A 72,089-nucleotide genomic window follows, 5' to 3' on the forward strand; every position below is an offset into this window, starting at 1 on the left:
GTTAGCGTTAGAGCTTAACAGATTTGATCGTAACACACAGAGGATGCAATGCACCTAGGCAGTTAACCGTTTCTACATGCTTTGCTTCAAACCACATGCGTCATTCCGGCTTGTTCATTCGTCTCTTTTAAAGTATTTTGCGAAACTCTGCGTTTTATTTTATTTACATTTTCTTTTATTTATTTATTAAAAGCGGTCGAATCTTATGGGGATTGCCTACGTATCACGTCCCCGCGTGAATCAGACCAGGCGTAGTTCTGCCTTAAAGTAAAGAAACGCACAATTCTTGTGAAATCATTAAATTCATTCCCAAAAATTTTTTTGCTATTACAAATTACTTCAAGCAAGGGATAGCAATAGTACAGACTCCACAGTTCTTAACCCGTTTTGACTAAAAGAAAGGAAAACAACATATGGAAAAGCGACAAAGCCAAAAGAAACAGGACTCAACCAAAGATTAATTTTCCAACTTAGGGACCCGCGAGGCATCATTCGGCCTTTCCGCGGCCCTAGGTGTGAGGTCCCTCTGCAGGTTTTTCAGCTCATTCATGATTCGGTGGACGCAACCCATGATGGAAACAAGGAGGTTCTTTCGAGGCTTTTGCTCGCATGCCAGGCATCTCATGTAGATGTAATGCCCGATCTCGTCGATCTTTCCCCGAATGTTGTCCCTTTCCGCGAACAACTGCCTTATCTGTCGGTTCTTCAATCCTAGTGTTTGTGCATTGCTGGCAAGCCGGTCTTGGAACATCTCCATCTGCCTTTCCATTCTGGTCATTGCCTCGTAACATTGCCTTCTGTCGGCTTGGGCATCTCGTGTTTGCTTGAAGATCCTCTCTTGAAGAGAGGCATTCGTTTCCCTTAATGTCCCGATGCTCAGTTCATAATCCCTTATGACTCGTTGCAGGCGCTGCCTCCGAGCTATCGCACCCTTTGCCCACTTGGTTCGCAATTTTGCTGTGCTGTCCCTGGCTTTTTCCAAATCTTCCCGGCATTCCTCAATCTGATCCTTTAACCCTGCTATCAATCTTTTATCTGCCCGGCTTCTCAGCTGGCTATTAGCCTCTTTTTTCATTCTCCGGATCTGAGCTTTGAGGATCTCGCCTTCTCTGATTAACCTGCTCTTTTCTCCCTCGTGGGCGGTAGACTGTAATTGGCACTCAAATCTCATATCCTGAACTTGTTGCTTCAGTTTGCCTGCTTTGACAAGATATTCCTGCTCTTTGGCCAACCAGCCCCACTGTTCTTGTGAAGATTTGGCAAATTCTTGCAGGTGAGGTCTTTTGGTCGGTCTTCCAGATGATGTCTCCCCTTTGTACCAGGCCTGATACCCGGGCGAAACTTCCCCTTTTGCCCGATTCATTACACAAGTATTTGCTTCTAAGTATTGACATTGGCTCCAAATTTGACGAACCCTTGCTTCAGGAAACTGGCCGTCGGGACTGATCTCGATTACCTGGATGCTCAGATCCTCGTCTTTCGGCACTATCTGATACCTCCCAAGTTGCCTTAAAACCCGATGCGGCGCGTACGGTTGAATGCTCTTAAGTCCCATTAAGAGAAAATGGGGCCTGGCTGCTGGCATGTATATGACTTCGTCGATCGGTAACCATCCTAGCGCCCACTGTATTTGACTGGCGTTGAGGGTATGGAAATATGAGGTCCATGCTATGACTCCTTCTGGTAGGTAGGTTTCATTAACTCTGGTATAGAACTCCTCTATGCAGGTCTTTCCAGCGGATCCATGGCTCAGAAACTGGGCTCGGTGACATAGGTGTTCGGTCATCCACATTTGCAACAACAAATTGCAACCCTCAAAAAAGCTTCCTCCGGCTTTGCAAGAAGTGAGTGCCCGGAATATATCAGATACTATCATGGGCGCCAACGTACTATCACTCTGTGTGAGCAACGTACTGACGACCCCTGCTATCTTTATGTCAATATTCCCGTCTTTTCTTGGGAATACTAGTAGTCCTAAGAAAGCTATCATGAAAGCAATCCGTCTATGTTCTTCCCACTTTTGGCGATTACCTTTGCTGCACAACTGGTTTTCTGGCTTGTCGAATCCTCCTATGTGACCATATCTTTGATATATGAAACTCATGCTGCAAAAACCTTTTGCTAAGTCAGGGTTATGGATTGTTCTGACTATCTTTAAGGAATCCAGGAACCGGTGTATTGCTACAGCTCTTGGAGCAATCAGATATTTGTGCCTCAAAGGAGTCTCAGCGCTACCGATATACCCTGCTATTTCTTCTAAAGTTGGGGTAAGTTCAAAATCTGAGAAACGGAAGACATTGTGCGCAGGATCCCAGTGGGGGACTAGTGCCCTTATGATATCTCCTCGTGGCCTGATATCCAACAAACTCGTGAGGCCTTTCAGATACTTCTTGATTTCGTCATGCCCTTCTTTGCCCAAATCATTCCACCAGAGCCGCAATTGGAGGGGGATTTTATTCATGATTGAAAAGGGTTCATTCGGAATCGTGCTCATTCTGCACATTTATTAATAAGATTTTAACAAACGACACTTATCCTGATAAAAACAAAAATATATGCAATTTTTTGTGAATTTTGAATTTTCGTATATATATATATAAAAACTTTCTAAAGAAGTCAATAACGGAAAATATTTTGGATTTTTGTTTCGAAAACTGGGAGCCTGAAAGGACTTTTCTAGACCTTTAGCAAGACAAATACTTTTGCCACAAATAAAGATATATATACATTTTGAAGTAAAGCAAAACTTTTGAATTTTTCATATATATATATATATATATATATATATATATATATATATATATATATATATATATATATATATATATATATATATATATATATATATATACATATATTTGCAACAAATAATAACTCTTTTTTTTCCTTTACCTTTAATAAAACAAACTAATAGGACTCTTTTTTTTCTTCTTTTTTTCAAAATTTTGGCAGAGTTTTGACAGTATTTGGGTATTGTTTTTTTTTTCTTTTCAAAGATAACAATCAATTCCTAACCGTTATTTCACTCTTTTTTTTTCCACAATATTCCAAATATTCAAACACCGGTCTGCATGCGGGCATGAGACAAATAAATGCACGGACAACAATAGGATGCATCAGAATGGTCTTTTCATATCAGGTTGCTAGTCCTAGACGGACCCAACCCCTGTGTTGAGTCCCCTAAGTCATATGCAACATGATGCAAATAAGCGTTCCTACTAGGGATCCGGCATGAAGTCACGTTATTCTATGTTCAAAACCTGGGTCGGTGTTCTAGACAGTGTACCCGAGCGGACAACTCGAGTTGAGGAAGGAGCTCCTTTCCGGGAACCAAAAGGCCAGCCGGCTTAGAAACTTTCCGAGCCTCTTTTATTTAGGGTACGACACTAACAGAATAGGGAGTCTCAACCAGTAAGCACATCCCCAGAGGTAAGAAGAGAAGGGTTTCGGCACAGTTTATATACAGTTCAAATAATATCAAAGCGGTAAAAGTAGCATTTTGCACATTTAGGCTAAAACAAATAATAATAAAATCAGATAATAAATAAAGCCAAATAATAACAATTATTCTAAGCTCGAATTCTTAACCCTGAACCAGTGGTTCTGGGTCTGATCCCCAGCAGAGTCGCCAGAGCTGTCACACCTCCTTTTTCCGCGCCCGAGGGGCGCAGGGGAGTTTTTTTTCAATTTAAAGGACAATCGAAACGGGATTGGTTTAATTATTTCAGAGTCGCCACTTGGGAGATTTAGGGTGTCCCAAGTCACCAATTTTAATCCTGAATCGAGGAAAAGAATGACTCCATATTACAGTCTGCGTACCAGAAATCCGGATAAGGAACTCTGTTAACCCGGGAGAAGGTGTTAGGCATTCCCGAGTTCCGTGGTTCTAGCACGGTCGCTCAACTGTTATATTCGGCTTGATTATCTGATTTTATACAAGTGTGAACTTATGTGCAAAATTTAACTTTTAACCGCTTTTATCATTTACTGTTTTTATCAAGAATTGCAACGTTGTGAAAATGTATCTCGAACCGCGTTACAATCAATGTACCCGCGGTCGTCGACACACTTTGACTCAGTTGAGATTTGGATTTGGGTCACATCAATGTGCACCCAATTTTAAGGAAGTTAAATTATTAAAGGCGCGCCTAAAGCGACTAGCGTATTTATTTTGGGTAGGACCGTGGAATTTTACTAAACGGTCCATCCCGAAGTCTAAACAATTTTTAAAACAAATATTTACTGAGGGCCCCGCAATTTGCATTTTTATTTGGCGAGGCTCATCTCATTCTTATTTTTTTTTTTAAAAAAAAATGAATTTGCAACGTCATGGACACGCATCTCGAACCACGTCACAATCAATGTACCCGTGATTAGAAACACATTTCGACTCCGTTGAGAATTGGATTTGGGTCACATAAATGCGCACCCGAGTTTAAGAAGGTAAGATTTATTAAGGCGCGTCCTAAAAAAGTCTAACGCATTGTTATTTTTAGGAGAGTTGTGAGATTTGCTAAACAACCCGTCCTGGAAACTAAATGCTTCACTAATATGCATTTAACAAGGGCCCCGTATCTGCGTTTTGTTTATTTTTATCGAGACTCATCTCGTTGTTATTTTTAAGGGATATCCTATAGCAACTATGTTTCTCGTCGTGTTTGTCTCTATCAATTGAAAGCAGTAAATAGCCTTAGTTGATTATAAAACCGGATTTAAAGTGCTACTACAGAATAATAAAACGTGACTGCATTTATGGACAACTATTCGCAAATTATGGGCCCAAACCCAGCTCATGCGAGATGGCCCGACTTGGGCCCTGTTTTTCCGATACAGGCCTAGCTGATTTTCGATTTGGGCTCGGCCTTCCTGGGGTGGAGGCCTAGAACTGATTCTTTGTTCTTTATCAATTTATATGTGACAAACTAGCAAAAGGGGAAAGAACTATACTAATAGTGGATAGTTTACATGCCTGGCCTACATTAAAGAGTATGTTACACAATTTAAACCTAAGTCTGGGATACAACCTACTGCATTAGGAATATTCATCTAACAGCCTACATATACAACTAACATTCAATCCCCATACATCGATATTTACTAGGCGGGCAAACTGCTTCCAGCATCCAAACCAAAATAAAAAATCATTCTGCATTACATGATATTTAATGCAACAATCTACGTATAAAAGACATTCTTCAGATTTTCTCATTTTGTATTCATCCTCAATTTCCAATTACATCTGACAGTGTATTAGGTGTGTACCTAGTATATAGAACAAAAGAAGAAAGGAATGATCAGCTGGGCAGTATGCAGTAAATACAGCAGCAGCAGACACACAGCAACAACACAGCAACAACCAACTAAACCAAGTGTTTTCCACAGCCACAGATAACCAACAATATCTCCCAGAATACAAGGACTAGCAGATAGTCGAAACCAAGCCAGCAATCCCAGGAAAGAGTAAGGAAATAACAGCAGTAACTGAGGGTTCAAACGCAGTAAAACTAACAGTTCAACAACCAACAAAACAACTCAGCCAATGCAAGCAACAGAACTTGGCCAAGACAGCTTTGACCAATATGCACTCTTGTACAACTTCCAGGCAATGTTTGGTTACAATGTCTATTGGAAACTACCTTATGTTTACGCTATTGTGATTTGGGACTCACTAGACCTCTCTTCAGACTAAAATTTTTTCTTTCTGAAGACTCAAAAGTCCAGCCCTTTCTAAGTTCTCAAATGGCCTATTTATAGGCCAAATGCACTAGTGCAGCTGAGCTGCCTGCCCTGCCAATTGGCAGAATACCCATACCCTTTAAACCCATGCCTAAGCATCTTTGGTGCCAGCCCCTTTTGTTCCCCACGCCTGGTCTTGTTTAATCAGGAGTTATGGGCATCCCTTTTTTATTCAATTTAAGCCCCATACCCTTGTGTCTTGCTCCCCATTAGTATTAGTTTAATCTTAATTAGTACCCTACTTGCCAGCTTCATTTAAACTAACCTTTTCTGCCTTTTTCAAACCCCAGAATACCCCTGCTTGACCTTGATTATTACTGCCCTGCCTATTGCAGCATCAGGGCATTTTTGAACTGATGAAAGTTCGAACTCAAGACTGCCTGGGCTGAACCTTTTCAGTCAATTTTATAGTGCAAACAAACCATTTCAAACAATGTTGGGGCATACAGTCAGTGACAAAGCTCAATTAGTCATGCGACATTATTAGCTCATTCGATTTATTAGTTATAGAAAGCTAATCGACGATATTTATCGAGTCGACTATCCTAATTATAACAGGTAATAATCAATCGCTCACATAAACAATATGTTTAGGGACCTAAAGGGCATCAGACAATTTTTGTTCAATTACTGGGGCCTATATGAGTTAACTTATCTGACGATTAAACTAATCGACGATCATGTTTATCACAGAGTACATTCAGAATACACACATAGAAAATCAACCGACCAAAGAAAAAGGTCTTTAAAGAGATGAAAGAAATCCGAATGAAAAATAACAAAAATAACAAACAAACCCGACGAAACATGCTGACCACTTAATTAAAACTAACACAAAAGAAAGGAAAACGTACCGAAAATGTTTAAATCAAACAGACCCAAATCTGATTCATCTTCGAACTTTTGAGGCCGAACAAACTTTAATCAGGGTGTTCTCACATGAGAACACCTTGATTAAGGTCTATTAGACCTCAAACCCATGTCCAAACCGGCCGGATTCCCCAGGTGCATGTGTTCTAAAGTCTGGATTTCCAGATCTGATTTTTAGGGAGTTGTAGGTAGATTCGGACCAAACCAAGTTTGGTTTGGTCACGAGGAAGGTCAGGGGAATGTCTGGTATGAAGATGGGGTGGTTTGGCATAGGTCCGGGTTCGACTCAAATCTTCAAACGAAGATTCGAGACGAGGGAAGGTGATTTGAGGCAAGAGGGTAACAGATCCATGTTCAGGAGAGTGAGGGGGTCTTAGGGTGTTCAGGAGGTGGTCACCGGCGTTCGTGCCGCCGGCTTTAATGGCGAGGGAGACTAGGGCGGCGTTAGGGTTTGGGGGTTTCAGGGTTCGGGGAAGGAGACGAGTGAGGGGTGGGGTTCGGATAGGGGGCGTGGGGTGAAGGGTTGAGTTTATATATGGGGAGTCTGATTGGATCTGAGCCGTTAGATCAGATGATCTCAACGGCTTGGATCTGAGGATGAGACATGAGACGGGGTCGTTTGGTAGTTAAACGGGGTCGTTTGGTTTAAGTGAGGGGTCGGATCGGGTTGGTTATTTGGGTCGGGTTTGAACATGGGTCGCTGAAAGAGGTCCTGAACCGTTGGATCGGCTGGGACGGACGGTTCAGATTGATTTGCCTGAAACGACGTCGTTTCAGGAGGTGCCTGGGCAGCCGGGTTTGGACCGAGTCAGATCGTTGGTTTGGGCTTGTTTTTGTCTTATTTTTTTTGGCCCAAATTGATTTCAACTTTCTTTTGTTTTCCAATTTAAAGAAAAAATAAAAAATAAAATAACTAGTAAAACAAAATGAAATTAAAACAAATAACAATATGGCATTTCAACATAATTATCATACCAAGTAAGTTAAATCACAACCTAAAACGGACGATGCACATATATTTATATTTTTTGAATTTTCTTTTAACGCCACATATATTTTTTGTATTTTTGTTTGATAATGACTAGATGCAAAATGGACAGACTCACAAACGACTAACAAAACATGTCACGGAAAGACCGAAAAATTGTACAGCGAAGCCTTTTGCCACTATTTTTATTTTCTTTTGGAGCGATTGTCCGTGAAGCAAAAATCACGTGCTTACAGTCATTAATAGGCAGTAAAGGGAGAGTTTTTTAGAGAGGATAAGAGGAATTTCTTTTAAATCTGGAGAGGATAGATTTTACACAGTACAGGTTTTACACAGAAGGCTGGTTTTTGGAGAAAGAAAATCAGTTCTCTTTCAGTCTTTTTTCAGAGAGTCTAGGCTGGATTTTTAACATTTAAAAGTTCAGTAATTTGAGAGTAAAAAAAATAGGTTGGTTTTTAATCTAAAAGGTTCAGTGTTTGAGAGCGAAGAAACTGAAAAGTTAGTCTTTTCTTTTACTGCTGAATATCAGAACTAGTACTATTGCGATTTCATCGGTCTTGCTGTGTGGTATTTCTGGGGTTTCAATTGGTTCTTCCTGAGTTTGATATTGGTTATTGGCTACTGTTTTCATTGGGTTTGCTGGAACTCTGCTGGTTCCTTCATTTTAATCTGTCACTGGGTTGTTCTGTCATTGCGTTGCTGTGTTATTACTGTTGTTGACCGCTCCTTCATCTTCTTGTATTTCCGTTATCCAGGTACATGTTCTACAACTCTCAAATTTAAAGGAAAGGAAGTAAAGAGTTATTGGAATGGATTTCTGAAAATAACTGTTTCTTTGTGTTTAATTTGATGTATAAGCAGTAGTTCATTTGATATTTCATAGTATGTATTGGAATGATTTTGAAATGCATAAACCGGACTGATTGAGTCTATTTCTACAAATATGGAATATCAATTGTAATTAATCTTAGTTGGTGATTACTAGTTATGGAATATACTGTATTTAATTCTTTTGTTCAGTAGTCGTGAAACAAGTTCAAATAGTTTATGCAAATCAGCACGTTGGTTTAATAGGTCTAATTCTGAAATCGCGAGTTCACTTGAGTAAATAACATCATTTAAATAGCAATGTAGATAATGTTAGTAACTAATGTTAGTTCTCGAATGTTAGTGATTAATATTAGCTTGATGTCAGTTTTAAGCATTGATGCATTTTTCAACAAACCGTAAAAAGAGCTCAAAAATGGCTTTGTATTCCACATAGATTAACTCCAATAATCCAATTCATACAATAAAGCTAAAGTTGAACTGGATCGAAATGGTAGTTGGTTTGTTAATATTTACAACGGCAGGCGGCGGACCTTAAGTTTGGTAGCGGGTTCAAACTAGAAGGTATTTCCTTTTGTTTGGACCCGGACTTGAATTTGAAGCCCGAACTTTTAATGCTAATTGATTAGGATTCTTCTTTATTCTTAGAGACCAATAAATAGAAAATCATAGTCGCTTTAGAATATCCTTGAATAAAAAATGAGATGAACCTCGTCGAATAAAAAATACAAAATTGTGGGGCCCTCAATAAATATTTGTTTTAAAATACTTAGACTTAGGGACGGGCTGTTTAGCAAAATTTCACGGCCTTCCCCAAAAGATAACAACGCGCAAGTCACTTCCGGCGTGCTTTAAATAATTTACTCTCTTAAACTCGGGTGCATATTTATGTGACCCAAATCCAAATCTCAACGAAGTCGAAATGTGTCGTTAATCACGGGTACATTGATTGTGACGTGGTTTGAGATGCATTTCCATGACGTTGCAAATTCCTTTAAAAAATAATGAATGAGACGAGCCTCGACAAATAAGAATACAAAAACTGCGGGGCCCTTAACGGACAGTTATTTCAAATGCTTAGATTTTGAGACAGGCCGCATAGCAAACTTTACGGCTTTTCTCAAAATAACAATGCGTTAGTATCTTTAGGCGCGTATTTAATAATGTTATCTTCCTAAACTCGGGTGCACATTTATGTGACCCAAATCCAAATCTCAACGAAGTTGGAACGTACCGAAAATTGCGGGTACATTTATGTGGCACAATTCGAGATGCATTCTCACGACGTTGCAATTCTTTGAATAAATAATAACAAAAGCGGTAAACAGTTAAAATTTGCACATAGGTTCATAATTGTATAAAATCAGATAATTAAGCCGGATATGACAGTTGAGCGACCGTGCTAGAACCACGGAACTCGGGAATGCCTAACACCTTCTCCCGGGTTAACAGAATTCCTTATCCGAATTTTTGGTGCGCAAACTGTTAAACAGAGTAATTCTTTTCCTCGATTCGGGATTCAACCGGTGACTTGGGACACTACAAATCTCCCAAGTGGCGACTCTGAATTTTTAAATAAAATCCCGTTTCGATTGTCCTTTAATTGGAAAAACTCCCTTCGCGCCCCTTTGCGGCGGCGCGAGTGAAAAAGGAGGTGTGACACATACCAGTTGTAAAATTTGTAGGAAATCTACACTTGAAGTGAGTGAGATGAGAATGAGAGCAAGGAGAGATGAGTAGTGCTTTTTAGGTGTGGTGAAAAGAGGGGGTTCAAAAAGTGTAAAGTGATGCAGGAACTCCTATTTACACTTAGAACTAGTGGACCCACCGCCTTACCTGAGTGCGGCTGCGAAATTTTGTCGCGGTCCGCACTCTGTTACCTTTTTTAGATCTGCTTCAAACACATGGGCGCGGTCCGATAAATATTGGCTGCGGCCACAGAATTTCCGCGGTCCGCAAAAATTTGAACGTGGCTACGAACTCTGAAAGGATTTTGACAGGCCAACTTTAGAGAGTTGGCATTTTGCTCAATTCAACTACGCGACCGCGCCTAGAATTGTGCGGCCGCGAAGTGCTCACACGGTCCGCAAAATTTTGGGCGCGGTCCGCGAACTTTTGTCACTTAGCCAAATTTCTTCCTTGTCAATTACCCACACTGCACAACTAATTTTCACATACACTTCACAACCAATTAATCCAAAACAATGCCTAATCTAAGAAGAAAATCAAAAAAAAGAAAAACGCATGGGTTGCCTCCCAAGAAGCCTCTGATTTAACGCCGCGGCATGTTGCATGTTACCATCATTCACTTTAAATGGATCAATGCCACAACGTGACCATCATCAACCTTACTAAGGTAGTGCTTCACTCGGTGCACATTGACTCTAAAGATCTCACCATTCTTGTTTTTCAAATCTAGAGTACCGAAAGGAGTTACATGCACCACTTCAAAAGAACCGCTCCATATTGACTTTAGCCTTTCCGAAAACATCCGTAACTGAGAGTTGAATAAGAGAACAAGGTCACCTTCTTTGAATTCTTTATTCTAGATATATTTATCATGTAGGTATTTCATCTTGTATTTATACAAGGACGAACTGGAGTAAGCATGGAACCGGAACTCATCAAGTTCATTCAATTGCTCCACCTGAAGATTGGCAACTACATCCCACTCTAGGTTCAACTTCTTCAACGTCCACATGGCCTTATAGTTTAATTCCACCAGGAGGTGACATGATTTCCCAAACACCAACCGATACTGGAGTCTTGTAAGATGTTCTATAGGCCCATAAAGCATCGTCAAGTTTCCTTGACCAATCAGTCCGGTTTGCATTGACAGTCTTGGATAGAATACTCTTGATCTCTCTGTTGGAGACTTCAACCTGCCCACTTGCCTGGGGGTTATAGGGGGTTGACACCTTGTGAGTGACACCATACTTGGAGAGCAAAGTGTCAAAGGCTTTGTTGCAAAAATGAGAACCCTCATCACTAATGATGGCCCTTGGGGTGCCAAACCTTATGAATATATTTTTCTTCAAGAAAGACACCACGCTCCTTGCTTCATTGTTGGGAAAAGCCACGACTTCAACCCATTTGGAGACATAATCCACTGCAATAAGAATGTAGGTGTTCCTACACGAATACACAAATGGACCCATAAAGTCGTGCCCCATACATAAAAAATATCAATATCAAGGATGGTGGTAAGAGGCATCTCATTCTTCTTGGAAATCCCACTGGCTCTTTGGCAATCATCACACCGCTTAATAAGCTTGCTAACATCTTTGTACAAGGTAGGCCAATAGAATCCTCAACTTAGGACATTTGTAGCAGTTCTCACCCCACCATAGTGACCACCATAGGGCGAAGAATGGCAAGCTTCAAGAATACCTAATTGCTCTTCTTTTGGAACACATCTCCGGATAACACCAACGGTGTAAATTTTGAAAAGATATGGCCCATCCCAATAATAATCCAAGCAGTCCCATTTGAGCTTCTTTCTTTAGTTTGAAGAGAATTCATTCGGGACAATTCCGCTCACAATATAGTTAGCCACATCGGCAAACCAAGGCATCCCGGTCAAAGACATGGAAAAGAGTTGTTCATCCGGAAATAAATCATTGATCTCAAGGCCATCATGAGGCCTCTCCTCTTCTTCCAAACGGGACAAGTGGTCTGCCACTTGATTCTCACTCCCTCTTCGGTCTATGATTTCAAGATCAAACTCTTGTAGAATAAGTACCCACCTCATCAATCTAGCCTTTGAGTCTTTCTTACTTATCAAATAATGAAGCGCCGCGTGATTGGTGTGAACAATCACTTTGGTACCCATGAGGTATGGGCGGAACTTTTCCATAGCAAAGACAATGGCTAAGAGTTCTTTCTCGGTTACTATATAGTTGACTTGGGTATCTTTCATAGTCTTACTAACATATTATACCGGATAGAATATGTCGTGCCCCCGCGGCATAATAACAACGAGCATCTCGACCACTGCCGAGTGTAAGCACGTGATTTTTGCCCTATATGAGAATTACTCCCAAAAAATTCAAAAATAAAATGATTTTTCTTTGGTGTACAATTTTGTGATATTTTGAAGAATTATTTGTATTTGTCTGTGCGTGTTTATTCGCTAAATTAATAAAAAATACAAAAATATGTCGCATTTTGCATGTAGGATTTAATTCTACAATTGTTAGTAATTAAAATTGTTTTACAAAAATTAAAAATTACAAAAATAGGCATCGTTTGCATTTTTTAGCATTTAATGTCCAAATATACAATTTTATGCTTAATTAATACTTAATTGTGCGTTAATTGTTATTGGGAGTTAATTTGCGCCTTTATAACTTAATTTAGTTCTTAATAATAGTTTAAGTATTTTTATAATTTAGTTTTAGAAAAATAAAAGAAGAAAAGAGAGCGAAAATATAAAGAAAGTCGGAATTGGGCCTCTTCTTCAATTTCAAGCTATAGGCCCAAAAAATGGCCCAATCTTCCCTACGACCCAGTCCATTTCGAACTGGGTCGACCCAGTCCATTAACCCAACACCCCTTCTTCATTTTTGTCCAACACAAAACAAAACCAAAAAAAAATAAAAAAAAATAAAAAGTGAATTATCACTATTAATAGTTTTATTTTTTGTTTTTATATATATAAAAAAAATCCGAAAATATTTTATTTTATTTATTATTTTTATTTTTAAAAAAAAATATATATATATATATAGTAATTTCGGAAATGATTTTAAAAAAATAAAAAATAAAAAAATAAAAAAATGTAAAAGAATGTAGAAAATTTAAAAAAAAAGTAAAAAGTTTTAAAAAATTTAAAAGTAAAAGAAGGTTGGAATTAAAAAATAAATATAAAGATATCTGAAAATTTAAAAAATTTAAAGTAATTGAAAGTAGCATTTTTAAAAGAAAAAGAAAAGATAGTGGTTTATTTTTTAAAGAAAAGTTAAATAAAGTGAGATTCTCTTTTAAAAAAATAAAAAGTGGGATTTTAATTTGGAATTTTAAAAATAAAAGTAAATAAAGGTGGGATTTCTTTTTCTAAAAAAATAAAAGCAATTTGTAAGTGGGATTTCTTTTAATTAAAAAAATAATAAAATAATAAAAAACAAATCTGAAAATTTCGAAAATTTTGCTATAAATAGAAGAGAAAATTTAGGAAGAAGGGTGGAAAAAAAGAGAGGAAAAACTAGATAGAGAGAAGAAAAAAGAGGGGGCGGAGTGAGAAGTATACACCCGATATACATTCTGGATACACTGAATATACAGGGGCAGAATTCATTTTGGAGAGTTTTGAAGTTGAAAAAGAATAGTTACTGCTTCATTGCCTCGCTTAAGATCTGAAATAGTCAGAACCTTCCTACCTTTTACTTCTTCACTATACTTGGAGTCGTTTATAGTCTCCTGGGTTTTCTGCTATTCCTACTGTATTGGTTTGCGATGTTGCTGAATCTGCTGTTGCTGTGTTATTACTGCTGTTGACTTCTCCTTCTTTTGTTCTTGTACTGCTGTTTCCAGGTACACATTTGTACAATCTCGGCTTGAAGCAAAAAATGAAATATTAATCAGGCTTTGTTCCTGTTGAATTCCTCCTGTTTAGATTTGTGGTTGAATATAATTTTTCTTTCTTCGTATAGATGTAGTTGAATGATTAATGAATAATGAGGTTGCATATGTATACTTTCTTCATCTAATAATGTTAGTTTAAATTACGGAGAATAATTAATCTGTTTTGATATTATGGTCAATCTCATGTTCTACTATTATTGAATAACAGAATATAAAATGAAAGCAGTTTTTCTTTGTACAAACTCGATCGCAATTTTCCATTCGCATTAGCCGTAAACTAATAACTAATAAGTTACGTTTTTCAGCATGTAAATAATTAAGAGATTTTCTTTTATTTTAGAGACGAACTTAATAGAAAATATAGTCATTGTAGGTTTATCCTTTAAAAATAAAAATGAGACGAGTCTCGCCAAATAAAACGTATAGATTGCGGGGCCCTCACAAAATGTATGGTTTAATTAGAATTCGGAAGGACCGTTTAGCGAATTTCACGGTCTTCCCCAAAATAATAACGTGATAGTCTCTTTAGGCGCGTGTTTAATATTTTACTTTCTTAAGCCTGGGTGTGCATTTCATGCGACCCGAATCCAAATCCCAAAACATCAAATAAAACGTGTTCCGGATTGTGGGTGCATTTCATGTAACGCAGTCCAAAGACGTTTTAAGCGATGTTCATATTTCTTTTAAAAACAATAATAATAAAGCGGTTAAAAGATAAAATTTGCACATAAGTTCATATTTGTATAAAATCAGATAATCAAGCCGAATATAACAGTTGAGCGACCGTGCTAGAACCACGGAACTCGGGAATGCCTAACACCTTCTCCCGGGTTAACAGAATTCCTTATCCGGATTTCTGGTACACAGACTGTAATATGGAGTCATTCTTTTCCTCGATTCGGGATTAAAATTGGTGACTTGGGACACCCTAAATCTCCCAAGTGGCGACTCTGAAATAAATAAACCAATCCCGTCTCGATTGTCCTTTAATTGGAAAAACTCCCTTGCACCCTCTCGGGCGCGGAAAAAGGAGGTGCGACAGCTCTGGCGACTCTGCTGGGGAATAAAACCCAGAACCACTGGTTCAGGGTTTAAGAATTCGAGCTTAAAATAACTGTTATAGTTGGCTTTATTTATTATCTGATTTTTTTTATATATGCCCAATGTGCTAAATGACACTTTTACCGCTTTAATATTATTTGAATTATGAATATATACAACTGCTACGAAACCCCCTTCTTTCTGAGTCTTCTAAATTTATGGTGCACACGTGCGCGTGGCCCACCTTTCTGTTAAAGTCATACCAAATAAGACGAAGTTGGGACAAGTAACTAGGCCGGGTAGACTTTCGTGCTCCCGGTACGTTGCCCCCGCTTCGGCTCAAACTGTCCGTTTGGGTAAGCCAGGGCTAGATCAATATGCCTCAGGTTTTTCACTTAGAATAACTCAGCTTCATGCCGGATCCCTAGTAGGAGCGATTATTTGCATCAAGTGCATTTGACTTTGGAGACTCAACACAGGGGTTGGGTCTGTCTAGGACAGGTGTACCAAAAAAAAATGACCATCCTGATGCATCTTACTTGCTGCTACTTGCGCATTTATTTGATCCGGATTTGTGTGTTGACTGACTTTTGAATATGATGAATAATATTTTAAAATTGAAAAAAAAAATAGCTGTTAGGGAATTGACTGTTTATTTTTGAAAAAAAGCCAATGCCCAAATAACTGTCAAAACTCTGCCGAAATTTTGAGAAAATGAAAAAAAAATGTTTTATTAGTTTGTTTTATTAAAAGCAAAGGAAAAATAGAAAATGAAAATAAAAAAAAGAGTCTTATTTTTAAAATGGTTTTTATTTTATTTTATTTGCTTATGAAAATGCAAAAAATAAAAAAAAATAAAAAAAAAGGTCTTTCATTATTTGTCGCAAATATATATATATAAAAATCCGAAAAGTTTTTTTTTTATTTCCAAAAGATATATATATCTTTATTTGATGCAAAGAGTATTTTTCTTGCCAAGAAAATTTAAAATAAAATTCCAAAAAATATGTCTTGCAAAAAATAATATAAATATCTTTATTTTCCATTGTTGATAAAACAAAAATAATAAAAATGTTTTCTTTTAAGAAAAAAAATCCGAAAATATTTTGATTCCTCTTTCAAAATTGAAAAGAAAATTCAAAATTCAAAAAATATTTTTTAGAAGCATTTCTTTTATCAAAAGAAAAATTCCAAAAATATTTTTTTTAGAATAAAAAAAAAGACAAATGGAAATTCAAAAAAAAAAAAACTTCCTTTTGAAATTCTCAAAGTTCAAATCAAAAGAAAAGGAATTTTTACGAGTTTTTCTTTCAAAAAGAAATCAATCAAAAAAATATATATATACTTCCTTTGAGCAGTTCTTTCACAGTTCCAATAAAAAAAAATATTAGTTCATTTACTTATTCACGATGCCCGAACTACGCCGGTTTGATTCTCACCGGATGTGAGATACGTAGGCAACCCTCATCGGGTCCAACCCCCATTTTTGCTAAAATAGCCAAAAACCAATAAATAAATAAAAAACATGTCAAAATTTTAATTTTTTCATAAATAAGTCGGGTAGTGTCCAGCCTCCAGTTTTTGCTAAAACAAAATAGCCAAAAAAAATATATGTCAAATTTTAGTTTTGTCATAAAGAAGTCGGGTGACGCTGTTTTATCAAGACATAGCCGAATGTTCCCGAAAGGGACGCCGGAAGGCTGACTTTGCATAAACAGCCACCTTTGGGTCATTTTTTAAAATTTGGTTCAGTTGACCCACACAACCTTAAAAAATCTTCGTCCCCGAGGCGCTGAAAGGCCGTGTTGCAACACCTGGTTTTTATTGTAATTTGAAAAGAAAAAAAAAAGAGTCAACGGTCAGGTGAATTTTTTTTTAGTCAAAAATAACCGAGCTAGCTTCGACAGTGTCTTAAACCGTTCTTGCCAAAATAGCCTTAGAGTATCTTTCAGTTGTCGAAAGGCTATTTTCGTAAAAGAACGAACAAGTTTGTAAAGTGTCAAAATAATCCTCCCCGGCCTTAAAATTCATGTGAGATTTGGAAGGGGCCACATTTGCAAAAATAGCCATTTGGTTGCATTTGTCAAACGGGGAAAGGAAGCTGACCTTTTTGTTTCGAGGTTATAAATCTTTAATTAGAATATGTGGGTTGTTTGATTTTCGAGTTTGTAGGTCATCTTCAAACCTTTAAAATCCAGTTTATTTTAATATGAAAATTGAAAAAAATAATTAATATTGTTTATCTTTTATTGGTCCGAACTACGCAAGGTCTGATTCATGCGGGGTCATGATACGTAGGCAATCTCCATAATATTCGACCACAACAAATAATGAAAAAATGAATGAAAAAAAATCGGAAAAAAAAAGAAAAAAAAGATGTTGCTAGTAATAAGAACCGACTGAGTCCATTCTAACATGTTTTATTTTGAATTGTGAAGAAAGTTGAGTTGGTCGGTTTGTTCAGAGGGTCAACAAGAGTCTACTGTGCCGGAAAAAAAATAGAATACTGAAACAGCAAATGACCGGAGTGTGTCAAGCATGGGCCTGTGGGCAAGGACAGCCTCGTCATGAGTCACAATTTGCGACACAACAAGAGCAGTACCACTCTCCTAAGTACCACCCGTACTCGTTAGATCTTCCTTCAAAGATTGAAGAGCCTGCCCGAAAGATGGTACAAGAAGAATTAACCCAAAGGGTGAAAAACTTAGAACAATGGTTGAAAAACAGGCAAGGGTTGTCTGGCCAAAAGAGTGTTGCCTTCAAAGATCTATGTATGTTCCCCGATGTCCACTTTCCGCCTGGTTTCAAGACTCCCAAATTTGAAAAGTACGATGGACATGGAGATCCCATTGCCCACCTGAAAATGTATTGCAATCAAATGAGAGGTGCGGGAAGAAATGAAGAATTGTTGATGGCTTATTTTGTGGAAAGCCTTACGGGAGTAGCTTCCGAATGGTTTATGGATCAAGACACGTCTCGCTGGTATGTCTGGGACGACATGGCACAAGCATTTGTCAAACAGTTCCAATACAACATCGACATTGCCCCAGACCGCATTTCCCTTTCAAACCTGAAGAAGAAACCAAGTGAAAGTTTCAGGGAATATGCCATTAAATGGAGAGAGCAAGCAGCTCGAGTTAAGCCACCCATGGATGACCACGAGCTAATAACTGTCTTCCTTCAAGCGCAAGAGCCAGATTACTTTCAGAACATGATGTCCGCAGTTGGCAAATCCTTTTCAGAAGCAATCAAAATGGGAGAAATAATAGAGAATGGTCTTAAGACAGGAAAAATTATAAGTCAAGCAGTTTTTAAAGCTGCAACTCATGCTGTCCGGGTTGAGTCTGATAATTTTTGCGACACAAATGAGAAGATTGAAGAAATCATGATGACATCAGGGTCAAGAAGAGGTCCTAGGAGAACATCTCGAAGGTATGAGCAGCCTCCTAAAGTTATCTATGAATCCCCTGAGCAATATTATCCCCCTCAGAACCCACAACACTCTATTGTTCCACCTCAGTATGTTGCCCGGCCACAAAAACGCCCCAGAAGGCGAGCACGAGCATCACAAAATCTCCAGAAGCCTCCACATAACTTTCAGGTGCCCTATAACCCACATCCAAGCCAGAAGTATAAAGGGGAACGAAGGTTGAAAGATAATTTTACACCAATAGGAGAGTCCTATGAAAGCTTATTTGAGAGGTTAAAGCATCACGACATGATTGCATCTATTCCTCCAAATCATCTGGACATACGTGCAAGAAGCTTTGACCCTTCTAAAAGGTGTGAATACCATTCCAATGCCCAGGGGCACAATGTTGAAAGTTGTCGGGATTTGAAAAAAGAAATAGAAAGGATGATCCAGGAAAATCTGATTGTAATCCAAGGTAATGACACCCAGAATATCGCGCAGAATCCTTTACCTGCACATCATGATGCACACTTTATGGGGAGGATGCCTGGTAACATGGGATTTTAGAGTCATCCCGAAAAGCCGCTAACCGATGATAATGATATCGAAGTTGGAAATGGTCTGGACAATACTGCAAAGCTCAGTGGCTAAAGATGCCAACTTTGATAAAATGGGAGGACACTCCGTTCCTTGGTTAACAAGAGAGAAGCTTGTGGTGGCTTATTTTGTTGTCATTTCTGTTGTCCGGATTATTCTTAGGGTTGTAATCCGAATATTGTCTTGTGTCAAACCTTCTTATCTTTCCATTTTTGTCGTATCAGTTTGTTTAAGTCTCGTTGATGTTGTGTTAAGATTTTATTCTGGTTGTTTTGTTTGTTTTTCTAACCATTTCGCCGGAAGTCTAATACAAAAGCCGGTCTTTTATTATTTCCAGTCATCTTTTTATTTAGTCCTTTTGTCATTTTTGTTCAATGTCGATTCTAGGGACATGACATGCGCACACAGTTTGGGCCTAGTCTTAAAAGTTAATTATAAAACTTCGGAAAGGTGATCAGACCATTTAAAGGAAATAAGAACGGTGTGAGATTATTTGAAGCCCGAGTCATGTGGAATTAGGGCAAGTAAAACATAAAGAAAACCGTTAAATGCAAGATTCGCCAAATTGGCATGAAGGTCGTGCATGAGAGTGAGAGTGTCGCCCAGCAGTGCTTTAGAAATGACAAAATGAAAAAGCAAGTGGTTAACATAATTGTCAAGACCAGCACCGTCGGAAGAGACTATAAATCTATGTTCAATTATGTTGTTTGCACTTGGCATGTTTTGAAGACTGGAATGACGAAGGCATTTTGTTCTGCTACCTAAACACTTTATCCTTCGTTACCCCTTTTGAGCCTTATTTTATTTTCTTTCATACCCCTCGTTCGGAATCAATAGCAACGACTAGGAAATACAAGCCTAGAAGGTAAAAAAAAAAAGAAAAAAAAGAAAAAAAACAACAAAAAATGAGAGAAAAATGATAACAAAAAAAAACAAAAGAAAGTCAGAAGAAAACAGAGGAATTGGGAACTACGTTTGACCTGATTCCTCAAAGAGGATACGTAGGCGCTTCACAGCTCGGTCATAGGGTGCATAGTGCGCATAATGTGCGTAATATGCATAGTGTAAAAAAAAAATTTAAAATATATATAATAATAAATAATCCCCAAGCAAGAAACTGGGGCAAAGGTTGCGCTTGTTGTAAACAAATATGATTTCGAAGGTTGTAATTTTGAACCCCAAATTTGATTTGTTTTTGAGCCTTTAATACCCTTTCTTTCTAAGCCTATCCAAAAAACCCACTTTACGGTCCAAAGAAAGACCTTCTGACCAGTCTGCAAAAGATGCCAAGTCAGACAAATGAGAATCTTACCGACGAACATAACATTCTGTTCCACAGCAGAAAGGACTCTAATCTCCAGCAGAGAGAGTCATACCGGCAACACTCCAAATCCCCAGCTGGAAAGTGATATAAATGAGAGAGTCTTATCGGTGAAAATCTTCACGGACACCATAAGGCGATGAAAGCTGAGAGAAAAACCAAAATGAGAGAGACTTGATGGTGAAAACCTTTTGGGCACTACAAGTCGAATAAGATTGGGAATCAGATGGAGGATAGTCAAGGGAAGATCTTGAAAGACGATTGACGACGGAGGATAGGCCACATATGCATGTCATGACCATTAGAGTCGGTGTCTGCGTTTGATAGGTTTTTATTTATAATTTCTTTTGTTAAAGAGTCATCATTTTCCTTTGTCTTTTATTCTGTTCCTTTTTATCTTTCTCCTTTCATAGAAAATTCCCCAGTAGAGTCTGTTTGGTCAGAACCAGTGGGAAATGACTTCAAAATAAGCCATCAGCTTTCCAAGATAAGATCTGACTAATACATCCAAGTGATATAGTCAGCAAGGAACAAGCGTGAGGCTAGTATCAAAAATGATATCCCCGGCAAAAGGGAATTGACAAAAAGATCAACGAGTGTCAAGAGGGATATCCTTGCCGAAATAAGAGGTTATTAAAACCTCAAGGCCAAGGCCCGTGGACAAACAAAGAGAGCAATAAGCATGATTTGGGAAATTCATGCGAAACTAAAAGGTCGGGAAAATGAAAGTCTCCGAGCCATGCCACTAAAGAAGAGGGATATCCCCAGCAGAAAAGGATTATCCCCAGCAAATAATATCATCCCCCAGCAAGTTGTGGAACGCAGAGCAAGGAAGGATAAAGGGAAAAGCCATCCGAGTGAAGTATCACAGCCAACTACCACGCTTTAAGCTAACAAATTTTTGATTTGAAACAGGTAAAGGAAATGGCATTGATGACGGAAAGGCATGCCATAAAAAAAAGATTATCAAACTGGGGCAGAAAATTTTCTTTTCAATTAGAAAATTTTCTGAAAATCAGGTACCCATCTGGGGAAGAATAAAGATAACACCAAGGAAGTGGTCTTTGAACCAGTGTTGCCCCAACATAATAAGTTTCAATGGAGGAAGTTATCCCCAGCAGACAGAATAAAGGGATGACACTTGTGCTCAGAAAAGCAAAAAGCCATTATCATCCCCAGCAGCTTCCACAAGAATGAAGCATCGATTTGAAGGGATAAAATTCCCCAGCAGCGTTATCCTCAACAACGTTATCCCAAGAAGATAACACTTTTATCCCCAGCAGTGTTGAAAAAAAAAAGAAGAAAAAAAAACAACAAATTTGAAGGAGGGGAAGAAAGGAGACTCCCACAGTGGTATTATCCCCGGCAAGCAAGAACAAAGCAGCGCAAAGGAAGGAGAAAAGAAAAGAAGAAATTACGAAGGTAAGTTTCTCAAATCATTGATCTTTACTACATTTTTCTCCTAGGATAAAAAGTCCTAGTCTGATAAATTTACCTCCCGATACAATCTTGGTCCGATGAAATTTTTCTCCCAAGATAAGATATCAAATCTTAGTCGGATGAATCTTTCTCCTAAGATCACAACAAAATGGACCTAGTCTGACGATTTATCTCCTAGAGTCAAAATCTTGGTCTGATGAAATTGTTCTCCCAAGATAAAATCTTAGTCGGATGAATCTTTCTCCTAAGATCACAACAAAATGGACCTAGTCTGACGATTTATCTCCTAGAGTCAAAATCTTGGTCTGATGAAATTTTTCTCCCAAGATAAAATCTTAGTCGGATGAATCTTTCTCCTAAGATCACAACAAATGGACCTAGTCTGACGATTTATCTCCTAGAGTCAAAATCTTGGTCTGATGAAATTGTTCTCCCAAGATAAAATCTTAGTCGGATGAATCTTTCTCCTAAGATCACAACAAATGGACCTAGTCTGACGATTTATCTCCTAGAGTCAAAATCTTGGTCTGATGAAATTTTTCTCCCAAGATAAAATCTTAGTCAGATGAATCTTTCTCCTAAGATAAGATATCAAATCCTAGTCTGATGAATTTTCTCCTAGGATAATAATTAAAAAAAATGAAAAAAATTGAAAAAGAAGTCAGGCGTCCACCTGGAGAATGAGGATGAAAAATCGAAGAAGAAATCAGGCGCCCACCTGGAGAACAAGGGTAAACAGTTGAATTATCAGAAATCAGGCGTCCACCTGAAGAACAAGGAAGGACAGTTGAAATAGCAATCAGGAATCCACCTGGAGAACAAGGAAGAAGAGTTGAAATATCAGAAGTCAGGCGTCCACCTGGAGAACAAGGAAAAGCATCAAAACTGGGGCAGAAGATTTTCTGCCATGGTCGAAAATTTTCTCAGAAGAACAAGGAAATCAATTCAAGTTTTAAGAGATAGCAAGACAATAAGATTTGGAGAAAAACAGTCGGAGGTAAGACAATTCCAAGATGTTGAAAATGGGATCATCCGCCCTCGAATAGGATATTTGGGTTCATCCACCCTCGAATAGGATATTTTGGGATCATCCGCCCTCGAATAGGATATTCTGGGTTCATCCGCCCTCGAATAGGATATTCTGGGTTCATCCGCCCTCGAATAGGATATTCTGGGTTCATCCGCCCTCGAATAGGATATTCTGGGTTCATCCGCCCTCGAATAGGATATTCTGGGTTCATCCGCCCTCGAATAGGATATTTTGGGTTCATCCGCCCTCGAATAGGATATTTTGGGTTCATCCGCCCTCGAATAGGATATTTTGGGTTCATCCGCCCTCGAATAGGATATTTTGGGTTCATCCGCCCTCGAATAGGATATTTTGGGTTCATCCGCCCTCGAATAGGATTTTTGGGTTCATCCGCCCTCGAATAGGATATTTTGGGTTCATCCGCCCTCGAATAGGATATTTTGGGTTCATCCGCCCTCGAATAGGATATTTTGGGTTCATCCGCCCTCGAATAGGATATTTGGGTTCATCCGCCCTCGAATAGGATATTTTGGGTTCATCCGCCCTCGAATAGGATATTTCGGGTTCATCCGCCCTCGAATAGGATTTTATTTTTTAAAGTTGTTGAAATCAGGAGCCCCCTCTGAAGAACAGAATGGCGATGTATTGGTTGAAGAGAGGAATGACATTCATTTTTAAAGTTGTTGTTGAAGTTGGGAGCCCGCCCATAGAACAGAGGCATACATTTCAGTCTTTAATTTTCAAGCATTGAACTTGGGAGCCCGCCCAGATAACAGAGGCATACATTTCAAGTCTTTAATTTTCAAGTATTAAAATTGGGAGCCCGCCCAGATAACAGAGGCATACATTTCAAAATCAAGTCAGAGGACAATAAAACAGAGGGTTACAATAGGAATCCCCAGCAGGAAACAATAAAATTCCCCGGCACCGGGAAACAGAAGGTTGCAACAAGAGGTCACAATACAAACTCAAGTACATGTGTCAAAAGAAGTAAAGCACCGAAAGAAATGCAAGCAGACAAGGAAGCAAGGCAACAAAAACAAATTGTACTCTAGCCTAGCTTCTTGTTTTTTTAAGCACGGTGTAACAAGGAGATCGGTAAGCAGTAGTAATAACATGCAACAACAGTAACATTGCAGTCCAACGGTAGTCCCAGCTACCAAAATTTCTCGAACTACATTGACCTGATTCCTGTTTAGCCCAGGATATGTAGGAAACCTTTGAAGCAAAGGTTCGGTCAAATCTTTTTCAAAAAATGCTTCAACGGAGTACTCGGATGGGCAAAAATCGCTCGCTTTATCTTTGCACGAAAACCCTTCGTGTCTCCGGGCAAAGAGGGGCAGCTGTAAGCACGTGATTTTTGCCCTATATGAGAATTACTCCCAAAAAATTCAAAAATAAAATGATTTTTCTTTGGTGTACAATTTTGTGATATTTTGAAGAATTATTTGTATTTGTCTGTGCGTGTTTATTCGCTAAATTAATAAAAAATACAAAAATATGTCGCATTTTGCATGTAGGATTTAATTCTACAATTGTTAGTAATTAAAATTGTTTTACAAAAATTAAAAATTACAAAAATAGGCATCGTTTGCATTTTTAGCATTTAATGTCCAAATATACAATTTTATGCTTAATTAATACTTAATTGTGCGTTAATTGTTATTGGGAGTTAATTTGCGCCTTTATAACTTAATTTAGTTCTTAATAATAGTTTAAGTATTTTTATAATTTAGTTTTAGAAAAATAAAAGAAGAAAAGAGAGCGAAAATATAAAGAAAGTCGGAATTGGGCCTCTTCTTCAATTTCAAGCTATAGGCCCAAAAAATGGCCCAATCTTCCCTACGACCCAGTCCATTTCGAACTGGGTCGACCCAGTCCATTAACCCAACACCCCTTCTTCATTTTTGTCCAACACAAAACAAAACCAAAAAAAATAAAAAATAAAATAAAAAGTGAATTATCACTATTAATAGTTTTATTTTTTGTTTTTTTATATATATAAAAAAATCCGAAAATATTTTATTTTATTTATTATTTTTATTTTAAAAAATATATATATATTTATTTTAGTTTGTTTTATTAAAATATTATTTTTATTTTAAAAATATATATATATATATATATATATAGTAATTTCGGAAATGATTTTAAAAAAATAAAAAATAAAAAAATAAAAAAATGTAAAAGAATGTAGAAAATTTAAAAAAAAAGTAAAAAGTTTTAAAAAATTTAAAAGTAAAAGAAGGTTGGAATTAAAAAATAAATATAAAGATATCTGAAAATTTAAAAAATTTAAAGTAATTGAAAGTAGCATTTTTAAAAGAAAAAGAAAAGATAGTGGTTTATTTTTTAAAGAAAAGTTAAATAAAGTGAGATTCTCTTTTAAAAAAATAAAAAGTGGGATTTTAAATAAGATAAAGTAATTAAAGTTGGAATTTTAAAAATAAAAGTAAATAAAGGTGGGATTTCTTTTTCTAAAAAAATAAAAGCAATTTGTAAGTGGGATTTCTTTTAATTAAAAAAATAATAAAATAATAAAAAAAATCTGAAAATTTCGAAAATTTTGCTATAAATAGAAGAGAAAATTTAGGAAGAAGGGTGGAAAAAAAGAGAGGAAAAACTAGATAGAGAGAAGAAAAAAAGAGGGGGCGGAGTGAGAAGTATACACCCGATATACATTCTGGATACACTGAATATACAGGGGCAGAATTCATTTTGGAGAGTTTTGAAGTTGAAAAAGAATAGTTACTGCTTCATTGCCTCGCTTAAGATCTGAAATAGTCAGAACCTTCCTACCTTTTACTTCTTCACTATACTTGGAGTCGTTTATAGTCTCCTGGGTTTTCTGCTATTCCTACTGTATTGGTTTGCGATGTTGCTGAATCTGCTGTTGCTGTGTTATTACTGCTGTTGACTTCTCCTTCTTTTGTTCTTGTACTGCTGTTTCCAGGTACACATTTGTACAATCTCGGCTTGAAGCAAAAAATGAAATATTAATCAGGCTTTGTTCCTGTTGAATTCCTCTTGTTTAGATTTGTGGTTGAATATAATTTTTCTTTCTTCGTATAGATGTAGTTGAATGATTAATGAATAATGAGGTTGCATATGTATACTTTCTTCATCTAATAATGTTAGTTTAAATTACGGAGAATAATTAATCTGTTTTGATATTATGGTCAATCTCATGTTCTAGTATTATTGAATAACAGAATATAAAATGAAAGCAGTTTTTCTTTGTACAAACTCGATCGCAATTTTCCATTCGCATTAGCCGTAAACTAATAACTAATAAGTTACGTTTTTCAGCATGTAAATAATTAAGAGATTTTCTTTTATTTTAGAGACGAACTTAATAGAAAATATAGTCATTGTAGGTTTATCCTTTAAAAATAAAAATGAGACGAGTCTCGCCAAATAAAACGTATAGATTGCGGGGCCCTCACAAAATGTATGGTTTAATTAGAATTCGGAAGGACCGTTTAGCGAATTTCACGGTCTTCCCCAAAATAATAACGTGATAGTCTCTTTAGGCGCGTGTTTAATATTTTACTTTCTTAAGCCTGGGTGTGCATTTCATGCGACCCGAATCCAAATCCCAAAACATCAAATAAAACGTGTTCCGGATTGTGGGTGCATTTCATGTAACGCAGTCCAAAGACGTTTTAAGCGATGTTCATATTTCTTTTAAAAACAATAATAATAAAGCGGTTAAAAGATAAAATTTGCACATAAGTTCATATTTGTATAAAATCAGATAATCAAGCCGAATATAACAGTTGAGCGACCGTGCTAAAACCACGGAACTCGGGAATGCCTAACACCTTCTCCCGGGTTAACAGAATTCCTTATCCGGATTTCTGGTACACAGACTGTAATATGGAGTCATTCTTTTCCTCGATTCGGTATTAAAATTGGTGACTTGGGACACCCTAAATCTCCCAAGTGGCGACTCTGAAATAAATAAACCAATCCCGTCTCGATTGTCCTTTAATTGGAAAAACTCCCTTGCACCCTCTCGGGCGCGGAAAAAGGAGGTGCGACAGCTAGCATCACACATGTGCTCAAATGGTAAACTCCAATTTGGTGCGGTAATGATGGGAGTGGTAGTCAACCTATATTTGAGTAGCTCAAAAGCCTTCATACAATCATAATTGAATACAAATTTAGCATCTTTTTCCAACAACTTGCACAAGGGGTTCACCACTTTTGAGATATCCTTGATGAACCGCCGGTAAAACCCTGTGTGGCCTAGAAAGATCCTCACTCCTTTGACGAAAGTAGGAGGAGGTAGTTTTGATATCACTTCAATTTTGCTTTATCCATTTCAATACCATTCTTGGAGATTTTATGATCGAGGACAATGCCCTCCTCAATTTTTGCTTTATCCGCGTCAATACCATTCTTGGAGCTCCTTGTGTAGGTGAATAACATTAGGATCACCTTGTGGCACATTAGCTCGACTTTGCCACGCCGAAGAGGTATTTGTCATCTCATCAAGTATTTCACACTCTTAGGCATATGGCGTGTTCATGAAGTTCCCCCCGGCGAGTTGGTTAACTACACATTGGTTTGTAGTGTTGATCCCCCTATAGAAGGTTTGTTGGATCATGGCCTCAGTCATATCGTTGTTAGGGCACTCCTTTTCCATTGTCCGGTACCTCTCCCAAATCTCATGTAATGGTTCATTTGGCTCTTATTTAAAAGTAAGGATCTCATCTCTTAGCGTTGCCATATGTCCCGGAGAAAAGAACTTTGCGATGAACTTCCCGGCCAACACATCCCAAGTGGTGATGGAATGGTTGGGTAACCTTTCAAGCCAATCCAAAGCCTTCCCCCCTTAGAGAAAATGGGAAAAGTCTTAACCTCAATGCATCCTCGGAGACGTTAGTTTGCTTGCTCCCCCCAACACATGTCAACAAAACCTTTTGAGATGCTAGTATATGTTTTGGTGTGGAGCTCAGGCGAAGAATCCCCTCTATTCTAACAGTTTAAGGACATTGGTTATTTGAAAGTTGCCCGTCCTAATCCAGGGCAGGATTATTGCACTTGCATAGCCTTCATTGGGTAACACCCGGTGTGCTGCCCTTTGAGGAGATGAAGGAGGGTTTGGAATATTATCATGAGGTAGTCGGCCTCTCCTTTGGACTTGAGGTTCGGATTGAATCTCATCCACATGATCATCATCTATCTCCTCCCCCAATGACAAATTTTTGAGAGTTTTGTTGTTAAGAGCCATTTGCTACCTAAAAGCAATTCATACACAAATTAGAAAAACGAAAAAAAAAACACAAATACTCAGATATATAGCTAAAATCGTCTAACTCTCCGGCATCGACGTCAAAAATTGATCGGGTCCAAGCTTGCACTACTATTGAGTAGAGAGGATGGTCGATGCAGTTTTAACCTAACTAGGTTGGGATCAAATCCACAGGGAGTTAATAATTGGAATTAGGTTTATATCCAAGTCTAGATGCGAGTTTTGCTCTTAATTACACTTCAACACATATTTGGTTTGGTTTCTACTTCTAACTCTATTCTATTAATTGCAATAATTGAATCTAAGTACAATATTTTTGTTGTTGATTTTCAAGGGTTTAAAGGGACAAGGGTAGTGACTTCCACCTAGGTGGATATCTAACGGGTAGCAAGAATCCATGGCAGTCGTGTGATTAGTTGGGATCGTAATATAACTATCACATACGGGTACTCATTCTATACCTCTCGGTAGTTTGAGTGATTTTGCCCAATTTAGCTTTCTCAAGCCCAAAATGGGTATTCATGCAATTCAAGTGATTTCAGCTCAAGTAGGGTATTACTATCTCTAGGTTTAACCCTTTAATTGGGGCTATCAATTTCTTGAATTCACCCTAATTCCTTGTAGCCTAGCTTTCCTAAACTTAATCCCTCTTTCTCAAGTAGAGACTAAGCCATAAATGTATGAATCAGTGTTTGCAACCACTAATTCAATAGTTCTAGCAAGAACTAGGCTAAATATCACTAACTCATACACATTCAAGCTCTAAAATTCAATACCCAACAAATACCCATACTAGGATTGGGTCACAACCCTAGCTATGGGTTTAGCTACTCATGAAAATAACAGAAATTGAAGATAAAATGAAGATGAAATTCATAATACTAGATTAAAAGATGAAAATTTAATGTTGAAAGATAATTCTAGTACAAAATTTGCCCAAGACAGAATGTGCAGCCGTCTCACATGCTCAGCTAAAACATAACTTGACATAAAAATGACAAAAAGATCTATTTATACTAAGCTGAAATTTTCGAATAAAAATACTCATGCAGAGGTTTTGCGGCCGCGTAATTTTGACCACAGCTGCACTCTTGCTTTCGCAGCTGCGTAGTTCTGATCGCGGTCCGCGTTTTTAACTTCTGGATCTGGGTTGAGCATGGTTTCGCGGAGCGCGTAATTTGCATCGCGGTCACGTAGGAGACTACCGCGGTTGCATAATTCTAACGCGGACCGCACTTGTTGTTTTAGCTTGAATTGTGAACTCTCTGAACCTCAGCAACCGCGATTCACATAATTACAATCGTGGCCACGGTGAGACTTTCACGGCCGCACATTTCTGGCGCGATCCTCGTTTAACATTTGGCTTGAAAATGCACTTTCTGAATCTCCCTTTCGCGGCCTGCGTATTTGTGATCGCGGACCGCGTTGTGGCTTTCGCGGCCGCACAATATTTGTGCGGTCCGCGTTTTAGGTCTCTTGGCCCAGTCTTGGTTTTTGTTCCAATTTTGACTCCTTTATTAGTTGATTATACCTCATTTGGCTCATTTTGATCAATTCCTTCAAACAAACATATTACATTAGTTTCCGAAAATACCTTTACACATTTTTGGCCTAAAACGCAAGTAAAAAAGCAAATCATAGATTAAAATCCCTACTATCACCGATCAATCCAACCGTTGGATCCACTTTCTTTATAATGAATATATTCCAATTAATATCTTGTATCTGCTAACTCAAGACCTTACATCCTACTCTATTAATGTGTAAGTTGTTTTCCACTTGGTCAAAAGATTAAAAAAAAGAATAACACTATAATAAAGAAGACAATAGAGTAGAGTCCACTAAGAAAGATGAAATAGAGATAAATTTAGAAGAAAAGATACATAGAGAGAGAGATAAGGTGGTGTTGAAAGAAAGTGGAAAATCCACTTTGAAGACTGACAAAAATTGAGAAAATCTAGGTTCCCATTAACACATACAGACTATAGCTTTTTCCTTGTTAGACAGAATCATATCCATGCAAAAAGCCTAACGTTAAGTTGACTCCCAACTCCCAACTCCCCTACCCACCCCACCCCACCCCACCCCACCCCCTCATTATTATTCCTGACTTTGGTAGAACCAAAAACTTACAATATCAAAAGAACTCATTAATTCTTCCCCCACTCAAATTCAAAGCTTTGCTCTATCTCTTTCATTAACACTTCTTTCTTTCTTCTTCTTTTTATCACTCTACAGCCATGTTTGGCTTTCTTATTCTTATGGGCGGCTCAATAATATTAGTGTCCAAAGCCAAAGTTTAATGGGACTACTTGTTCGAGAACCTATCTAAACCCAAAAAGCTCTTTTCTTCGACCCATTTGCCCATTTCATATATCCGACCCGACCCAATATGTACAAGAACCAGTTACAAGAGTTAGCACAGAGGAGCTGTTTCAATTTGCCCTCTTACGTATGCATAAGAGAAGGTCCTGACCACGCGCCGCGTTTTAAAGCTATCGTTAACTTTAACGGCGAGAACTTTGAGAGCCCTCACTACTGTACCACTCTCCGTCAAGCTGAACACGCTGCAGCTGAAGTTGCCCTTAACGCCCTCTCTAATCGTGGCCCTTCTCACTCCCTTGCCGCGCGTATACTCGTAAGTGTATTCATCTTATTGCTGTTTTTTCCGTTAGGGTTCCGTCGGCATTTTGCCGTGTTTTCCGCCGGAGTTTTGCTAATGTGCGCCGTGTGTGTTGACTGTGTTAATGTGTGCACATGTTTACTGTCCTTTTTCGAGCTCTTAACCGGAAATGATGACTCCGGTTTTATGAGGTTAGTTGGGGAAATTAATGGGTGTTGAATTGACCAAAATGTCCTTATCCTCATTTTAGAATTTAAGTTCTATGCACTCGTGTAAAAAAAAAATATTTACCAATCAGAGTAATTGCATTTAACTGTATTTAATACTTGTAGCATTAATTGGTAACCTAGTATAAGCAATAGAGTTTAAGTTATATACATCCTTAGTGTAAGTTTATCTTTAGGTAATAGGGGAGTCAGAATTTTTAAATAAGTGAATGCAAGAAGAAATCAAGTGGAATCAACATATATAAAATATATGTAAAAAATAAAATTGACCTATTTATATACTATAATTTTCTAACCAAGAGGTGTCAATTGACTCCCTCGGCAAAGAGTGGTTCCGCCACTTGCTGTAGCATGTACTTCCGTAGTTTAAGGAGACTTGTATTTACTGATTCTAAGAAATAATCTATTATAACGGAATAAATTAAATAGATGGTGTAAAACTCAATTATACTATTAATTTATTTAACTTAACTATCATGTATTAAATGTAGCAGTAGAATCTTCTCCTTTTTTTGGGAAAAATGGTTGGTTAATGAAAGTACAGGGGAATAAAAAAGTTTAGGGGAAGTTTCGTGGAGGGACCATAACTAATTTGACCCATAAGGTATTTCTTGCCTTCACATTTGCATAACAGCTGGTTCGGGTCTCCTTGTACTGTTTTCATAATTAATTTCCTTAAATGAGGGTATTTTAGTACTCAACAACGACATTTTTAGCTTTTTACTTCTTTTTTTTTTTTCCATATCACAAGTGATTTTGCATATTAATTTTGCTACCTACCTCACTGATTCTAATCTTAAAGACCCCCATATTAAATATGTGTGGAAAATGTAGATGAGACCTGTCAAAGGTGGTAGGAATCAGTCAACATTTCAAAGATTTGTATTATGAATAATAATTAACATTGGAGGTTATGTGATAAAGACATATAGTTAAAAATTACTGAGTTCCTAATTTGTTAATTAATATTCTACCAATTATGATGTTGAAATAAGTATTAATGCATTGAGAAAATGAACACGGCAACTGCTAAAGTTTAGGCGATATCTTTCCATCTGCCTATCTGCTCAAGTCTAGTAGATAAAATTACTTGCTACATATACAGATGGGAAGTAAAGGGGGTCGGTCAAATAGTCGAGGTAATGTAGGTTGACCTGACCACCACCGTTATTTAAAAAAAATGAATGTGGCAAACTTTGAGTATGGCACATGTGTGGAAGCTGAGCAACTTAGTGTTGAATTAATTTGAATCTAGAAGCCAATCAAAAAAAATAATTTGGATCTAGAATTGCTTCTATATTAATGGAGCAGTTTTATGAGAGAGACTGAACATGGGGCATTGTTGACTTTGATCATGTGTGTGAACTTTGGCTCATTCATTGTAATAATTTATTCAATATTGAGGGTAAGTATATGACGTATCGAAATATTGGGTATTAAATAATGTATGGCACTTGTGGAAAATGTATTTGGCCCAATCTTCCTATTTATAGCTTTGTCTCCCTATATAAACTTTGTTCTATATTTTAAGAAGCACATGCATGTGGCCGTCCACTTCCTTGAGGTCTCTTCATATAAATGTCGTATTAAACTGCCATATGCTACATTTATGTGTGACTACATTTTTTTCTATAAAATTTCATATTACTCATACAATGTTTGGTTTTCAGTATAAAATTATGCATAACTAATATAATCTATGCATATTTATCGGAGGTTAATTTGCAAGAAACTATGTATTATTTGATAAATAATTAAAATTGGATAAGAATATGTGTTTTAGCAATATGTGGACGACAATATCTAAAGACAAAACAATCCATGTATTATTATTCGCCGATAACAATCCATATATTATTATTTACCACAAAACATTACATGCATTATTATTCACCTTAAAAACAATTCCAATTCCTGCATTATAATTCCCACATAACTAGACTGTAAACCAAACGGCCCTTACAATAATGTTAAAAACCTTTCAAAAATTTATTGGAATATGCTGAGCAACTCAATTTATGCTTTCAATTTGATCTTTTTCATGATAAACCAGATTTCACAAAATACTACCACAACAACTATGCCTTAATCCCTAGCAGATTACACAAAACAATCCATTAAATTACTCTAATGTATCTTAATCAAGTTAAGCGATTTCGACTATAAGCCGAGTCAAACCATACAATGGAAAATGGGAGTGTTTTGCGTTGGCCTTGTAACCTTGTTCCACATAGGAAACATTGAGATACTTGTATATTTTTTGGATTTGGGTATGATAGTGTTAAACACTTACTGCTTTGCAATTTAGCATTACAACTTATGATGTCACCTGGCATAACCAGAGGCGGAGCTAGGATTTAAAAGTTATGGGTTCAGAGTTCTAATTCTTTTAAGTTACTGAGTTCTAAATTAATAATTAGTACATATTCAATGAATTTCATAAGACAAATAGAGGGTTTGGACCAAAGCTATGGGTTCGGCCGAACCCGTAGCTCATGGGCTAGCTCCGCCCCTGGGCATAACTAAGGTATAGGGGCAGAACAAGAGGGGCTGGGGTCTCATAGCCTGTAGCCTACGAAAATTTTGAAAATCTACTTTTTAAACTTTAAATTTTTGGAGGTATGGTTGCAGATCCCCTTTATTTTCAATTTAACATTTCGCCCCTACAAATTCACTAATCAAGAAGCCAATTTTCTTGTGATGACTAGTGTGATGGCATCACTGAAGTTTTGTTGTTCTCTTTGTCTCCTTGTAGGATGAAACAGGCGTCTATAAAAATCTATTACAGGAGATAGCGCAAAGAGTCGGAGCTCCTTTGCCTCAGTACACAACATATAGGTCGGGACTTGGGCACCAACCCGTTTTTACAGGAACAGTAGAATTGGCTGGAATCACATTTACTGGTGAACCCGCAAAGAACAAAAAGCAAGCTGAGAAGAATGCTGCCCTCGCAGCTTGGTCATCTTTGAAACAATGTAAGTCTCCCACTCAATTAAGAAAAATATTATACTTTGAGTAATTAGGCATAGTTCTATAGTTGATATTTTCCTGCATGTGCTGCTCGTGGTCAGTGTAAGAGTGCACCAAACTGGTATGAGTTACTAGTGTCCAGTAGTGTGGTAGTAGGTTCATATGTGCTCCTCCTTATTCTTGTTTTTCAGAAATATTTGTCTTTCCTGTGCTCCTTATAAGTATCAGAGATTCGAGGGGAAGGAGCTTCATACGTGTCACTGCTAATTTATAGATTAAAATGCTTCAGTATCAATTCTCCTTTGTCGTTTGGAGGTTTAGCCACTACAATATTTGGCAGAGAACATTGGAATGATGAAGAAAATGGACAACGGAAAGAAAGTACTTTAACGGTCAATCAGGCCTGGGATAGGATAGCTAATATGCATAATACATAAACAGGCCTTCAAACTTGGCTTAGCTGGCAATTATGCCCTCCAACTTTGGGGGTACACAAGTAGACACCTCAACTTGTATGGAGTTAAACAAGTAAACACAAATGCTGACGCGGCACTGACGCGGCACATAAATTTTGGAGGTGTCTAGATGATTATTTTATAAGTTGGAGTGTTCAACTAACAAAGTGGAGACAAGTTGAGATGCCTACTTGTGCACACTCAAAGTAGGAGAGCATATTTGCCGGCTGAGGCCAAGTTTGAGGGTCTGTTTATGTATTATGCGTGGCTAATAAGATAAATTCAAAATTTGAAAGAATTTCGTATCAATTGCCTTAGTGTCCAACATGAAGTTTGCTAATGTTAGGCGTTAGAATGCATGAATTCTCCCATTTAAAGCTACAACAAGGTTGCCTTTTCCTTGTAGCTCATACAGTCATCTTATTATTGGTTAGTATTCAGTTGGCATATACTCTTGCTTTTAAAAATTTTCTCCCAACTCCCCACGGAAAACTCAAAATATTGTAAAACTTGTTCATTCAGATTTCCAGTTGAAAATTTAAACAAGAATTTGGAAAAAATTGATGTAGCAAAAAGAGTCATTATGAAGAAGGCAACAAGTTCATTTCCTGTTTTTCGGCCTATCCTTTCTGTTTACTTCTTGCCGGCCAAAAGATACCCAACTTCCCTTCTCTCTTTTTCTACAGATTTAGCATAAGACTTGATTAAAATATGACATTGAAATAGCATCATCAGACTAACAGCTGATAGTTTTGCATCTACAACTTATTGCTAAAAGCTCATATTTCATGCTACTTTCATATCGATTAACTTGTGCTATTCATGATAACTGTGAGAGGATGGTGTTAAGACGGACTAAAACGCTTAAGCTAATTGATGAAAATAAACATTTCTCACCGGGCTGACCAATTTTACTGGGCTAACCAAATAATTAAAAGCAAGATCTGTACAGCCTGCCCTGTTTGGTTTATTCAAGAAACATATTTTGGTTTCTGTAAATCAGACAAATTCTTTTTGGGATTTTGGTTTCCCGAAATAATGCAAAAGGTTCTTGAAAAATTTATGCATAAACTAATTAAAACACAACTTCTACCCATTATTTTGTGTTGACTTCTGATGTTTTGCTATTGAGATAAATTTCCTTTTGCTCCTCATTATGCGGCTGCTATCATTAATATAGGTCGTTGTTTCTTTCTAAAAATTAAACTGGATTAATTTTACAGTGGCACAACAAGATGCAAGTTCATCGTCTGAATCAGAGAACAATGATGAGCAGGAACAGATCAGAATAGCAAGGGCTTTAATAAACTATCGTTTGAAGGAAAAGTTAGAAATGGCCAAATTCGGCAATGTCTCAATACCATTCCAGAAGAAGTTTCCAATTCCAACTCCTCGACCATCTAGTCCACAACGTCCTGCAGCTACTACATCCAAACTCCTCCCCTTAATCTGCCCAAAAACAGTTACTCGTTACAGATCATCATCCTCCACGACAATAAATGACAGCAATTCCTCATTTTCACAGCCTATGCCACAATCACAGGCTTCATCATCAGAAGGCCGCGCAGCTCCATATATGCCAGTTAGACCATATAGGACACCTTACCGTGGTATTGCTCCACCTGTTACAATAAGAACAGCAGTGCCAGTTTTCTCTGCTCCGCCTCGTCCACAACCTACTGGATGTACGCCTCAAATGATGCAAGCCCGACCTGTTCGAGTTGCACCACCTGTCTGTGTTAGGCAGGCTATCCCAGTATTTTCTGCTCCACCAGCCAAAAAGGAAACCGTGGCACATGCTACAACGCCAAGTAAGCCATTAGCTCAGCCCGAGGAAACTGAGGCACGAGCTACTATGCCAAGCAAGCCGTTAGCTCAGCCCGAGGAAACTGAGGACAATTCTGGCACTGAGGTTGATGAATCAACGGCAATGAAGTGCTTGGAGGAGCTCAGTTTATGACAGTGGCTTGGTCCTTTGAGTCTACCAATACCTATGTCAAACATTTTTGTGTCTACTTTTAATGCTTGGTGGTTTAACAGTCAATGGAAATGAAATGCTTCAAAGAATGATAGTTACCGGGACATAGTTAAATCTATTTATATCTGTGTTAACATTTCTGTATCTACTTCCATTTTCTTTTGTTTGATCCCCTTCCCTATTTTCAGTGTCCATTTTCTGTGTTGTGCATGTTGATGCAGCTAATCTTAGTTTCCGTTATTCTTCTGGGAATGGATTCTGAACAATATTCTGAAACTTTGGGCTAGCTGCTATGCTTATGACCATCATATGTTTCAGATCCTGGAATATATTTTTTGGTAATTAAAAGAATTTTATTTACCAACTGAGATATGTATAAAAAAGGGCAGCCCGGTGCATTATGCTCCCGCTATGCGCGGGTTCCGAGAAAAGGCCGGACCACAAGGGTGTATTGTACGCAGCCTTACCTTGCATTTCTGCAAGAGGCTGTTTCCACGGCTTGAACCCGTGACCTTCTGGTCACATGACATCAACTTTACCAGTTACGCTAAGGCTCCCCTTCAACTGAAATATGTACCCAAAAAAAAAAAACTGATCCTAGAGTATTACTTACATAGGAGTCAAATAGGTCGGAAAGAAAGAGCATGTAATATATGAAGCTGGAGCACATATTAACTTGTATAATACTCTGTCCATTTCAAAAAACAGAGTACACGCCCTAGTAATTCAAAGATTAGCTTTAGTCTAATCCAACGTCAAATTTTAAGCTTAATCAAGACATTGCTAGTCACACTGTAGAAGTTGGATTTTAATAACATATGCTGGCCACAATCAATGGTAGTCCTCCGTCAACCAAGACATTTTGAGAATACCTTCCCCTTCTCACCTCCCAAGTGTAGTAAGAGAGACAAGCTTGTTGACAAAGCACGAGACTTACTTAAAGACCGATGCACAAAGCTCCTGCTATGGACCGTTCAAACTACATTAGATTTATTATGCGCAGTCTTACCTTGGATTTATGCAAAAGGTTATTTTCCATGATTTGAATCCATGACCTTTGGTCACATGACAACAGCTCTTATACTATTGCGCCAAATCACCCCTTCAGCACGAGACTTGAAGTAAGAAGCAATGCACAAAGATCGTACACTGTGGACATAGGCGGATCCAGAATTTGAATTTTATGGGTTCAAATTCGAAACTCTACCACTTTGCGTTTAATTTACTGCGTTCAGAATCTATTTTTGCAGTTATTTAACCCGTAACTTCTTCATTAGCTTCGCCCCTGACTATGGACGGGGTCAAACTACATTAGATCTTTATACATAATTTTACCTTCCATTTCTGCAAAATATTTGCGACAACTCTTACCATTGTGCCAAACCTCCCCTTCAATACTAGAATTAAGGAGAGTTAGATTCAATTCCGAGCTCAAAAACTTCAATTAATTCCATTCACTAACTACGTTACCAACAATCACTGCACAACCACATTGCTGTCTCGTCTAACTAGTATAAGATTACAAAACCAAGCATTCAAATGAATTAGATCTTGATAAAACAAATCAAAGAGAAAGGAAGTCATAAATTTTTGTACCTACTTAGTCGAATAAGCATGAAACAACACTCTTTAAATCAAATGTGACTAGTCTAAATCTTCTAACACAAACCAAGAAAGATTGTACAGTACATTATGGTTCACTAGTAATAAATTCTTGCTCTTAAATTCAAACAGAAGCAAAGTATGGACCCCTAGAAATTTCACGTTCTCAACTGTTTCAGCAAAACTTATGTACAAGTCAGTTTCTTTTTTGTCATTACTACAATAGTAGGGGAAACATTAAAATTTGGACCATTTCTATGATTGAGCCATGAGAATACTCGATTGGTAATTTATCCTTGCTCTTCATTTATTGTGTATATGAAACTACTTTTCTCTTTGATTTTTTATCCCTTTGCTATCTATGGAGTAACAAGCAGAAATTCAACTTTCTTTAATTGTATTTGGACCCAGTTAGATATATTGAATAAGATATGCTAGCATTCTATAGTTAAAGGTATATATGTTTGAAAAGGTGTGTGAAAGTTTAGAGGGCGAACGGATAATTTTAGGGGTATTATCACTTTTAGCTCGTGCCAAAAATTATTTATGTTCGATAGCCGAAAAAATGTATAAAATTTGTATATAACATACAAAATGTATATATATAAAATATAAAAAAAATTGACTATTATTTGAGAGTGGCTATAGAGTATCTTTTTTCCTTAATTTTTACGGATATTCATCCAACTAAAGTGAAGCAAAGTCGTAAAACAAAATTTTATAGCAAAAAGTATATCAACACTGTTTTTTTGCATGACAGAATAGAGTTAGAAATTAATTATAATATAGAAGGTTCGCTCGGTTAATTTATGGCATCAAGTGCCGGTCACGACTTATTCTATATATTTCTTAAATGTATTTAGAAGATTAACGGGAACTTCAAATAGAGTTGCATTCAGTTGATTTGATGGCAAAAATTGATGAAATGTTTTTCATCAAAATTGGTTATTAAGTAACTATTTTGAAAACTCTGATAGAAGGTCATATGATATATTCTCAACGTTCTCTTGCACGTGTAACTGAATTTATGGTTTACATGGATTTAATTCTTTTTAGTGTTTTTAGAGAGTGTTGACAAGTGAACCTAAAATAGAGAGATTGCAAGTTGAAGAATGATTGTTGAGCAGAGAAAAGGAGAATAGGTTCAACAAGTTGAAGAGTGAGCTTCAAGTAGAAATAAAAAAATAAACTCGATAAGCCAATGAGTGGGTATTGAGTAAAAAAAAGAAGTGTTTTGCCATTATTTTCTTACCATATTTAGTTGATCTTTCTCTTAAAGAAATGACAATATATAGCATAATTGGTTTTCTTTTCCTAAAAAAAAATTATAAATCTCCCATATCAATTTGCCTAGTTCTTTTTATTGTAGGAAAAATATTTTAGATTTCTATAAATTGATGATCATTCTTTCTTATTTAGTAGCATTCACAATGTAGCCTAAAGGGTTTGAGAGTCTTATTTAGGGCGGGGAGTTTTTGAGACAAGTGTCATCATGTCACTTGTGTGTCTCTTTATGAGGTTATTTTCTCAATATTTTATACTTTTTTATAGAGTTAATACCCTAAAACCCGCCAAAACTATATAACTTTTGTCAGTTGCCTACCTAAACTATCGTATGTCCCCAAAAATTCCCTGAATTATATCCCCGTTCATAATAAAAAAAAACCTCGTCGCTGTTTACTGGTGCGTGTAATACACTCTCCAACTTATTTTTAAAATCTATCACATGACAATCTACATGGATATTTGTTTCGTTTAATCTAAAAAACGGACTTAATTAAGAATTTTAATACTCTTTATTATATCATTGTAAAAAATTACATGGTAAAAATAAAAAAGGGGCTAGGTATGAAACTAGTGGGTCAATTGTAAAAACCTCATTTTCTCTTTGTTCTCATCGAAGTCTTTGCCCTCATCGGAGAATGGCTGCACTAATCTCTCTGTAGCGTGATTTTCTCCATTAATCTTCGTTCTAACACTGATTGCTTTGTCTATTTTTGCTTATGTTCGAAAATTGGGGTAAAAATTAGGATTTCTTCTCCTAAATCGATATAGAAGACTAGGGTTTGACAAACCTAAGTTCTCAAGATTTTTTAAAGAAGATACCTAAATTGTTAAAGACGATAGCTATGATGGATTATAATAAGCAGCGGAAGCAATCCCAGTATCAAAATCACATGTAATCTAGACAACTAGTATATACAGGGTTTCACGGGTTACCTCTTGAAGCGTGAACATATCTCTTCTATCACGTGAGCCTTCAGTTCCATAACTTCTCAATGAAACCTCCATCACCCGCACAATCGTGATCCTCGAACGTTCCACGGTCTTCTACTGTGCTACCCAAATAATGCCGGAAATAGAAATTTCGTATGAGCGAAATTTCTAGGAAAACTTGGCTGAAAATTTCAGCCACCATGTACTCCCGCTTCTAGGTGGAAAAGATTATGTATTTATAGCACAAGTTTTAAGGGTTAAGACCCTTTTCCAAAACCTGTTGGGTTTTCTTTTCCACCAGAAAAATGATTCCTTTATTTCCTATTATTTAGGCACAATAGGGACCACCGAATTTAATTAACAATGCTTCAATTATGGAATTAATTTCTAATTTTCGAAATTAATATCTACCATAATTAATTACGAATTATTCCACTAAAAATCCGTAATTGCACTCCTTATCCAATTTCGAAATTCATCCATTAAATCTTATTTAACTCCCCATATTAAGATTCAGATACTAATCAAGTAAATTAAATTACTGACGATTTAGTTTATTGATTATTTCCTTTAGACATTCGCTTAACTTATTTCATGTGTCGGATACAAAATCCACTGGCCGAATTTACACATGAAACTTATAAGCTTTCATAAAGGTATATCATCAATCTCTAAACCGAGACATGGATTCCATCAACTAGCTATTACTTCACCAATGTACATTATTATTATCCAATTTACTAGGCATGTTGACCCACAAAAGAATCTCGCCTTTTAATAAATCAAAACAATAATAATATACACAACTAATAATAATTATATCAAGATTAAGAGTATAAGTACATTTAATGGCTAGAGAGTTTATTTTATTAAATCAGTATAAAATACTTATCTCTACCTGGTCCGTTCAATACATACAAAATGTATTAGCACAAGAATTTGGAATTAAACCATTCTCATAATCAAGATAAATTATATTTAATCTTGTGCTACAATCATTCCTGATGGTTTGTCCAATTCCATCATTAGATTGTGAACTCAAACTTTATACTTATAAGAACCGATGATTTAATCTTCCGTATATAAGCTAAACTCTATACACTAAATCATCTACTATATAAGCAAAAGACACAGACTAATATATGATCTATTTAAAACTTTATTAAAATTGAATAAACAATTATTTCGTAATAAATACTATATCTAAATCAAACTCATTGTTAATAGCATATATCCCAACAAGCTACACATAGGTTCTATTTCTTTATTCTCTAATTTCTTGAAAGGCATTAAATTTCATGCTCTACAAATACTTGAAAGGGTATTCCCTCTTTCAAATAAATTTAGGTAAGAAATGAATGATGCATAAAACGAGAAAGAGAAAAAATAAAGTCATAAATAATAAGAGAGAGAATTTCAGATGGATTCAGATGAAAAAATGGAGAAAAAGGTAAAAAATTAGGAAGGACGGTGAAATATAAAGAAAGAAGGAGAAATAAAAAGAAATATAATTTATAAGAAAGGGGGAGGGGGGCTAATTAGGTGTTAGACACTGCCAGGTGGGCCATTTTAATGGCCTTTTTTTTAAATATCTTTCACGCGCTTTTGGGCTATTTGTTACACACCTTATGCCAAGAAAGTGACGAGGGGGTTTTATATGAAGGGAGATATAGTTCAAGGGGTTTTCGGGGACAGGCGATAGTTTAGCTAGGCAATTGACAAAGATTGTATAGGTTAGGCGGGTTTTAGGGTATTAACTTTTTTTATATAGTGAATAGCTCATCTCCGCGTATAGATGTAGGACAATTGATCGAACCATATTAAATATTTATATCTCTTTTTGTATATTTTTTTTATGTCTAATTTATTGACGTTGAAAATATATTTTATTAGCTTTCGCATAACATCTCATTATTTCGATTCTACCAACAAGATGGCTCAGTGGGTTGAACAGAGAGAGAAGAGTCTCAATTACACGGACAGTTTCTAAAGTGATAGTGAAAAGGGGCTTGTCAAAGCTTACCTGTTACAACTCTAAATATCTAATGTAAATCCTGCAACAAATGGGGAATGTAAATAGAGACGGATCTAGAATTTTTAAAACATGAATGTACCATTGAAAAAGTGAGAAAATGAATACTAAGCGGGAATTGATCCGTTCCTTTGGATAAATAACTAAGCATTCAATCAAATACACCGTTCAACATTTTTGAAGCATAGAAATCAACATATAACATTAGATCAATATTACGAAATATATACATAAAATATCTAGTTTAGTCAGTCCTAAATGTAAACATTCCCCCTTGTTTAACGCTTAGTGGGAATGATGTTAAAGAAAATAGGAGTAGACAAGGGTAAAAGAGAGAGTAAAAGAAGAAAGTGCTATTGTTACTATAAAATAAGTGTGCTAAACAAGCAAAGGTAAGAAGAAAAAGAGAGCCGCATGTCATATCCATGTGTAAAATGGTCTTTGATGTGGTGGGCCCAAAACTCCACTTCAACGACACCAAACCCAACTCACAATTCTAAAGAGGGCCCATTTTAGGCCCAGACAGGATGGGCCCACTTCAAAGGTAAGGAGTTTGATTGGACCATGAGTGGGGCCCATAAAGGATTAAGGAAGCACTGGATTTTATTCCTTCCCTATGAGAAAAAGGAATGGCTCTTGGCAAAAGTAAAGATGGGTACCCTCCACCCATTAGGAAATAGGAATTATAATATAAAAGAAAAGAAAAAAAAAAAAGGAAAAACCAAATTAGGGAAAAAGAAAAGAAAGGGGACAAAGTGGAAGAATGTTAATCCCATCAATCTATCTAAAGGCTTAGCTAATAAAGTTAAGATTGTCAAAAGAAAATGAAACAAAAATACAAAACCTTATTGTTTGACTTTGCCTTGCTCATCATACACCATTGATTGTACAACATAGAAATAGAACTCATATTGTCCCTATTATAGTCATAGTCAATCTTTGTATATGTCATGTCATTTTGGGGACATTCTCTCAACCAAATTTACATTTTATATGGTACATCTTTTTAACATGTTGCTTTGCATACAATCATTCTTCTTTGTTGAAATTCCGTCAATGTTTAGTCATTTCCTTTTTCTTCGTTTCTTAATCAATGTTGAGTAACTGTTTTGGGATCCGATTAAATTTGAATTCACGTCAGAAAGTTCTATAACCGCTATCTGACAAAGGAGATTTTATACTTGGGGCCCGAATCCGAAACCTCTTATTAAGATGAACGAGTGCTTATCACTCCACAACAATCCTTATTTAGTCATATCACCATTTAATAAAAGGAGAGACATAACATGTTGAATCTAATGACACAATGATACCAAAACTGCAATATACTTACAAACATGAAAGGATTTTTGTCAAAATCTTAGATTCTTTTACTTTGAAATTTTGGAAATAATTGCACTTGGTTTTAATGTATTGAGGTGGAGCAGGAAACAACAGCAAATTTTCTTTAAACGGTGGAATTGAATTCAAGCTTTTACCCATTATTTCAATTTCAAAGAAAAGAAGAAGTTTCAATCATAGTATTTATAACTTTGTCAACTAATTTGTTGAATTCTCTGTCCTAGTCCCTCCGAAAATCAAATCAATAAAATAGGACGGCATGGACAAGAGCTGAAACTTTATGTAATATCTTTGTAATCGTAATAATCTGATCATGGATTGGTCAAAGTATAAATGCTTCTCAAACACCTCTCCCCCACCCCCACCCCAACCGTACCCCACTCATTGGCAGTTCATATCCATCTTAATTTTTTTTCTTCTTACTGTTCGATATTCAAAACTCACTACTCTGATTAGTTCAAATTTATACCAGGAAATCTACTCATTGGCATAGTTACCTTTGGTGAAGGATTCAATTGAATTATCTTCATCAGAAAAATGCGCAAAAAAGGATACAAACAATTTATTCGGAATTCCATTAAAAAGTTGTTGGCTTCTCTATTTACCAAAAGTTTTCGTTATAAAGCTTGAATTTAATACCTTTTATTAAGGATGGAGTAATCTCAACTGCTTTATCGTATTCTTGGTGATTTATCCTATTATAGTTTGAAAATCAAGAAGTAACATAAAAAAAGAAAAGAAGTTGGAATATATAGATAAGAGAAGTGAGACAACATGGGATGACAAACGCCAAAGGTAAAAGGAAACCCCTGCTTTAACGCTACTCTCTTAGACCGGCTCTGTACACAACCTTTGAACCATAAAAGGGGCTGCGTTTAATGTCAAGTGTATGTAATTTTAGCCGACAAATTGGTTGGACTTGGTTCTTTAGAAAGTCTAAACAAAAAGTAATTTGGTTAAAGCTTCATTAAATCAAGACACTCACTTCTACGTATAAAATGTTGAATGTACGAATAAGAAAAAAAATAATTGCATATAAAGTATATGAATACGCAAAACTATTAGTGAATTTTTTTGAAAAAACCCACGTGAGCTTGATCTAAAACGGCCACTGTTATATCAATATTAAAAGTATTTTTGAGCTGATTTAGCCCATCACAATAGTTAGAGAGAACGAGTATGAAAATAACAGAAATAATCTTATGTTGCCCATGAACCCTGTAATTTTTGTCCAAACTCTGTATTTGTCTTATAAGATTATTGAATTATGCATAAATTATTAATTTAGAATCTACTGTTTTTTTTATCTAATTAGATAAGGGGTATGAATGGAAAATGGAGGCAAACGAAAAGTTTGAAGTATTTCCTTTACTAATGTACTTTGTCACTAATCGAAAAATAGAAAGAAAATTTTTGTGCTTATATAGAGAAGCACATCTTCTAACTCTTAAAGAGTTGAAAAGAAGTGGTGTCTCACGCTGTCGTTACTCGCTCAGCTCGTCTTCGGCTTCGATCAGTTGATATGGTTGACACCATTTCAAACGAAGAGGCATCTTGGCACCTGTTGAAACCCAAATCGTTGGCTATAAATACAGAGGAGTAGCCTCATTTTTCAACACTGAAAATCTGCATTCTCTCCACTCTCTTATGTATTTCTGCACTATTTTTCCAAAGCATAACGTAAGCATAAGTGTGGTTTACTGTCGTTTGTTGAGTTCGACGAAATTTTGTAATTTTCATTGCCGGTATTACAGAATAGTTGTTCCGTTCTATTCCGGAAGGGGCTAATCCAATAACCTTGGGCAACAATGAGGGGATTAAATTCCTTAAGGAAACATAGTTTTCTGTTAAGCTCTGAACTTTTATTTATTCTGTTTCTATTCTCTTTCTGTTTCTATTTTGTTTTGTTTTGTTTTTTGCAAAAATTATTTTCAAACACAGGTTGATAACAAGCTTAAGAAATTTTGTTTTTATATTCTGTGTTCATCTTACTTTCTAATTTGTGAGACTAAAATCCTAGCGATTTTCTACTTCCGTTTTGGAGATTAAAATTTTCGGATTTTCTACTCCACTTTGAGATTAATGTTTCTGTGACTTTCTACTAAATTCAAGATTAAATTCCTCGTAATTTTTTACTCGGTTGTTTGTATTCGATTTGAAGATATAAAAACTTCACCGACTTATTAATTCTGGTTGTGTCAATTTCTTTTACAGAAAAATGACAACAAGTACGGAACAATAGAATGGTACTGTTGGGATTATTACTGCTAGAATGGCTACTGCGTCTTTAAGTCGCACAACGCCTGCACCGGTGATGGCACTAGCACAAAAGCTCGAAAAAATTTTCGGCGTGGACTTTAATCGTTGGCTGCAGAAATGTTCTTCTACCTAACCACACTCAATTTGCAGCGCTTCATCAGCGAGGACGTTCCAGATTTGGGAGAAGAAACTCCTGAAAATGAGTGATTTGTGGTCACGGTATGGAAGCATTCTGACTTCTTATGCAAAAATTATTTTTAAGTTGCTTGGAAGGCGGCACGTACAATGTTATAGCATCGTGAAACATCAAGAGAGTTGTGGAATGCTCTTGAAAAGAAATACAAGAGTGAAGATGTTGGACTTAAGAATTTTGTGGCCGCCAAATTTCTAGATATTAAAATGGTTGACGACAAATGTGTCATAACACAAGTCTAAGAATTGCAAGTTATTGTTTATGACCTCCTTGCCGAAGGTATAAACCAAGTCGATATTTTTATTCAAGATATTGATTGTTTTAATTGAAGGTATAGTCATAAATGAAACATTTATTGAAAAGTTGCCTCCGATATGGAAGGACTTTAAGAATTACTTGAAATATAAGCGTAAGGAGGTGACGCTTGAAGACCTTATTGTTCGTCTACGTATTGAATGGGGAAATAAGGCTACTGAGAAGAAGTCACACGGTAACTCAATAATAATGGGAGCAAATATTATTGAGGAAGTGTCTACAAGCAACAAAAAGAGAAAGAAGCCGCATGGACCTAAAATCTACCCGAGCAAGAAGTTCAAAGGTAATTTCCACAATTGTGGAAAGGTTGGACATAAGGCCGTGGACTGCCGTGCACCGAAGAAGGACAAGAAGAAGAGTCAAACAAACATGGTTGAAAAGAATGATGAAACGGGGGACTTTTATGTCATGTTATCTGAATGCAGCTTGGTAGGAAATCCCAAGGAGTGGTGGATTAATTCTAGATTCACTCGTCATGTTTGTGGTAACAAAGAGTTGTTTGCCTCGTATGTTCCCGCAGGACTTGACAAGACTATCTTTATGGGAAACTCCGCAACAACAAAAATTGAAGGAGTTTGGAAGATATCTTTGAAGATGACTTCGAGTAAAGTTGTGACTCTAAACAATGTTCTCCATGTTCCTGAAATACGCAGGAATTTGGTCTTTGCTGGACATCTTATCAAGAATGGATTTAAGTATTTGTTTGTTTCTGAAAAAGTTGTAATAAGTAAGAATAATGTGTATGTAGGAAAATGTTACCTAACTGTGGGCATTTTCAAGTTGAATGTAATAGCTATTGATATCAATAACGTTCAAGCTTCTTCTTACTTACTTGAGTCAAATAATTTATGGCATGTACGTTTAGGTCACGTCAACTTCAAAACTATACGAAAAATGGTTAACTTGAAAGTACTGTCAAAATTTGGATGCAATAATTTGAAATACCAAATATGTATGGAATCTAAGTATGTTAAACATCTTATAAGTCAGTTGAAAGGAATTCAAATCCTTTAGACTTAATTCATACAGATATTTGCGACATGAAGTCAATACCATCTCGCAGTGGGAAAAAGTATTTCATAACTTTTATTGACGATAGTACTGGATATTGCTATATTTACTTACTTAATAGTAAAGATGAAGCAATCGAGGCACTCAAGTAATAAAAAAATGAAGTTGAAACGCAGCTAATCAAAAAGATCAAAAACGATAAGAAGTGATAAGGGTGGCGAATATGAATCAACCTTTTGAAGAAGTATGTTTGGACTATGGTATTATTCACCAATCAACTGCCCCTTACTCACCGCAATCTAATAGAATTGTGGAAAGAAAGAACAAAAAATTAAAGGAGATGATAAATGCCTTGTTGATAAGTTCGGGTTTAACCCAGAACTTATGGGGGAAGCAATTCTTACAGCTAACCAAATACATATCGAGTTCCCCATAGCAAAACTCAATCCATTCCATATGAAAAAATGAAAAGGTTGGAAACCTAACTTAAAATATTTTAAAGTGTGGGGGTGTTTGGTTAAAGTGCAAGTTCCTAAACCTAAAAGGGAGAAGATTGGACAGAAAATGGTTGATTACGTTTTCATAAGATATGCAAGAAATAGTAAGGCATATCGCTTTCTAGTTCATAAATTAGAAAATTCCGACATTCATATTAATAAGGTAATCGAATCCGATAATGTTGAATTCTTTGAGTATTTATCGGTACAAAAATGAATGTGAGACGTCTAGTGAAAAATCTAAGCGACCTCGAGAATAAGCAAATGAAAGTACATTTAACGAGGAAAATCCAAAACGTAGTAAACGTCAAAAGATAACTACTTTCTTTGGACCAGACTTTCTAACATTTTTATTGGAAAATGAGCCTCAAATGTTTAAAGAAGCAATGTCTTCCTCGGAAGCAAAATATTGGAAAGCGACAGTTAATAATGAGATAGAATCCATATTAAGTAATCATACTTGAGAATCGATTCATTTTCCTCCAAGATATAAACTTTTGAGTTCTAAGTGGATTTTCAAAAGGAAAATGAAAACTGATGGTACTATTGACAAATATAAGGCAATACTAGTTGTCAAAGGCTTTAGACAATGAGAATGTCTTGATTATTGTGATGCACACTCGCCGGTAACGAGGATTACATCTATTAGGGTGCTAATAGCATTAACCGCCGTGTATGGTCTTGAAATCCATCAAATGGATGTAAAGATATCCTTCTTAAATGGATATTTGGAGTAAGAAATTTATATGAAACAACCCGAAGGGTTTGTGGTTCCCGAAAAAAAAGGTGTTACGACATATCAAGTCACTTTACGAATTGAAACAAGCACCCAAACAATACAACAACAACAACAACGACCCAGTATAATCCCACAAGTGGGGTCTGGGGAGGGTAATATATACGCAGACCTTACCCCTACCCCGAAGGGTAGAGAGACTGTTTCCAGGAGACCCTCAGCTCAAAAAGGTAATAGGAGCTGATATATTAGTACCATAAAAATGCATAATAAATAAAAGCAATATAAGGGATATGAAATACAAAATACGAAATACGAAATACGAAATAGATGGTTGGTATAGTAAAACTATCAGGTAAAGCCCTGCATCAAAAGACGACCAATGACATTCTTAGTCTAACTCCTAACTAGCTAGTTTCACTCTATTGTGCTGTAGAAATATTCACAACTTTCCCCTAACCTACAACCTTAATGCTCGACCTCCATAATTCCCTGTCAAGGGCCATGTCCTCAGTAATCCTAAGTCGCGCCATGTCCTGTCTGATCACCTCTCCCCAATACTTCTTAGGTCGCCCTCTACCTCTCCACGTGCCCGCTACAGCCAGTCGCTCACACCTCCTCACCGGTGCATCAGTGTTCCTCCTCTGAATGTGCCCGAACCATCTGAGTCTCACTTCCCGCATCTTGTCCTCCATGGGGGCCACACCCACCTTCTCTCGAATATCTTCATTCCTAATCTTATCCATCCTTGTATTCCCGCACATCCACCTCAACATCCTCATCTCTGCTACTTTCATCTTCTGGATGTGTGAGTTCTTTACCGGCCAACATTCAGTTCCATACAACATTGCAGGCCTAACCACTGCTCTATAAAACTTACCTTTTAGTAACGGTGGCACTTTCTTGTCACACAAGACTCCCGACGCTAACCTCCACTTCATCCACCCCACCCCTATACGGTGTGTGACATCCTCGTCAATCTCTCCGATCCCCTGAATAACTAATCCAAGGTACTTGAAACTAACCCTCTTGGGAATGACTTGAGAGTCAAGCCTCACTTCAACTCCCGCTTCCGTCGGCTCAACTCCAAATTTGCACTCGAGGTATTCCGTCTTCGTCCTGCTCAACTTGAAACCTTTAGACTCAAGAGCATGTCTCCAAATCTCTAGCCTCTCGTTGACGCCGCCTCGTGTCTCGTCAATTAGAATAATGTCATCAGCAAATAGCATGCACCATGGCACCTCCCCTTGAATATGATGAGTCAGTGCATCCATCACCAGGGCAAATAGGAATGGGCTGAGCGCAGACCCTTGGTGCAACCCCATAATAACTGGAAAGTGCAATGGTATGCGAAATTTGACAAAACAATGTTGGCAAATGGATTTAAGGTTAATGAGTGTGATAATGTGTTTACATTAAAAACACTTCAAATCATATAGTCATTGTATGTTTATATGTTAATAATGAGCAAATATATTGCAGATATAAATGCTACTAAGCATATGCTTGCTAGCAAGTTTGATATGAAAGACTTAGTTGTCACGTCCTTAGTTGTTAACTAAGTACACGTGCGACACTTGAAAACTCACTCACGATCTTGCACAACTTGCTCACATTCTTGCTATGTCAAGTCAGCCTTACTACACTCAAGATCGCTAAGAGAATGAAAGAAAGAACACAAGAGAATTGTTAAAGGAGGCTTTGTATTAGAGAGAACTTGAATTGTTTGCTTGGTGAATTACAAATGAGTGGCCCCCTTTATATACTAGTCTCCTAGGGGCTAGTTTGTAAATATTAATTATTATACAAGTTCTTGATATTTACAAGATAAGGGCTTTCTCTAGAATTCTCTACAAGCCTAGAAGATTCCAAGGACTTTCTTAGCAAATCCATAAGGATCTAGGTTCTTCCTAAGGAAATGTCCATACCTCTCTAGAATCTTCTCACAAATGCTAGCCTTATTCTTATGTAAGCTTCCAAATGGCATTAATATATGCCAAATGGCACCTATATGCATGATGATATGGCGGGTCATGATACTCTCCCCCACCCAATATTTCGACGACCGTGGCGCATTGTTGTTGCATAAACTCTCGGATCTTATCTTTGAATTGCCACAAGTCTTCATATCGTTCCCACGTGGCCTCCTCCGGTGATTGCCCTTTCCAATGGACGAGGAACATAGCAGTGGCTTTTTGCCCTTGTTTTTGCCTGGCCTGGTAATCTATAATAGCCTCAATCTCCCAATCATGCGAGGCGGTGATAGTCATTGGCGCTCAACTTGATTGGCCTCTACTTGGATCATCCTTATCTTTATGATATGGCTTAAGCATGCTGGCATGGAAGACAGGGTAGATCTTAAGTTACGATGGCATGTCAAGCTTGTATGAGATTTTGCGTACCTTGGCGACAATCTTAAATGGCCCCTCATACTTACGTATCAGATTCTGATGCATGCCCCATAGTGCCTTGAACTGTCTTGGGTTAAACTTCACCATGACCATCTCCCTAACTCTATAGTATGTGGGACACCGCTTATGGTCCGCAAAATGCTTCATATTCTTAGCTGCCTTATCCAAGTAGGACTTAGTAGTGTCGAGCTGCTCCTCCATCCTTTGGCCATATGATAAGCCCCCAAACTCTTTCCCTCGAAGGAGGCCGGTAATGAATGTGGAGTTTGCGGTTGTTGGCCTGTGGCTAGCTCAAATGGTGTCCGCCCAGTGGACTCACTCCACTGCAAGTTATAAGAGAATTGGGCTATGTCTAGGAGCTTTGCCCAATCTTTCTGATGCGCGCTTACATAGTGCCTCAAGTAGCATTCTAGTAAGGCCTTGACCCGTTCCATTTGTCCATCCATTTGTAGATGGAAACTAGTAGAAAAGTGTAGTTCCGTGCCAAGTATGTCGAACAACTCTCTCCAAAAGTTTCCAGTGAAGCGGGGGTCTCGATCACTGATCATATGCCTTGGTAAGCCCCAATATTTTACCACGTTCTTAAAGAATAGCTTGGCGGCTTCCTTAGCTATGCAACCCGGTGAGGCGGGCATAAAAGTGGCATATTTGGAAAATCTATCCACAACCACCATAATAGTACCATAACCGTCAGACTTTGGTAGGCAAGTGATGTCCATAGTCACGCTCTCCCATGGATGCTCTGTAACTGATAATAGCTCCAAAAGTTCTCCAGGTTGCTGTTCAACCTTGTCCTGTTGACAGATAAGACAAGTCTGCACATAGCACTCTATGTCATCTCGCATGCGTGGCCAATAGTAGACTGACTCAACCAAGGCCCTAGTGCGACGTTGACCTGGATGACCAGCCCATATTGTGTCATGAATCTCCCTTATGATCCATCGTCTAATGTCTTCAAACTTAGGAACATAGACCCGCCGACCTGTGGTAAGTAGTAGGCTGTCTTCTATCCAAAACCGTCTCGTCTTGCCTTTGTTAGCTAACTCGATAAGCTGTCTGGCTGCTGGATCATGCTGTATGCCTTCTTTTATAGCCTCCCAAATGTCCCATCTCACTAAAGTGATTGCAGCAAGCTCGGCTTTCCGGATCAAGGTATCGGCTACAACATTACCTTTTCCCGGCTTATACTCCAGCGCATAATCAAACTCGGCTAAGAAATCCTGCCACCTAGCCTGCTTTGGTGTGATCTTCTTCTGTGTCTGAAAGTAGCTAGTAGCCACATTATCAGTCTTGACCACGAACCTCGACCGGAGCAGATAATGTCTCCATGTACGAAGACAATGCACAATGACAGTCATTTCCTTCTCTTGCACCATGTAACGCCGCTCCGTCTCATTTAACTTGCGGCACTCAAATGCTATGAGATGTTTATCCTGCACCAGGACACCCCCAATGGCGAAGTCTGAGGCATCTGTGTGCACCTCAAATGTCTTGGAAAAGTCAGGTAATACCAAGACTGGCTCCTCTGTTACAGTTGCCTTAAGGCATTCAAATGCCTTTTGACAATGCTCCGTCCAAACTCATGGCTTGTTCTTCTTTAGCAACTTAGTCAATGGTGCGGCCTTTGCTGAGTATCCATTGATGAATCGACGATAGTAGTTAACAAGGCCAAGGAAGGATCTCAACTTAGTTACCTTTATGGGTGCCTCCCACTCTTGGATAGCATGTACCTTAGCCTCGTCCATGCGTAGCTCGCCATTGCTAATGACATGGCCCAAGAAGTGCACCTTTGATTGTGCAAACTCGCACTTCTCTCTATCTTGATGTATAGCTCGTTCTCCAGCAAGACTTGGAAAACCTTCCTTAAGTGCTCCATGTGTTCCTCCAAGGTGTTGCTGTAGATGACTATGTCATCTAGGTAGACTACCACGAACTGATCAAGGTAGGGATGAAAAATCTTGTTCATAAGGGTGCAAAATGTGACCGGTGAATTGGTTAAGACGAAGGGCATCACCAACCACTCAAAGGCTCTATATCTCATCACACATGCTGTCTTTGGCTCATCCCCTTCCGCAATGCGAACCTGGTAGTAGCCCTTTTGAAGATCCACCTTGGTAAAGTACTTGGCTAGCCCAAGTCTATCGAACAAATTAGCAATGAGCGGGATCGGGTACTTATTCTTCATTGTAACCTTATTAAGTGCTCGGTAGTTTATGCACAAGCGCAACGATCCATCCTTCTTATTCTGGAACAATACTGGTGCACCGAAAGGTGCCTTTGATGGGCGAATGTGACTAGCATCCAGCAACTCTTTCAATTGTTTCTTGAGCTCCTCCAGCTCGGGTGATGCCATACGATATGGGGCAAATGCGGGTGGCTTAGCCCCTGGCTCCAACTCAATCTTGTGATCCACCTCTCGCCTAGGCGGCAAGTACTTAGGTAACTCCTCGGGCATGACATCTTTGTTCTCCTCAAGCAACTTCTCTATGCAAGGCGACACTGTCTCTTGAAAATTCTTGTCTTCCTCTAGACTTGCAATGGTTGCCACAAATGTCGGCTCCCCCTTCTTGATCCCCTTGACAACCTAAATAGCTAAGAGTTGTGCTTGGATCTGTCTGTGTGGCATAGTCACTGTAGGTACCATGCAAGCTCCTTCTCGCTCCATAACCAAGATACGTTGGAGGTAGGGGTCGATTAAAGTATGACTATGTCTAAAGAACTCTTGCTCCAGTATGATGTCAAAGATATCCATAACGGTCAAGGAAAAGTTTATCATACCTTTCCAAGTTCCCAATTTGACACCAACTCTATTAGCTACCCCACGAGCATTTTGTATCTCGGCATTCACGGTCTTGACGCGAGAGTTGGTTGGAGCAAGCTTCAATTCTAGTCTCTTTGCGGCAGCCTTAGTCACAAAATTATGAGTTGCTCCAGTATCCACCATTGCACGAGTGGGCTTGTTGTTGATGGTGAGATCCACGTACTAATTGCCATTCTCAGTAGGTTGGATAGCTTGCTTTGTGATAACACCACATAATCTGATCATACCCAACTGTGCGGTTTCCAAACTCTCTCCTTGTGGTTGCTCCTTCCGCTCGCGTACCATGGAACTGAGGCTATTGAGGTCAGGACAATTCCTGAAGCCATGTGGCCCTCCGCATATATAACATCCCTTCTTCTCACCCCGTACCTTTTTCTCGGCATAGCCCTGACGGCCACTCGACTTTTTGAAATCTTGAGCCTTGGAGTATTGTTGTTGTATCTCCTTGACTTTGCCACGGTCTCCCTCACCTTTGACATTGTTAACCTTTGACTCCTTGCCATTGCCTTTGTCGTGCTTGTCATGCCTGAAATCCATCAATGATTCGGCCTCCACTATGGCTTGGTCTATATCAGTGACTTGTCGGCGTTGCAACGCCTGCTTAGCCCAATTTTGCAGCCCGTCCATGAAGTGGAACAACAAGTCATCATTGGTCAGGTTGGGGATTTGAAGCATAAGGGTAATGAACTCATTAACATAGTTACGTATGCTCCCTATTTGCTTCAATTCCCTAAGTTTGTGCCTTGCCTCGTACAAGACATTGTTTGGAAAGAACTGTTGCATGAACTCCGCTTTGAACTAATCCCATGTGCTAATAGCACATAGACCTTTATCCACGTCGGCCATCTTCCTTCTCTACCATAGCATGGCAGTCTCTGAGAGGTACAATACCACAGTGTTGATCTTGGCCTCGTCGTCCCTCACTTTGCCGTGCCTGAAGTATTTCTCCAAGTTCCAAAGGAAGTTTTCCACTTCATGTGCATCACGAACACCATTGAACACCGGGGGTTTGGGAGCCTCGATCTTGGCCTCCCTCGTCACCACAACATTGTTGGCTACCTCGGTCACGCCAGCATTGACATGCTCCTCGAGTGACTCTATCTTTGCCTTCATAGCATCGATAGTACTCAAATCCTCCATGAGTCTGCACTCTAAGGCAGTGATGGTTTGCCTTAGTTCCATCTCTGTCTGTGTACGTACCTCCAAGTCATTTCGGATACTCTCAATCTCTTCAAGAGTGTGCCCCTCAAGAACATTAAGGGTGCCTTTCACCTTCCCCAAGCGTTGGCCAAAGATCTCCACGGCGTCCATTCCCGCGTTCATCTTCATCACCCACTCTTTACCAAGCGAGACGTCCTCTAGAAGGACCTCCACTTCATCTTTGCTCGCCTCTGTGGCATATGGTTCTTGGGATGTAAGCCCTTCGTTTGACACAACCTCAGGTGGCACCTCCTGGCTCTTGTTGGTGGCATTCCTCTTTTTGCTACGACCGCTCTTACCAATAGCATCCTGGATGACATTGGCTTAGGTGTTGGCAACGGTAGTTTCTCCGTCGTTCGCCATTCTCTTAGTTGAAACCTTCGCTCTGATACCATGTTTTCACGTCCTTAGTTGTTAACTAAGTACATGTGCGGCACTTGACAACTCTCACGATCTTGCACAACTTGCTCACGTTCTTGCTATGTCAAGTCAGCCCTACTACACTCAAGATCGCTAAGATAATGAAAGAAAGAACACAAAAGAATTGTTAAACGAAGCTTTGTATTAGAGAGAACTTGAATTGTTTGCTTGGTGAATTACAAATGAGTGACCCCCTTTATATACTAGTCTCCTAGGGGCTAGTGTGTAAATATTAATTATTATACAAGTCCTTGATATTTACAAGATAAGGGCTTTCTCTAGAATTCTCTACAAGCCTAGAAGATTCCAAGGACTTTCTTAGCAAATCCATAAGGATCTAGGTTATTCCTAAGGAAATGTCCATACCTCTCTAGAATCTTTTCACAAATGCTAGCCTTCTTCTTATGTAAGCTTCCAAATGGCATTAATATATGCCAAATGGCGCCTATGTGGCATGATGACATGGCGTGTCATCACACTTAGGAGTTGCCGATTTAATTCTAGGAATTAAAATCCAAAGGACTCCTCAAGGATTGGCGTTGTCTCAATCTCATTACGTAAAAATGGTTCTTGAAAAATTCAAAGTATTTAGATTTCAAGTCTCAAAGACCCCAATTGATGTAAATGTGGCTCTTACAAAGAATCTAGGTCAAAGCAAAGCTTAGCTGGATTATGCTCGTGTGTTGGGAAGTTTAATATACATCATGAATTATACACGTCCTGATATAGCTTGTGTAGTAAATAAACTGAGTCGTTACACAAGTAATCTCGACCAAACTCATTAGATGGTAATGAAACGAGTTTTGGGGTATTTAAGACATACCGAAGATTATGCTTTACACTACAGTAAGTATCCTGCGGTAATTGAAGGATAAAGTGATGCAAATTGGATCATTGGATCATCATAAACAAAGTCCACAAGTGGATATGTTTTTACCATTGGTGGAGGGGCAGTTTCTTGGAAATCATCTAAACAGACATGCATTGCTCGCTCTACAATGAAGTCTGAGTTTATAACTTTAGATAAGGCTGGAGAAGAAGCTGAATAGCTCCGAAATTTCTTGAAAGATATTCCATTTTGGCCCAAACTAGCGGCTCAAATATGCATATATCGTGATAATCAAGCAGCAATAGAAAGGGCTGGAAGCATTATGTATAACGAAAAATCTTGTCACATACGATAAAGACATAATACTGTTAGACAATTACCCTCTAGTGGAATTATCACATTGACTATGTAAAGTCAAAAGATAATGTGTCGGATTCCCTTATAAAAGGCCTAAATAGATAGGCGGTTGATAAATCATTAAACAAAAATGGGACTATGGCCGAGAACAAGCCACTGTGGCGGTAACTCTACCTAGAGGAGTGGAGATTCCAAGATCTAGGTTCAAGGAGATCAAACAAAGTCATTAGTGACGGTTCAACATTGTCAAATAAAATTTTGGTATATTCTCATGATGAGACAATGTTCAGTACCAAGGATAACGAGTTAAGGCTTTGTAATGGATTCTAATTTTGATACGGAGTATATCAAATAGTGTATCTATGGGATAATACGTTTAGGAATCACATATATAAGTGTGAAGTGTTAGCCTCTTCAAGGAGAATTCTGTTAGTCCAATTCTCTACGCACTTATGAACCAGGCGGTGTTCATGGCTAGAACGAAAATAACAATGAGAACCAAAGGCAGTTAAAGGTTGATTGTGTGACTTATGGCTGTCTAGGTATACACCAAAGTTCGACGGTTCAAAGATATCAAATCTAGCGATTGACCGAGTATATCCAACATAAGTTGACTACGAAAATCTCAAAGGGAAACGTACTTATCCATGTGCGATTAATAATTGCTTGTAAATCATACAGTTTTTCATGCATGCATATTTTCAGATAGTCATTCCCCATTCATGTGGGGGTTTGCTGAGTTTTTTTATCTAATTAAATAAGAGGTGTGAATAGGAAATAGAGAAAAAAGATTTGGAGGGAAACGAAAAATTTGAAGTGTTTCCTTTACTAATGCACTTTGTCCTCATCGGAAAATAAAAAGGAAATCTTTGTGCTTATATAGAAAAGCACATCTTCTAGCTCTTAAAGAGTTGAGACGGAGTGGTGCCTCGCGTCGTCATCGTCGTCGCTCGCTCGGCTTCGGCTTCGGTCAATTGATTGATTGATAATTTTTTGGACCAAATTTAATTCTAGTTTTTTGTTATTTAGTTTCTTTTCTAATATTTTTTTGCGGAATTTTTAATTTAAAATTTGCGATTCGCAGCGGCCAAATTCGCGACTAACAGAATTTTAGTTCTACCAAACAGACACCATTTCAAACGAAATCAGAGTGTGTTAAAGAGTGTCTTTTGAGCTACTTAGTCTAATATGAATGTCATAATGTTGTGATCTTAAGATTTTTTTGTGCGGACTTAGTCTAATATAAAAGTCACGATGTTGTGATCTGTTTATGGTGCATATAACTATATTGTTAGGGTGAGCATAAAAAGCTCTACATTATTAGCAACAAAAAAAGACGGAAAACTAAATATAGAGTGAAGGGATACTATTAATGATGTGAGATTTTTTAGCGGAAACATTATATGGGATTAACCCAAAGAGAACAATACCGTACTATATTAAAAGCATCTTTGGAATAAATTTACACAACAACTATGGTTATGGGGGACACATACGGAGATAGTGGAATAATGGCGTGGAGCTAAGTTTATTACCTTTACCGATGATAGCTTGGAGAAGAAGCTAGAATGTGGTTTCAGTGGTCGTAAATACTCGGAAGCACATAGTAAATCTCCAGATAAATCCACAAGGTGATAGGGCATGCGTGACTTAGTTTTTGGGGCTTGGTGACGAGCCATGTGGAATTTTGTTCGAAAAAGTGATTATTGGGATATATGAACAAAAGTCTTATATTAGTAACCAACAGGGGAAAAAAGAAGGAAGATACGTAGAATATGTACGACTATCTTAATGATGTGCGGTATTTTGGAGAAAATTATGCGAATTTAACAAAAAATGATGTTAAGCAGAACAAGAAGGGTAGTTTAAATTTGCCAATGTACATTAGTTCTCAAACTTAACTTTATGGTTCTACACTTGTGCATAATTTGGTAAATACCGAATTATCGTACCGAAATCGAAAATTTTGGTATTTGGTATACGGTATTTTGATATTTGGTATGGTATTTGGTTTAAGTTTTAAAAAAAATTGGTATTAGGTATGGTATTTGGTATTTTAAAATAAAATATCGAAATACCGATACCTTACCGAAATATATATTATATTACACAAAACATATATTATCAATTATAACACAAATATAAAAAATCTAAAATTTTACTTTCCTTTATTCTCTAAGTTCATCAATTAACTCTAAACAAGTAACAAGACGTTTCTAATGATAAAATATTCTTTTATGTATAATTTTCTCTATTTGGGTCGATATTTGCTAGTTTTGGACAAAATATTTGTAAACAAACATTTTCAGTTTTGTATTTTTGAGTATTTTAATTAAGAATATTAGAGTCTATGGCTCTATGCACTAGTTAGTATTCAAACCGAATAAACCGAAGTTACCGAACCGAAAGGAGAAAAACCAAACCATACCGAATTTAATTAGGTACGGTATTGGTATAGAATTTTAAGAAACTGAATATCGAACTGAAATGTCTAAATAGCATACCACACCGACCGACGAACACCCCTATTCTACACTTGATCGATGCACTCTTGTGCCCCTCGTTAGATGTTTGTCGTTTCTTGCTAAATAAAAATCCTAATATTTTCCTAGTTTGGATAAAGAGGCAAACAAATCTAGTTGTTGTTGGCAAGAGAGTCTTAGATATTATGCTAATCATTTTTATTGAGAGCATGCTCTTAATTTTATAGCAAACTTACTGGTAGCTTCTTGGGTCTAATAAAATTATTCGTTGGAATTCAATAAAAACAACTTACATATCTCAACAATATGAATGTGAAAAGAGTGAGTCTAGATAGTAGTTTTATGTGGCCTTATTTTTTAACACCCCCTTCAATTAAAATCTTAACTGTTTCTGATTAAGAGTACATATAACATACTAACATAAAAACATGAACAAAACTACATGATTGAATGTTAGCAATATAAGTATATAACAACAAAATCTCGCAAGTTCTAATTAGCCTGTTTATAATTATGAGGTTAATTACGAGCCAAGTAATGTTGTCTGATATTCCTGGAATATTCATGTTTTTTTTCCATTTCCTAAAGTTTCATTTGATACTAGAATATCATAACTTACTATTATGTGATGGTTCTAGAATAAGAATGTTCTTTGAAAGGTATGGTTCTCTACCTATATCCAAAAAGAAAGAAAATACAAACAAAAATAACTAAACCCTTAATTTATTTCCTAATAAAATACACAATGATTGAATCTAAAAGATTGATCCTAACCCGACTCTATAAAATACTTCAAAATAATTGTTACACTGACTCTTACTTTGTTCTCCATTGCTTTTGAAAAAGTTAAGCCATGTCGTTTCATACTGAGATTAAATAAGATAATACCACTTCTATCATATAAAATTGACTTTATACTTTTTGTGTTTAAATATAAAATTAATTTGTACTACCTTAGTTGCTGGCTTTTCTGTTATCTAGGTCAGCCGTGGGAAGCACGTGACGCTTCTTTTTGCGCATGCCCTTTCCTAAAAGCACTTGAAAATGTGATGTCATTTAAAAAGATACCATAAAAGTTTACTCCATTTCATTTTGTTTTTTAAAAAACAAATTGAGTGGTGGTCTCTGTAGGTATGGGCCTAATTTGAATTTCATTTAATAAATCTCATTCATGAAATATACAAAAAACTCTACTTTTTTTTAGAAAAATTCTAAGTTAAAAGATGGCGAAATAAAGGGTTATATTAACTGGGTAAAATTAAGTCAGGTAATGGATAAAAAATGAGGAGCAAATTTTTAATTGAAATCGGGAATTAAAATTGGATGTGAATTTTATGTTCACGGGATGACACATCTTCCTCCATTTAAATTAGGGGGTATATTAGTGTAATTCTATAACGGTGAAGCCGTAATTGAACTGATACTTAAATGGAGAGTATTTTTAAACTAATTCTGATAATACGAGGGTAATTAGGATTGAGGAAGGACAATTTGAGTAACGACGTTTCAAAAGTACAATAATGTAAAATTTGTACATTTGTTTGAATTGTAATCTCTTCATTGGTAAGCTATATTTTGACGACTCATTTTTAAGTAGAGTTTGCTTGAATTTTTTGAAAAGACAAGTTCACTTTCATAAATAGTTTACGTTGGGTGCTTATGGTCAGAGATATTGCTATCGGCATATAAGCGATGAGCTACCTTACGTGGTTATATCTTGTGAATATGTTTATGATTTATTGCAGTTGGTTGAGATTAAAGGTGTTAATCGAGCCGGGCTGACCCGTTTTAAATCCAACTTCGGCCCGGGTCAGCCTGTACTGTAGCATTTAGGTGCGGCCTGGGACGGGTTGGGCGGGAGCGGGTTTTAGACGAACACATTTTGGATACCAGTGCACCGTAACCCGCTAAGCCCGCTAACCCGTTAACGGGTTGTTAACGGTTGCTGCCCGGTTCAGCCCGGTTACTGTTACAAATTTTTTTTTTAATTATTGGACCGTTGCCAACGGTCAAATTCAGAAATGACCGTTGGGGAACGGCGAGATTTTGCACAAATGGTCATTTCGGCCTCCCCCATTAAAAATGTAGCCCTCCCACCCCTAATAATTGAAAAATTACATTTTTAACCTTTTAAAACCTATAAATATCCCCCCTTCTTCTTCATTTTCTCTCACAATTCATTCTCTTATTACTCTAATTCTCTCTTGATATTATTGTTCTTAAATTCTCAAATCTCAATTACTTATTATTTTAAGTTTCATCTATTATTTAGTTTAGGCATTACAAAATTATTATTATCAAATATCAAGTATTCAAGTGAAGTGTGGTATCAATTATCAAGTACTATCGAGTATCAACTATCAAGTTTCAGACTTTCGGTCTATCAATTGAAATTTGATTTTTGATATCAAAATTAGTGCGACATCCGAAATTCCGGTACACTCGTTCCATCTCTTTCTCTTATTTGGTATACACTTATTTTATTATTTAGAATTATTAATTTAATTTACATAATGGATTTACTTAGAGCAGCAAAAAAAGCGTGCACTAGTAGAGATGGTAGTGGTAGTAAAAAAAACTTTCAAAAGATCAAGAGGTGGTGTTGGTTCTTCTAGTAGCTTTACACATATTTCTGAAAGTTCACCTGAAAATTTAAATGTAGATTATGAGCGAATGCAAGAAAATTATGGTATAGATGATATTTTAGATGATATTCAATCACCCCATAATTATGAAACACCACCACCTACACCTGATAATGCTAGTCAAACTCAAAATATTAGGGATGGAACAAGTAAGCTTCCCCTCCCTATTAAGAAGAATCGAAGATTAAGAAGTAAGTGTTGAAATTTTTTTGACAGACTAGAAGATCAAAAAAATTATGTAAAATGTAAAATTTGTAATGAACTTTATAAACATGAGCCCGGTAAGGGAAGGGGAATGGGTCAACTTCGTAGGCATATGGAAGAGATTCACCTCTTGATTGGAAATTAGATGAGCAATCTGGGCAATAAAAACTTAACCCGGGTACTGGGGGTTAATGGGTAAATACGATATTAAGAAAGATCGGGAAGAATTAGCTAAAATGATTGTTTTAGGTTGTTTACCTTCTAGTTTTGCTTCTTCACTGTTTCTTGTTACTTATATTCAAAGAATTTATAACCCTTTGTTTAAAGGTATTCCTAGAAGTACTTGTAGAGGTGATATTTTTAAGCTTTTTAGACTATATCATACATATATACGTTATTTGTTCATAAATCTTTCTTATAGAGTTTCTCTTACTTCCGATATTAGTCGTGTTGTAAATAGAAATGATTTTTTTACTATTACAAGCCATTGGATAGATGATAATTTTTGTATGCAAAAATGTATTATTGCTTTTAAATATGATGAAAATCAAAGTCACACTGGTGCATTTATAAGTAATACTATCCATGAAGTTGCAATATTTTATAATCTTGCAGAAAAAGTTTTGTGTATGTCATTTGATAATGCTTCTAACAACAATTCTTCTATTACAATATTGAAATTGCATCTACACCCACCACTTCCTGAAATATTTCATGTTAGATGTTCATGTCATATTTATAACTTGATTGTGAAGAGTGGCCTTGAATTATTTAGAGATGAAATCACTTTAGTTAGGAGAGCTGTCGATGTAATTCAAGGAAATAATATAAGTGCTAGATTAAATGTATTTAAGAAAAATATGTGTACACTACGGACTAAAACCAAGACTCATGTCTGAAGAAATAGTTACTAGGTGGAATTATACTTATTTATTCTTAAGATGTTATCATAAATATAGAATGCCTATAACTGAAGCTGCTAATTCTCATTGTACTGATCCTAGGCGTTTGTTGACATCTAGAACTTGGGATGTCATTCAAGATGTTGAACAATTTTTACAAAAATTTTATGTGGCTACACTTGAGTTTTCTAATGCTTATTATCCTACTATTGTAAATGGTTTAGTTCATATTGCTGGAATTTCTCTTTTACTACATAATTTGATGAAGAAAGAAGGATACACTTCTGTTGTTGAATCAATACTAGATAAGTTTAAAAAATACTTCTACCCAATTTCCCATATTTTACCTAATTGGTGCTATTTTAAACCCTACTATCAAAAGGATAAAGTGTCGCCAATTAATCAGTGCTTTATATACTTATATGGATATTGGACCAACTGAAACTCCTGATATTGACACTTGTATTTCTAATCTACACAGTCATTTACAAACTTTATATAATTATTATGCTAACATTGTTGATGCTTCTTCGGTTGTAGATGCACATATTCCTTCAACTGATACTTCCACATCTGGAACAACTTTAGATGATGATGATGGTGTTCAAGATTATTTGATTTGGTCTACACTAGGAAAGCATCAACAAACCTGTAGCAGAAATATTGATGAACTCCAATTCTACTTGAAAAAGTCACCAGAGCCCCTAACAAAGGATTTTCTACCGCTGGGTTGGTGGAAGAGCAACTCAAATCAATTTCTTGTTCTTTCGGCCATGGCTCGAGACGCGCTAAATGTGCTTATTTCAATAGTCGCATCAGAGAGCGCATTTAGCCAAGCAAGGCAGTAGCTAGGAAATACTCGTCATTCATTGGGCAGCAACGCTTTGGAAATTCTAGTGTGCTTCAGAGATTGGATAAGATCAGAACGGCGAAATCAAGGGCATGCTGAGGTAGACGAAGAGGAGGACCAAGAAATTAGAGATATAATGGTTTATGGTTTCGATTCAACCAATGCCAGAAACCAAGAACCTGATGTTGACATGGAAGAACTTACAAAAATAATGCAAAATATGTGATGTACTATTTCTTAATTTTTATAATTGTTGTAAACTTTTAATTTGCAAGTTCAAAAAAAAAAAAAGCTTGCAAATTAATTTGAAGTATTAAAAATATAAAATAAAAGCCTTCAGAGTTTGTTCCTTACATATTGCCTATTGGTCTTATTAAATAATTTTTTGTAGCCACTTACTTTCTAATTTCAGCTGTGAGCACGTGATTTTTTCTTCACGAAAACTACTCCAAAAGAAATCGAAAAATAAAACAAATTGCTTTTGGGTACAATTTTGAGAATTTTGCGTGACATTTTGGATAATTATTTTTGTCTGTGAATGTTTATTTTGTTTTAATTAATTAAAAAATACCAAAATACATGTCGCATGCATATTTAGGATTTAATTATGTATTTTTGAATTAATTAAACCATGTCCTATTTTAAAGAATGAAAATCTCAAAAATATGAATTTTTGGTAGCTTTCTCATTTTTATTGTTTAATTGTGTGTGATTTTATTTTTATCAATATTTGATCTTGTGTGTTAATTGTTGTTAAGGATTAATTAATATCTTTTTAAATAATCTTGGTTTTACAATTTATTTTAGGAATTTTGGTATTTAGGAATTAAAAGGAAAATGAAAGAAAAAGAAGAAAGAGTGAAAATCGGATTGGGCTATTATTTTGGACCAAAGATCAGGCCCAAATCACCCATTTACCAGGTCCAGTTGGCCTGGCCAGAGACGTCTTAAAAAGACGTCATTTGGTCACTCTTAATCAAGGCCGTTGGATTAATTGATCCAACGACTGAGATTCAATCTATACCCATATCCAAGAACCGAACCCGACCCGTCTACCCCGAACCAACCCGCCTCAGTACTTAACCAAAATGACCCCGTTTGACCCCCAGCCTAATTTGGACCGTCGATCTTCACTGATCCAACGGATCACATTAATCCCCTCAATCTAATATACCAAAATACCCCAGACCCATTGCCCCCCTTTCATTTCCAAACACCCCCCTGTTCAGTCGTCTCTCTCAGAGACGACCCCTCAAAACCCTAGCCGCCCTGAAACCCCTCCACCTGAAACCCGGCGGAAACAACGCCGCCGGTCACCAAATTAACACCCCTAAGCCATCTGACCACCCTCGTTACATATCCGCTAACCGTTTGCCTCGAATCAACCTCCAGCTTCTCGAATCTTCAATCGAAGATTCGAGCAGAACCTAAACCTACCCCAACCAGTCCCAAACTCACACTGGACATCTCCCTAACCTCCCTCGTCACCAGACCACCGTTGGTTTGGTTCGAATCAGACCAGAACCGTTCGAATCCCAAATCGAACTCCCAAGAACCCTAGAAAACCAAAGGTTGAAATCTGTCCAAATTAAAGGATGATTCGGGGTCTAATCGACCTTAGTCGAAGTGTTCTCAGTTGAGAACACTCGATTAAGGTCCGTTCGACCTCAAAGAGTCCTAGTCAGAGTCCAAGTCAGGGTCGTCCAGTTTCCGAGTTCTTGAGGTATTTTTCCTTTCCTGTTTGTTCCATTTTGTATTTGTTTATGTCTGTTTAATTGTTTTGTTTAGTTTTGTTGATTTTTCAATTCTTTTTTGTCGATTGATTCTGTCCTTCTTCAATGACCTTTTATTGGTCGAACTTTTTCTGGTCGTTGTCAAGTATATGATAAACTATATAATTGATTTGAATGAGTTTCGTCGATTAGTTAAGTTTTATTATAAATCCCTATTTTATATCAATACAACTCGAACCATCTGTGTGCCTATTCGATTGGCGTCAAGAATTGGATGGCAGGCACAATTCTTACTAGTTCTCCGCACAACTTTTGTGCAGTTGAAGACTATCATGCCTGTTTAATGAAAACCTGGCTGTACTGATTATGTGTGTTGTAATTCATGTAGTCGATTGATTAAGTGTCGTCGATTAATTTTACATGCTTGAATGTTAGTATAACCTGATGATAATTTGATTCATACTGCTTCAATTCTGACTGAATCAGTGTTTGAATTTGGTTGTGAATTGGTTATAGCTGTAGTAATTTAGCGATCAGTTAGAAATCAGTTATTAGGTTTATAACTTAGAAATCAGATTAGGAGGTTTAGGACAGGGTAGTGGTTCATATTCCCAGGGGGTCATTTGGACTTGAAACTTGAAAATGACTTAGTGTTCTGTCAGCAACATTAAAGTACCATTAAACTAATGAAATAGTTAAAACAGTAGTGGGGGGGTTGATGAATGTGCAAGGGATCATGGGCACCATTTCACAAGGTTTAAGAGATTTGAATAGAAAAATAGGCTACCCATACCCGCGTGGGATTAATAAATAAAAAGAAGTTTAGTGGGGAACAAAACATATTCTAGTGGAATTGAAAAAGAGATCATGGGCAGAATTAGTTTAAAAAATTCTGCCTACGTGCTCCTTAGAGCTGGAAAGGGGCTGAGGTTTAGGTATAAATAGGGTCATTCAAAACAGAAAAGAGGCTGGTTTTTGGGGAGAAAAAAAATCAGTTCTCTTTCAGTTTTTTTCAGAGAGTCTGGGCTGGCTGTTCTTTTGGGCAGACTTTAGAAGAAAAGGATTCGGGAAATCTTAAGGGTTTGAACATTCTGAAAACTGGAAGAGAGTTTTAAGAGCTAGTCTAGTTCAACTAGTGATGTCCCATTGAAACTAAAAAGAGTTCCAGCTTTAACTGTGGGGTTGTATTTTCGAGTGTTTCTTGATTACTGAATTCCAGGGGTGTTTCTGCTTGTGTTTTGATTGATATTTGGTTGATATCAAGCTATTTTGGGGTCAGTTACTGGGTGTTTGTGTTGTTGTTGGTATTGTTGAGAATTCTAACTGTTTTCCTGAGTTTGTCATTGGTTTTTTGCTACTGTTTCATTGGGTGTTGCTGGAATTCTGCTGGTTCCTTTTAAATTTGTTACTGGGTTGTTCTATCACTGTGTTGTTGTTTGTTTGTTGCTGTTTGCTACTGCTCTGCTGATCCTCCTCCTCCTTCTCCATTGTATTCCATTTCCAGGTACACATTCTAAAAAACCTGTGTTGATGTAAGCTCGAATTTGAAGTTGAAGTTGAGAAGAAATGGAAATGCAGCTGTTAGTTCTATTTGACATGACTGTATAAATAAACTGAAACTGTTTCTTTATTAGCTAGATTATCACTCGATATGTCTTGAATGTATATAAGCCTATGTTCTCGAGCAGTGTTTGTATTTAGTTTTATGTTAGGTTAATAGGATAGTTAGATTAATTTCAGTTTTGGTAATTTGTTTCGTGAAGTCATTTGAAAGTGATTCACATTGCAATAAACCTTTAGTAATGGTCGTCATATTTTTTGTACTAAAATAGGACTGTTTATTTGCTACATCATAGCATGTTAAGTTGGCCCATAAATAGTGTTGTGGTTATCTTGTTCAAGTTGTTCCAAGTAGAACGACTTACTGCTTTCATTATAAAATCAAGATGCTTATCTAATGACATGCAAGCGAATAATTAAATGCTTGACTTCAGGGGCTCGATCTCTCCTACACAGCTTGGCACGCCCCATTCGGTTTTGGGCTTGCCTCAAGGCCCACCTGTTGTTGTTCGTTCACAAGTAGAATTAGTTGGCCCATTTAATTTGGGCCTGATTTAAAGGTTTCAGTATATAGTTAACACAATATAAGTTTGGGGCTTTGAGTTAGGTAGCGAGTTCAAATTAAGAGGTCCGTCCTTTTGTTTGGACTCGAACTTGAGCTCGAAGCCCGCTTTTATAATATTAACTAATTAGGACCTTTTCTTTATCTTTAGAGGAAAAAAAATATAGAAAATCTTAGTAGCTTTAGGATATCCTTTAAATAAAATATGAGACGAGCCTCGCCAAATAAAACGTACAAACGGCGGGGCCCTCAATAATTGGTTATTTTAAATACTTAGACTTCGGGATGGGCCGTTTAGCAAAATTTCACGGCCTTCCCCAAAATAATAATACGCTAATCGCATTAGGCACGCATTTTAATAATCTTACCTTCTCAAATTCGGGTGTACATTTATGTGACCCAAATCCAAATCCCAACGGAGTCAAAATGTGTCGCTAATCACGGGTACATTGATTGTGACGTGGTTCGAGATGCATTTTCACGACGTTGCAAATTCCTTTAAAAATAGTGAATGAGACGAGCCTCGACAAACAAAAGTACACAAGCTACGGGGCCCGCTATACGTGTTGGTAAAATTACGTAGACTTCGGGATGGGCCGTTTTAGCAAAATTTCACGGCCTTACCCAAAATAATGATACGCTAGTCACTTTAGGCGCGTCTTTAATAATTTGCTTTCTTAAAATCGGGAGCACATTTATGTGACCCAAATCCAAATCTCAACAGAGTTGAAATGTGTCAATAACCACGGGTGCATTGATGTGACATGGTTCGAGATGTATTTTCCCGACGTTGCAATTCTCGTTAAAAAATAACAATAATAAAAGCGGTAAACAGTTAAAAAAATTACACATAGGTTCAACATGTATTAAAAATCAGATAAATAAGCCGAATATGATAGTTGAGTGACCGTGCTAGAACCACGGAACCCGGGAATGCCTAACACCTTCTCTCGGGTCAACAGAATTTCTTACTCGGATTTCTGGTTCGCGGACTGTAATACAGAGTCAATCCTTTACTCGATTCGGGATTCAACCGGTGACTTGGGACACCATAAATCTCCCAAGTGGCGACTCTGGAATAAATAAATAAATCTCGTTTCGATTGTCCTTTAATTGGAAAAAACTCCCTTTACGCCCCTTTGCGGGGTGTAGGTAAAAAGGAGGCGTGACATCAATTTTATAATTTTAAAATTCAAATTTCAAATTTAAAACATTAAAGTTTAAACTTCAAAGTTTAATTCTATGCCTTATAAGTTTGCAAACACTTAAGTATCAATAACATTGAATAAGAAAAATAAAATTTAATTTTGAAAAAAAAATTACACTAGCCCGGCCCGCCCGAATTCGTTAAGCCCAAACCCGAACGGGCCAAAAATAACCCGAAAATTTCCAATCCTCTACCAGCCCGTTATCCCAGCCCGCTAACCAACTCGGTCCGATAACGGACGGACTGGTTTTTTCGTTCAATCGTCTCAGCTCGCCCGATAAACATCTTTAGTTGAGATCGATACAGAGTGTTTATCCGAGAATTGGATCTTAGAAGGAGTCCTCGATTTTGAAATTTGGTTTTAAGGCTTATTGGTTAAGGTTAAAAGAAGAATTTTCGATCGAGATTGTGTCGATGGGCATTTATGGATTGAGGAGACATGTAATCCCCCATGAGTATGTGTATGGAGGATTTATACAGTGATTTTATGGCTTTGAAACAACTCTTGACATATTCGAGGATGAACGTATGTTTAGGTGAAGGAGAATGTAACGGCCTAATCGACTATTTTGAGCTTTACCGTTTTTAATTTTGTATTACGTTATGGTCGGTTTTAGTTTTCGAGTAGTTCGGGATTGATTTGGAAAAAAGACTCTCAATTTGGAAGCTTTAAGTTGGAAGAGTTGACCAAGGTTTGACTTTTGAGTAAACGGACTCGAAATCAAGTTTTTATAGTTCTGATAAGTTCGTATAATGATTTTGAACTTATACGTATTCAGATTCGGTTTTGGAGGTTCCTAGAAGGATTCGACACTATTGTCGAAAGTTGGCAATTTGAAGAACCTAAAAGTTCATAAGTTTGACCAAGAGTTGACTTTGATTTTGTTGGACTCCAATTGGTGTTCCAAAACTTTGGATAGAACTATATAGTTGAATTAAATTTGTGTGTAAAGTTTGGAAGTGATCCAAAGTATGTAAGTGTGATTCAGTCACTCTTTTGAACGAATGAAAGAAAAATTCTATTCGATTTGAGTTTCGATTCTTTGTTGTGGTGTTCTTATGGATGTTTTGAGCCTTTGGATAATGTATTTATATTTTTTGATATGATTGGACGGGATCCGGAGGGGCTCGGGTGTATTTTGGATCATTAATTGAGAGACTAGTTCAGTCAAGAATTTGGAGTTTGACCACGATCAATATCGGGTCAAGACGACCTCTTTTCGGTGTTTTGAGTGGCGAGCAGGTTCATAGTGTGTTTTATTATTGAAATGCATATATGGTTGTTGTAAGTTGTAACGACTCGGCCGGACGTTTCATGAGTTATAGCCTTGTTTCCCCCATTTCTGCTTCTTTATGTTTCCTTCAGCTGTATTTCACCAACCGGGTTCGGAGTGGTTTTAGAGTGAATTGAGACACTTAGTCTCTTTTGAGTAGGCTTAAGTAGGAAAAGCCAATCGGATATTGATTTATATGTAAATGATCTCGGATGGGAATTTTAATGGTTCGGTTAGCTTCGTTAGGTGATTTGGGACTTGGGAGCGCGTCCGAAATGTGATTTGGAGGTCCGTGGTAGATTTAGGCTTGAATTGGCGAAATTAAAAATTTAGCGTTTCTCGGTCGGCAATGAAAATTTTGATATCGGGGTCGGAATGAAATTTTGAAAATTGGAGTAGGTCCGTAGTATCATTTGTGACGTGTGTGCAAAATTTCAGGTCATTCGGAGGTGATTTGATTGATTTCGGCATCGTTTGCGGAATTCGGAAGTTTGGAAGTTCTTAGGCTTGAATCCGAGGGGTATTTTGTGTTTTGATGTTGTTTGGAGTGTTCCGAAGGTTCGAATAAGTTTGATTTGTGATATGTGACTTGTTGGTATTTTTGGTTGAGGTCCCGAGGACCTCGGGATGAATTTGGATGGTTAACGGAAGAGTTGAAATTTAGTTGGTGCAGCTAAAGTTGCTGCTTTTGTTATTTCCGTACAAGCAAATTGGGGACAGCAAGTGTGAGGTCGCAAATGCGGTGTGAAAGCCGCAGATACGAACTTGGGGGCCAAGAGGAGAAACCACAGATGCGGTGTGCTGGACGCATTTGCGGGACTGCAGGTGCAGTGCCTGGAGTGCAGATGCGGTCCTGGGTGTTTAAGTGAGAACTGCAGGTGCGGTTGATTGGGCCGCAGAAGTGGTTGTGCAGGTGCGGTAGAAGGACCGCAGATGTGGAAATTGCTGGGTGATAAGTAGGGATTTTAACGAGTTTCATGCTCCTTCTTGCCTATGATTTGATTATACATTGTTACAAAATAGTCCCAAAAGGATCATAAGTTGTGCTTGATTGAAGGTTTGATCGACAAAGTGACAAAATGTCGAAGATCGGCTCAAAAGGAGTGAAACCTGCTCAAGTATTAAAGACAAAGTAAACTGAGGGTAAACAATCCTAGTGCGGACCGCACAAAGATGAATGCGGCCGCACTAGGTGATTCAAAAAGATGGCAAAACCAGGCTTTAGGGAACGCGGTCGCAGTACACATTGCGCGGTCCGCGGAGAAGGTTCCGCGGCCGCACTACCTTTTTGTGCGGTCCGCGGAAGAGAGATTCAGAGAGATGGAAAATGTCAAAGTTCAAGCCATGCAGTCCGCGGTCATGATTGTACGAACCGCGCCAGCTGCCTCTATGGCCGTGGTCCATTCTACGCGGTCCGTGGAGCCCAAGCTCAGAGAGCCCAGAATTGAAGTCCAAGAGCCTAATGCGGCTGCGGTCCATTTTATGCGGCCCGCACTGGCCCCGCAGGGGTATTTTTGTCCACTTTTTCCAGCCTAGTATAAATAGAACATTTTACCATTTTTAGGTCATTAGTTATTTACAGAACGTAGCTGTGCTCGTGAGAAGCTATTGTGTAGCCATTTTGGGCATCTTAACTTAGATTTTACGATAGATTCTCTGTATTTACATTAGCTTTTAAATTAATATGTATTGTTCTTCATCTATTTCTCTATTTTCTCCTTCAATCATGAGTAGTTAAACCCATTAGCTAGGGTTGTGGCTCAACCCTAGTGTGGATAATTGATGGGAGTTGCCATCTATTGTTAGATTGACTATGGGTGTTTGTTATTTGGGTTAATTTTATTGTTTAATCTATGAATTGGTGATTGCAAATACTGGTTTGTGCTAAGTTGACTTGGCTCTTCTTGAGAAAGAGAGCCTAAGTCTCCAAAATTGACCCAACAAGGAATTGGGATGGACTCAACAGAATTGATAGTCCCAATTCAAGGGTTAAACCTCGAGAGAGTAATTACCCAACTTGAACCCTAGTTGCTTGAGCTAATTTGCCTACCCATTTGGTCTCAAGAGAG

General features: G+C 37.3%; 1 protein-coding gene across 1 annotated transcript; it reads left to right on the forward strand.

The window, feature by feature from the left end:
- The first annotated feature begins 30,071 nt into the window (after window positions 1-30,071).
- On the forward strand, window positions 30,072-36,495 carry LOC107823722 (double-stranded RNA-binding protein 2-like). Its single transcript, XM_016650411.2, has 3 exons — window positions 30,072-30,744; window positions 33,712-33,931; window positions 35,605-36,495. The coding sequence occupies exons 1-3, from the start codon at window positions 30,499-30,501 to the stop codon at window positions 36,339-36,341; spliced, it is 1,203 nt and encodes a 400-aa protein (XP_016505897.1). The 5' UTR covers window positions 30,072-30,498; the 3' UTR covers window positions 36,342-36,495.
- The last annotated feature ends 35,594 nt before the right edge of the window (window positions 36,496-72,089 follow it).

This window comes from Nicotiana tabacum, chromosome 18 (genome assembly GCF_000715075.1).
Source record: "Nicotiana tabacum cultivar K326 chromosome 18, ASM71507v2, whole genome shotgun sequence".
Classification (NCBI taxonomy): domain Eukaryota; kingdom Viridiplantae; phylum Streptophyta; class Magnoliopsida; order Solanales; family Solanaceae; genus Nicotiana; species Nicotiana tabacum.

Coding starts and splice junctions, on each gene's coding strand:
- LOC107823722 (XM_016650411.2), top strand. CDS start 30,499: ATGTACAAGAACCAGTTACAAGAGTTAGCACAGAGGAGCTGTTTCAAT. Junction 30,745..33,711: donor CCCTTGCCGCGCGTATACTC/GTAAGTGTATTC, acceptor GTCTCCTTGTAG/GATGAAACAGGCGTCTATAA. Junction 33,932..35,604: donor TTGGTCATCTTTGAAACAAT/GTAAGTCTCCCA, acceptor TTAATTTTACAG/TGGCACAACAAGATGCAAGT.